At 45.8% G+C, this 71,124-nt stretch overlaps 4 protein-coding genes and 2 pseudogenes across 9 annotated transcripts; 3 read left to right on the plus strand and 3 right to left on the minus strand.

The window, feature by feature from the left end:
- Positions 1-21,163: 21,163 nt before the first annotated feature.
- On the minus strand, positions 21,164-24,944 carry LOC127333763 (protein FAR1-RELATED SEQUENCE 6). The gene is made up of 4 exons (XM_051360201.1): positions 24,741-24,944; positions 21,959-24,246; positions 21,791-21,862; positions 21,164-21,679 (listed from the first exon to the last, which is right to left on the minus strand). The coding sequence occupies exons 2-4, from the start codon at positions 24,221-24,223 to the stop codon at positions 21,590-21,592; spliced, it is 2,427 nt and encodes an 808-aa protein (XP_051216161.1). The 5' UTR covers positions 24,224-24,246; positions 24,741-24,944; the 3' UTR covers positions 21,164-21,589.
- A 113-nt stretch (positions 24,945-25,057) lies between these two features.
- On the plus strand, positions 25,058-27,703 carry LOC127333764 (pentatricopeptide repeat-containing protein At4g17616). The gene is made up of 3 exons (XM_051360202.2): positions 25,058-25,260; positions 25,351-25,495; positions 25,619-27,703. The coding sequence occupies exons 2-3, from the start codon at positions 25,418-25,420 to the stop codon at positions 27,593-27,595; spliced, it is 2,055 nt and encodes a 684-aa protein (XP_051216162.1). The 5' UTR covers positions 25,058-25,260; positions 25,351-25,417; the 3' UTR covers positions 27,596-27,703.
- Positions 27,704-28,131: 428 nt separating this feature from the next.
- On the minus strand, positions 28,132-30,447 carry LOC127328876 (PI-PLC X domain-containing protein At5g67130-like; annotated as a pseudogene).
- Positions 30,448-34,781: 4,334 nt separating this feature from the next.
- On the plus strand, positions 34,782-42,646 carry LOC127333762 (protein FAR1-RELATED SEQUENCE 5). Of its 6 annotated transcripts, XM_071826152.1 has the most exons (6): positions 34,782-37,492; positions 39,391-39,569; positions 39,757-39,871; positions 39,971-40,224; positions 41,970-42,207; positions 42,303-42,646. In XM_071826152.1, the coding sequence occupies exons 1-2, from the start codon at positions 34,909-34,911 to the stop codon at positions 39,465-39,467; spliced, it is 2,661 nt and encodes an 886-aa protein (XP_071682253.1). In that variant the 5' UTR covers positions 34,782-34,908; the 3' UTR covers positions 39,468-39,569; positions 39,757-39,871; positions 39,971-40,224; positions 41,970-42,207; positions 42,303-42,646. The 6 variants fall into 6 exon arrangements, with proteins under 6 accessions (XP_071682253.1, XP_071682252.1, XP_071682254.1 ...); XM_071826151.1 differs by having other exon boundaries at positions 41,970-42,646; XM_071826153.1 differs by having other exon boundaries at positions 42,018-42,646.
- LOC127328875 (expansin-like B1) lies at positions 39,974-42,147 on the minus strand (annotated as a pseudogene).
- Positions 42,647-69,329: 26,683 nt separating the features above from the next.
- LOC139835556 (uncharacterized) lies at positions 69,330-70,825 on the plus strand. The gene is made up of 6 exons (XM_071825417.1): positions 69,330-69,373; positions 69,453-69,629; positions 69,714-70,076; positions 70,164-70,262; positions 70,356-70,478; positions 70,553-70,825. Exons 1-6 carry the CDS (start codon positions 69,350-69,352, stop codon positions 70,823-70,825), a joined length of 1,059 nt encoding a protein of 352 aa, XP_071681518.1. The 5' UTR covers positions 69,330-69,349.
- The last annotated feature ends 299 nt before the right edge of the window (positions 70,826-71,124 follow it).

Raw genomic sequence — 71,124 nt, forward strand, 5'->3', positions numbered from 1 at the left:
TATTGCAAGATTATCTAGTCACTATGTGGTGTGCCGTACTCATGAGAAATTCAAATTCTAAATATCCATTAATCATCTCTAGTTGAATTTTAGTTGCCTCTTATTTAGAAGAAATGTTTTATCACATTATGGGGGAGTAATATGTTCTGTACATATCACAAGCCTAGAAAATGTGAACATATGAGGTTATGCCACTTAGAGTTGATGCTCTTAATTATCTTGTTCCTAGGTGGCATGTTTGCTCAAACAAGCTCCATTCATAATAAAAATATTTTATTGCTCATCTTGTGGGCTCTTGTTTTGAATATGAAACTCTTGGTACGGTTTTTCCTCAAATACATATCTCTACATCTTATTTGGGACACCGTTTGCTTCAAGTTATTCTAATCATTGCCGTGCGTGATTGTGTGACTAGTTGAAGTTATCAAGAATTTTCATCCGTGCATAGTGCTTAATTCTATATACTTATCCTATGCCTTTTATTGTGAAGATTGATCCTTACTATCTTTGTCAATTCACCACCGGAAATTATTTCCAATATACTCATTGCCTTGACAATTGATAACCTTATATGTGGTTGAATTTATGAATCACCTTCACCTTGGATTGTTTCTTACCTCCTTATTTTATTTCCAAGAAATCTTTGTTGCTCCCATGGGTCTTCCTTGTCCCTTTGAAAAATGTTTTGATAAATTCTCTTGATTCATATCAAGTGTTTGTTTTGGAAGACAAACCTTTTCCTTACGGTACATTGTGCCATTGTGAAAAGTGTATAGGGTTTGGTTTATTTTGTTTGAACCTTGCTCTTTTGGGGAGTTTGCTATCTCATTCTTTCTTACATGATTTATTTGCTTGAATGAGATAAATCCTTGAGCATGTTTGCTTTATTTCATCCGTTATGCTCAATGGTTTCTTCTTAGTTCATTTGTTGAACTTTGTTGAACAAATCTTTTGTGATTTGCTTCTTAGATATAACTTGGACAACAAATTTGTTTTGTGGCACCTCTATGCCTTATCTATTTCTTTTTGGTGTTTTGTCCAAAGTATATCTCTCTTGGATCTTTAAAGGTTTTGGTGCATGCTTATATGTAATTTGTTTATACTTGTAGCATGCTTGCTTTCTTTTGATCCATTATGTAGGATATACTCCATCAAATCCTAAATGGCTAAGATGTGCATGAAATTCAAACTTCATCTAAATATGCACATGTTTATATGGAGTGTGTCCTATATATTGTGGTTAGTCTAACCATGTTGGACCCAATAAGTTTGGGGACCAAGATGTACTTGAATGATGTTTTAGGTACATTGGAGATGCAATGGAGGCTTGTCTCATCTATAAGAAAGGTGTTGTCACCATATGAGAATTGGAGTCAAGCTAGGATGATCGATGAACTCTTATCTACTACATCAAGCCATTGCTATCTCGGTAACAAGTATCTTATTCATGCACTCACATATAGCATCCAACCTCGTGTAGGTTGTATCTTGGCATGAAATTATTTATTTCGAAAATATTGCGGTTCTTGAAAAACCCTTTTAAAGTAAAAACTTCTTATTGAACATTTGAGTAATTTGAGAAGATGCATATGATAGGTTATATATATATATCATATTTTATGATTCACCTATCACAAATATGCCCTCTAGCAATTTATTGCATATCAATTCCTCAAAGAGCTCTTGTGTGCAATATTGATGAATTTGTGAAATAAATCCGTATTTGTGATACTTGTTGCCTTTCTCAAAACACTCCAACTAGCTCTACTTCCCTTATTGTTAGTTGTGTTGTTTTTGAGGTTTAACTTGGTTGAAGTTCATTCATATACCATAAGTGAAAATTGGAGCCATAGGCTATATATGCTTCTTAAGCAAACATCCTTTGGTATATTTTATGACTTCATCTTGGATATCTTGTCTTATCTATTTTGTTAACCTCTTGTGTGTGCATGTTTCTTTATGGATCACCTTGTCCACTTTAGAAACTCATATACATAAGAGCGTTAATCCATCACCTTGATATCCTTGTTCTTTGCCAACTATCTTCTTACCCTTTTGATTTTAGTGTTATTGGTAAAGGAGATTTGTGAGTGCTTGGTTTATTTGTTTCTCTTCATGCACTCATATCTCGTAATTGTTGGACTCAAGTTGTTCTTGATAAGCATATTCTTTTTATCTTTGATTGTGCTCTAAATGATATATAGGGAGTAAGGATTCCATGTTTGTGCATATTGTATTCAAATGCAAACATTATAAATTGTGCACGAACCTTGGGGAGCTTTCTTATTTTTAGAGCACTATATCTCTCCTATCTTGATATCCTTGTTTGTCCAAGTGGATCTTTGTTTGCTTGCTTTATTTGTTGAAGCTCACCTCACCATGTTATCTTTATGCAATCTTTGATCCTCAATATAGTTTGATTTCCTTCAAGTATTCATCATTGGATATGTGCACTTGATTCCACTCAAATTATGAGAAGTGCACACTTTGGGGAGGAACTCACATTATATTGGCCTTCTAAATTTTTCACCCATTTTGACAATCGATGCCAATGGGGGAGAAGTTTAGAGGGTTTAGTTTTATACTTAAGCTTGGTTTGTGCTTAAGTGTTTTGCCTCTCATGCATTCCATATTTATATGTCTTGCATGGTTGTATATATATATAGTGGAAACTATCCCAAAGGCTAATCTTGACAATATATGCAATGAATTCATGTTCATCACACGTGCATACATTGTGGGGGAGTTTTCTCTATATATATTGGTTCTACTCACATCCATTGCATTTGTTGTAGTTGTGTGAGTAGAGCTGGTTTTGATATGGACTAGTTGCTTTGTGTTACTTGACCATATCAAATACAACCTCTTGTATACAACTTATTCTCGGATAAGTTGCGTACTTGTCACTAATATTCATTATATAAACCCTCTTATTGTGGTTGTCATCAATTACCAAAATGGGGGAGATTGTAAGGGTACATTGCCCCTATGTGTGGTTTCGGTAATTAATGACAACCCCTATGGACTAATGTTTTCATTGAGTTTATATGAAGGAATATTCCATAGGTACTACTTGCTCTCCATGTGTTGGATTCAAGTATGGATGCCATGAAGATAAAGATATACCTTGTGTATTGGCATCAAGATCATCGGTATGAAGATATATATGTGATATGGTCAAGAAGAAGAAATGAAGATGGAGTTCTTATGTGGAACTCAATATTAGCCATGCTCTATCTCAAGTGAGTATGAGAAGATACAGGGTTGAGTTGGGCAAGTTCAAGATGAGCATCTTGAGTGGATCACATGCTTGAAGCTTGCCGTCCATTTGGTGATAATGGACATGTGAAGATGTGCATCAATGAAGCTTTCCCATCATAGTGTATGGGGGAGCATTTGTGAGTATACACGAAGCAACAATGATCAAGTGATGGGATGCGCAAGGCAAAGGTATGACCTTGATAGGCTTTCCTTTTACCGGTCTCGAGGTGGTTGATGGGAGACCGGATTATAGGATAGATAGCCGCACTATTAAGAGGGGCTTTCGGTTGGGTAACTTGATCACATCGTCTTAGGGAGCTCAATCCTTGCATGCATCGCATATTCTTATTGCTTCTTGGTATTTCTCGGTGTGAGGTTCTTGAGCTTATTGCTAGCTTTACAACAAGCCCAAGTTCATCGAAAACGGAGTTCACATGCATCTTCTATTGCGTTTTCGAGGTTGGGTGATTTTACCGGTTATTCATGATATAAGGTTTTACCTTTTATATTCATGATAAAATCCCCTCCTACAGATTCTTGGGTTTTCACTTTCTATTAGATAGCATTCGTTGTTATCTTCCAAACAAAATTGGTTTCATGCGATTCAGAGTTCGGGAGCAATAGTTATTAAAGAAAAAGGAAAAAGGAAATGGAGAAAAGAATAAAAGAAAAAAATGGGGAATGTGGCAGCCGGCCGACTGCCCAGCCGGGCCCACCCGGTCGCGACCGGATTTGGCACCGGTGCCATCCGGCCCGTGTCCAGGGGCCTTTGGCCCGTGACCGGTTGCAGCCCGGTCCACGACCGGCCTGCCCGGCGCGCCTTCCGGTCCGGCCGGATTCTCCACCGGGCCTCCTTCCCCGCGCGGCCCACACGCGACCGACGCCCCAGGGCGCCCACTGGGCCGCTCCGCCCCACTCGGCCCACACGGCCACCTCCGCCCCCGCGCGGTCCAGACGGCCGGCACAGCCCGCGCGTCCCCCCGCTATCCGCCGCCCCCGCAGCTCGCCCCGCCCGGGGGCTGCTTTGTTCGCGCGGCCCAGTTGTCCCGCCCGGTTGCTGGGCCGGTCGGACCGGGCCACCGACCGGGCTCCTCAGTGCCCAGGCCGGTCGGCCGGCCTGGCAACCGGCTGGGCTGTTTTTTAGCTCGTTTTTAATGCGTTTTTCTCCTGGTTTTTTCCCCAACAGCTCTATTTCTCCCTTTGCTATAAATAGGCTTCTTCCACCTTGAGCCAAACTAGTTCTTCCCATTCTCTCTCCTCCATTGCTACTATTTGAAGAACTTGTTCTCCCCCTTGAATCCTCCAACCATTCTTGCTCATATTTGAGGATTTGGGAGAGGGGATCTAGATCTACACCTCCACCGATCGTTTTCTTCTCTAAGTGAGGGAAACTCTTGGGATCTAGATCTTGGAGTCTTTGGTTGACTTTCCCCCTTGTTCTTCCTCTCCAATCTCATCCTAGCATTCGTTGCTTTGGTGGGATTTGAGTGTGAAGGACTTGAACACCTCCGGTGTTCTTGCTTTGCATCATTGCATAGTGTTGAGCTCTCCACCACGATTTGTTCGAGTGAGAGACCGTGAGCTTGTTACTCTTGGAGGGCGACCTCCTAGTTGGCTTGGTGATTGGTGCTCCGGTGATCTCTTCAAGAAGATTGTGAAGAGGCCCGGGCTTCTCCTTCGTGGAGCTTGTGAAGTGGTTGTGGAGCTTGCCATCTCCGAAGCGGAGGAAAAGCTAACCATAAGGAAAGGGCCATTATCCTTCGTGGGTGTGGTTCGGAGAATAGGGTGAGCCTTCGTGGCGCGGGGAATCCTTCGTGGGACCTCCACTCCTCCGAACGTGACGTACCTTGTTGCAAAGCAAGGGAACACGGGAATACATCCTCGTCTCCGCGTGCCTCGGTTATTTCTATACCCGAGCTCTCTTTCCTTGTGATAGCCATCGTGCTTGAAGTACATATATCTTGCTATCACTTGTGCTACATATATCTTGTGCCTATCTTGCTTAGCTCTAGTTGCTATTGTTACAATTAGTTGAGCTTAGCATATTTAGGGTTTGTGCTTGTAAACTAAACGATAGTTTTATTCCGCATTGTTACAAGACAAATCCGCGAGAGTTTGTAATTGCCTATTCACCCCCCCCCCCCTCTAGGCGACATCTCGATCTTTCAGTTAGCATTGTTCTTCGTATCATATGCTATCGTAGTGCGACCCTTGCATATCTAGCCGCCCTCACACCTATCTTAGGTGTGGGGGCGGCACCCCGCTTGATCTTAATTTAGTAGATCCGATCCGTTACGGTTGCTCCTTGTTCTACAAGGATTAGTTTAATATCTGCAATAGTTAGGCCTTACAAAGGGTTGGAGGATCCAGCGGCACGTAGGGTGTCGTTCGCTAGTCCTAGACAGGATGTTCCGGGGATCAACCTCGTGTTGGTTTTTAGGCCCTATCTAGGATCGGCTTACGATCACCGTGCGTGGCCGCGAGGCCCAATCGTGAGTAGGATGATCCGATTATGCGGTGAAAACCCCAGATCGTCGTAGATCGTTTTAGCTTTATCTTGATCAAGCAGGACCACCATATATTCGTGCACCTCGTACGAATCATGGGTGGATCGGCTCCTTGAGCCGATTCACAGGATAACCTGAGGGCCGATCGAGGCTCGTATTTAATGTTTACGTGTATGCCATGCAGGAAACTAAGCGAGGCATCTCCATCACCTTCCTGACCAGGTATAGGTCAGGTGGCACGCCCTTGCATCAGCATCGGACGTGTGTACCAGAGGCTTTGCGGGCCGTCGCTCGGAGGGACCAGGGCCAGCCGCAGCCCTAAGTTGTTCCCGGCTCTACGGTGTTGCCCGTCGCTGCCCGCCGGTGGGTTTTGACCGCAACATGTGTTTGTTGGGATCCGATGGATATTGAATACTATGTCAAGTTGATTATCAATCTATCATATATGTTATTTATGTTCTTGCATGCTCTCCGTTGCTAGTAGAGGCTCTGGCCAAGTTGATACTTTTGACTCCAGGAGGGAGTATTTATGCTCGATAGTGGGTTCATGCCTCCATTAAATCTGGGACAGTGACAGAAAGTTCTAAGGTTGTGGATGTACTGTTGCCACTAGGGATAAAACATCGATGCTTTGTCTAACGATATTTGTGTTGATTACATTACGCACCATACTTAATGCAATTGTCTGTTGTTTACAACTTAATACTGGAGGGGGTTCGGATGATAACCTGAAGGTGGACTTTTTAGGCATAGATGCATGCTGGATGGCGGTCTATGTACTTTGTCGTAATGCCCTGATTAAATCTCATAGTACTCATCATGATATATGTATGTGCATTGTTATGCCTTCTTTATTTGTCAATTGCCCAACTGTAATTTGTTCACCCAACATCTGCTATCTTATGGGAGAGACACCACTAGTGAACTGTGGACCCCGGTCCTATTCTTTACATCTGAAATAAATTCTACTGCAATTGTTCTTTACTGTTCTTCACAAACAAACACCATCATCCACACTATACATCTAATCCTTTGTTTACAGCAAGCCGGTGAGATTGACAACCTCGCTGTTACGTTGGGGCAAAGTTCTGTGATTGTGTTGTGCAGGTTCCACGTTGGCGCCGGAATCCCTGGTGTTGTGCCGCACTACACTCCTCCGCCATCAACCTTCAACGTGCTTCTTGACTCCTACTGGTTCGATTAAACCTTGGTTTCTTACTGAGGGAAACTTGCTACTGTGCGCATCACACCTTCCTCTTGGGGTTCCCAACGGACGTGTCAACTACACGCATCAATACCTTATGGAAAAGAAAGATGCTAAGCCAAGGCTTATTAGATGGGTGCTTCTTTTGCAAGAATTTGATTTACATATTATAGATAGAAAAGGTGCTGATAATCCTGTTGCTGATAACTTATCTAGATTGGAAAATATTGCTTATGATCCTATTCCTGTTAATGATAGTTTTCCAAATGAACAATTGGCTGTAATAAAGGTGAGCTCGCGAGATAGTCCTTGGTATGCTGATTATGCTAACTTTATTGTTTCCAAGTACTTGCCTCCGACCTTTTCAGCTCAGCGAAGGAGGAAATTCTTTTATGACTTGAGGCATTATTTTTGGGATGACCCACACTTATATAAAGAAGGAGTGGATGGTATTATGCGAAGATGTGTTCCCGAATATGAACAACAAGAGATATTGAGTAAGTGTCATGGTAGTGTTTATGGAGGACATCACGCCGGAGATAGAACCGCGCAAAAGGTTCTACAATCAGGTTTCTATTGGCCAACTCTCTTTAAAGATGCAAGAAAGTTTATTTTATCTTGTGATGAATGTCAAAGAGTTGGTAATATCTCCAGACGCAATGAAATGCCTATGAATTATACTCTTGTTATTGAACCATTTGATTGTTGGGAATTTGACTTCATGGGTCCTTTCCCTTCTTCAAAAGGTAATACTCATATACTTGTTGCTGTTGATTATGTTACTAAATGGGTGGAAGCCATACCCACAAAAAGTGTTGATGGTGAGACCTCTTTAAGAATGCTTTTTAGATATTATTTTTCCTAGATTTGGAGTTCCTAGATATCTTATGACTGATGGAGGTTCTCATTTTATTCATGGTGGTTTTAGAAAAACTCTTGCTAAATATGGTATTAATCATAGGATTGCTTCCGCTTATCATCCTCAAACTAGTGGGCAAGTAGAATTATCAAATAGAGAGATTAAATCTACATTGCAAAAGACTGTTAATAAATCTAGAAAGAACTGGGCTAGTAAATTGAAGGAACCACTATGGGCTTATAGAACTGCTTATAAGAATCCTATGGGGATGTCACCTTATAAAATGGTTTATGAGAAAGCTTGTCATTTACCTTTAGAACTAGAGCACAAAGCTTATTTGGCTGTGAGAGAACTAAATAAAGATCCTAAACTTGCCGGTAAGAAAAGATTGCTACAATTGAGTTCTCTAGATGAATGGAGAAGTGAAGCTTATGAAAATGCTAAACTTTTTAAGGAGAAAGTTAAGAAATGGCACGATAGAAGAATTATCAAAAGAGAATTTAATGTTGGGGATAAAGTCCTATTGTATCGGTCTCGTCTCAGATTTTTTGCAGGGAAATTGCTCTCAAAATGGGAAGGACCATATGTCATTGTGGAGGTGTATCGTTCAGGGGCAATTAAGATTGGTTCTCTGAAAGGTGATGCCACACAAGTAGTGAATGGACAAAAGCTCAAGCACTATATTTTTGGAGATTCTTATAGTGAAGATGTTGATGTTATTCGAGTGGTGACTCCGGAAGCTTTCATCAAAGGTCAAATTGACAGTTCTGCAGAGTTCGACTTTGAATAGGTAACAGTTCTGGTAATAAAAAGTCTGCGTTTAACTTTCCGAACAATATTTTTGCTATTTTCGGAAAATATGAAAAATTACGAGATCGAAACGGAGAGGAGGAGATGCACGAGGGCGTGCCCCCATAGGCCGGCGCGGGGCCCACCCTAGCCGCGCTGCCCTATGAGGACGGCCCCTCGGAGTCCCTCTCCAACTCTGGTTCGACCTGGTACTTTCCTTCTGTCGTGAATTTTTTTGCTATATAATCTCCCGGACCCCTGGAGGTCCGTATATCGTTTTCTCGTCGTGTTTTGTTTTGAGCTGTTTTCTGCCAGGATCTGTTTTTGATCTAGAAGCACCATGGTCTCCAACAACAAGGACAAGGAGCCTTTTGAGAAAGATATTCAAGACCCCGAGTTCAAAGAAGAATTTGAGAGCGAAGATGAAGAAGAAGTGGAGGAAGACTCGCGTGCATACCCGCATGTCACCGTCGCAAGCATCGGGGTGGTGGAAGATCCTTTCAACCCCAAGAAGAGCGCATGAATTCGCACCGGGGGAAAAGTTCCACGTCACTTCCTAGCTCCAAGGACATCTCCTCCAAGCATCTACAACCCCTTCCACACTCTAATTCATAATAGTCAAATTGAAAGGATTCCCAAGGCAGTATTGCCTAGCAGTTGGGATATGGATCGTTCTAACACTGCAGGAAGGATGAAACCTGAAGCTTAAGAGTGGGGAAACAACTCTAAGAGTTGGGACTCGCCGTCGGACATACTTCTTAGCCGCGTCGAGCACAATTCGGAGATGATCCGCAACCTCATATACGAGATTGATGAGTTAAAGGAGCTTGTTAAGAAGCTTATCAAGAATTCATCACCACCACCGCCGAAGGAGTAATTCATCATTGGTATTGGCACCCCCTTGGTTTGTTCCAAGCTTGGGGGGAGTGCCGCGGTATCACATCATCACTATCTTTTATCTTTTTACTATCAAGTAGTGTCATATCATGAGTAGGGAAGTTATCATATAAGATGGTTGCAGTGTGGAAGTATCTCTCTTTAGTTGGTTATCTATGTATCCCTTGGTGTGAGTTATCGTTATGGAATATTAATGAGAAGTTTTATCATTTACATATTGCACACCTTATTTTAGTTTGCAATCTCTATTATATGATTGATCTTGTTGTTAGTATTGGTGTCACTTTGGGAGCATTGAGTAAATCTATTTGGTTTTGGCAAACTTAGCATTGGTCAATAGCAACAACACTTTGAGTTTAAGTAGAAAAGAGTAAATACATGTAGATATGTTATTTCATTATCTTTCTTTCTTGTTAGCTATGAGCTTAGTATTCTGAAGTTAAAATTATTTGTGCTTACAAGAAAGATGCATGATTGTTTCTATCACATGTATATTTGTTTGTTTCCCTCAACTCTTATGCTTGCTAACCAACCTTGCTAGCCAAAGACCTGTATTGAGAGGGAATGCTTCTCATGCATCCAAACCCTTAAACCAAACCTATGCCATCAGTGTCCACCATAACTACCTACTATGTGGTATTTCCCTGCCATTCCAAGTAAATACTTCATGTGCTACCTTTAAACAATTCAAAAGTTATCATCCCTTATTTGTGTCAATGTTTTATAGCTCATGAGGAAGTATGTGGTGTTTTACCTTTCGATCTTGTTGGGCAGACTTTCACTAATGGACTAGTGGCTTCATCCACTTATCCAATAATTTTGCAAAAAGAGCTGGCAACGGGGTTCCCAGCCCCAATTAATTAACTTTCATTAATAATTCTCTTCACATGTTTTGCCCTGATTCATCAGTAAGCAACTTAATTTTGCAATAGACACTCCTCCGTGGTATGTGAAATGTTGGAAGGCACCCGAGGATTCTGTTAGCCATGGCTTGTGAAAGCAAAGGTTGGGAGGAGTGTCATCCTTAAATAAACTAAAGTACATGTGTAAACAAAAGAGAAGAGGGATGATCTACCTTGCTGGTAGAGATAACGTCCTTCATGGGAGCCGCTCTTTGGAAGTCTGTTTGGCAAGGGGGTTAGAGTACCCACTACCATTCTTGACAACAACAAACACCTCTCAAACATTACTTTTATGCTCTCTATATGATTTTAAAACTTAAAAAGCTCTAGCACATGATTTAATCTCTGCTTCCCTCTGCGAAGGGCCTATCTTTTGCTTTATGTTGAGTCAGTAAACCTATTTCCCTCTATCCTAAGCAAGCAATTGAGTTGTTGTGATCCAACCATTTATATTGTGATCTATTTAATCATGCCTTTTATTCTTCCTTGTTTAGTACAAGTTTTATCCGAATGAATATAGCTTTGAAAGTTATCAATGATTATGAGGAGATTATTATGATTGAGTATGCAAGTTTTGCCGTATAAGCTTTAATATAAGAGCGCAGCTCGACAGATAAGTACAACCTGTTAATTGTTCTTTGACCAAGAACGAAGTTTGCCATCACCAACTATGATTTCCTATGCACCTTTATTTGTGATTTCCTTCTACTTGTTTCAAGTTGAATTATATGAGGAAGTTGTTCACTAGAATGTCTTGTGTGAATTAATGTGATGCTTCTTGTCCGTATTTTATTTATCGACTCTTCACTCCATAAACATGTGGGCTTGTTTAGTGAGTTCAGTTTCGCTTGGTGACAAGCGAAGTCTAAGCTTGGGGGGAGTTGATACGTCCATTTTGCACCACTATTTTATATCATAATTTATTGTTATTCATTGATATATTTCATATTTAGAGATGATACTTATGTTATTTCACCTATTTTGCATGTTTCATGATTATTGGAGAATCACTCACCGGAGTCAGGATTCTGCTGGAAAAAGCACCGTCAGAATGCAAAATTTCTGAAGATCAACAACTGACGGAAATTACACCGAAGGTCTTATTTCTCCAGAAGAAGGAGCCAGCCAAAAGGAGGGGCCGAGGAGGGCCGCCATGGGCCCCCTCCATAGGCCGGCGCGGGCTCCACCCTGGCCGCGCCGCCTTGTGGGGAGGGGGCACATAGCCCCCCTCGGCCGCCTCTCTTTCGCGTACTTCATCTACCCGAAAACCTAAGGTACGGGGAATAATTGCAAGGAGACACAGCCGCCTCTGCGGGGCGGAAAACACCAGAGAGAAAAGAGCTCTCCAGCAGGCTGAAATCTGCCAGGAAAATTCCCTCCCGGAGGGGGAAATCGACGCCATCGTCACCGTCATCGAGCTGGACTTCATTGGGATCATCATCACCATCATCTCCACCACCGTCACCGTCATCTCCACCGCTGCACCTCGTCACCGCTGTAACATCTAGGGTTGAATCTTGATTATTTCATAGGGGAAACTCTCTCGGTATTGATTACTCCTTGTTATTGATGCTATTGAGTGAAACCATTGAACCAAGGTTTATGTTCAGATTGTTATTCATCATCATATCACCTCTGATCATGTTCCATATGATGTCTCGTGAGTAGTTCGTTTAGTTTTTGAGGACATGGGTGAAGTCTAAATGTTAGTAGTGAACTATGTTGAGTAATATTTAATGGTTTGATATTTAAGTTGTGGTGTTATTCTTCTAGTGGTGTCATGTGAACGTCGACTACATGATACTTCACCTTTATGGGTCTAGGGGAATGCATCTTGTATTCGTTTGCTAATTGTGGGGTTGCCGGAGTGATAGCAACCTGAACCCCCGTTGGTATATCGATGCAGGAGGGATAGCAGGATCTCAGAGTTTAAGGCTGTGGTTAGATTTATCTTAATTACTTTCTTGTATTTGCGGATGCTTGCAAGGGGTATAATCACAAGTATGTATTAGTCCTAGGAAGGGCGATGCATTAGCATAGGTTCACCCACACAACATTTATCAAAACAATGAAGATTAATCAACTATATGAAGCGAAAACACTAGACTAAATTCCCGTGTGTCCTCAAGAACGTTTGGTCATCATAAGTAAACAAACCGGCTTGTCCTTTGTGCTAAAAAGGATTGGGCCACTCGCTGCAACTATTACTCTCGCATTTTATTTACTTGTACTTTATTTATCTGCTATATGAAAACCCCCTGAATACTTGTCTGTGAGCATTTACAGTGAATCCTTCATCGAAACTGCTTGCCAACACCTTCTGCTCCTTGTTGGGTTCGACACTCTTATTTATCGAAAGTACTACGATACACCCCCTATACTTGTGGGTCATCACACAACCCCTATTGCACATGAAGCCTCTCCTTCTGTTGAGATCAGTGTCGGCTCAGCTGAAGTTGGGAAAGAAGGTCTGTTTGGTGGTTTCTCCCCACGTGCCATGTCCACTACCGCAGCCCCATGTGTCGGCTGGATCTGAGAGTGAGGTCATAGCTTCGGTGATGTTGATCATGCCTAAGTTGTAGGAGTTGTGTGGGAAGTCAGATTCTCCCTTGTCGACGAGGCATTTGGAGGTGGACTCGCTTGGGTCCTCGGCGGTGGCTTCCATGCCACCTTCTTCAGAGCTTAGTCAGTCACTTGCCTTCGTTGACTCTGAGGCGATCTTTGCAAATGAGCTTTGTGACCTTCTCGGCAATTTGGAGAGAGCAATCCCTAGATCTAGCAAAGAGATTGTGCGCCTTTTATCAGGGAAGGATACGGGCAACAACACTAAGAAGGTGAAGGAGTACCTCATAGGCAAAAGCAAGAAGAGTGGAACCACAAGGAAGGCATCCACGGCTGCTTGATGGATGATCTCATATTTTCAGGTTGTCGTGTCCGGATCTTCGTTTCTTGTGTTTTCAGTGGGGTTCCCTTGTGTGTGTGTGGTGATTTTCTTGTTTGAGAGTTGCGGCCACGCAGGTTGGGAGAGTTGATTGCTTTGCCTAGGCGACCGAGGAGTTGCGGACTTGTTTAGTCTGCATGTGGTGTTGTTGTAATGGGTTTTGCCCAGTTTTTCGTTAATTAACTGGGCATCTTCTTCTTAATTAATAGATTGAGGCAAAACTTTTATCTTCGTTTCAAAAAAAAATTATGCGGATACCAAATGTAAATAATAAAGCATTCATTATCGAAATAAAAATCAGAGAGGCCCCTAAGGAGCCGCTAAAATTCCTCTGAAATACATGGAAATCTGATGCAAATCATTATCTCTCCGCTAAGGAGCCCCTAAGGCCCCTAAGCATTCATTATCTCTCATGGACGATGCAAATCTTTTTAAGTGGAAATCTTTCTGCATAGTAATAAAGAAAAGGAAATCCAGAGAAATGTTATGTAAAGAAAAAAAAAAGCAATTCAGACCGACCCTGTGGTCCATGCGTGGGACGGAGAACATGTCAACGGCTGCACGCAGCTTAAAGCTGCGCTTCTGGAGCAAGTGCGGATGCAGTGAAGGAGCCAAAATAGCAGTCACTCGCTTCGGACACAATTTATGACTGTACGTTGGTTGGAGTGATAACCAGACGCGGTTATGCGGTCGCGGCAATATCTAGAGAGAGAAAGAGGGAGGAAGCACGATTCTTTTCGTTTGCGAAAACCCGACGCACAGTATTTGTGTTTGATCCGTAAACACGTTCTAAATATGCGACGTCTTTACGTCTACGTGGACGTAGATGGATCGGTCGTCCGCAAGCTTCTCGCATGGACCCATCTTGCAGTGGCACAGATGCTTCGTCTTCAGCGCGACATAACTTACGGGCGGCGCGCTGTAGCTTTTCAGAGCCACGCTAATGGTGCTCATCGGCTTTCTGAGCGTGCGCTGGTGGGCGCCATCGCAGTGGCAGGACATTGAAGACGAGATGACGTCCGAGTCTTATAAAGGTTCGTTGGCGGCGTCCATTTTCTCGACCGTACCATTGCCAGAGTCCACCGTATCCACCCGACCGACGCCATGGGGAAGAAATCTTGACCGTTCCGCAAAACCAAGAACGACCACAAGGATAGCGGCTCGCCGTCCGGCAAGAAGCCACGGGTCGGGCGGTACGTCTGCATCGAGTTCGCGCGCCGCCTCTGGGAGGAAAATCGATCGGTGCCATGGTCGGACGCTAACCTGCCTGGAGGAGGCTGATACCTCAACTCCAGGCGCGTGCCGATCCACCCGTGCCACGCGAGGGCAGAGAGCGCCGTGACGAGGTGCGCCGCCGCCGAGCCATCTTGCCGGCCGATCTCCGAGAAGATCTGGCGTACACGCTTAACTCCTACAATTGGATCTCGTCCGAGACGTGGGAGTTTAACGCGCGCCGCCGAGCGGGATACCTCGGCGACCTCGATTACTTCAATCGCGAGATAGCCGCGAAAGAAGACGAGAACGATAACGACGAGGACCACGACGACGAAGTCTTTTTATCTTTTTTTATTAATATAAATTATAGGTTTATCAATGGGGGGAAAATTATGCGTCGGCCCTACTGGGCACACACCTATACGCAAAGGGGCGCGCGGTCCATTTCGACTATTCGACCCGACGCAAACGGACACAAGGCGTCCGTTTTGGTGTTTGAAATGTGTCGCCCCACTGGAGATGCCCTTAGATCATTTCCAAGAGAGAGAAAAATCAGGTCACCAAATGTTAGTTTTAGGGCGACACGAAATTTTCTGCTATAACAATTCGATAGAGATCTTTCGGATTTTTTTTTGATAGTTTTTTTGATAGAGACTACGTACGTTTGGCCTTCTTGTGCCCTAAAAAATTCTTTTACATCATCTGAAGATGCTCTTATCAAGGTATACGTACGTCCCGTTTGGCAGGGCAGTGCAGCATCTCATTCTCGCTCATCTCAATTCTCAAGGAGCCGCGTGCGAAACCTCTAGTTAATCTGCATCTTCCTATGCACCTCAGCAACACCGTTGATCTTAATTTTATCTTCTAACCTTTTCACTTTCAGTTCCCAACGTATCTCTCTCTGACGTCAACACAGAGAAGCACACAAACAAAACAAAAAAAAGAAAAAAAAACTAGCTCGAAGCTCGTCACTGCCACCATGGCGAAAGAGTGAATGCGAAGTGATCAGCGAGAGATGGCACTATGTCAGCCTAGCACGATGTATGTGGATAACGCCTGCACGGCTAGGGAATATGGAGATAGGCCATGCTGCGATGTGGCAGCTTAGTTCATGCCTAGATCTCGCGGAGCAGCGTCGATGACGACGATGAGGACACCGGCACGGCTACCGGAGCACCGCATCTGGCTAGTTTATTTGGTCAGCGGCGGGGCGAGTGAGCAACGCCAGCTGTTTCCTAGAGAGGGTAAAGACTTGTTTGTATATACGCGGTGCTGTCCTTTCCCAAGGTCTCCGCGACATCACAGGGTGGCCAACTGGTCATCCATTTGGGATACATTTTGTGATCGATTCGAACCGTTTGGTTAATCGTGCTAACAGTCATTTACGCATGTTTTTATTAGGCTGGTATAAATGCTCCTAACGCGGTTATCTATTTGATCCGTTGGCCACGATTTTTTTTGTAACCTTGATCATTTAGCCCTCAACACCGTCATGCAATCATCAAATGCTACTGTACAAATAAAAATTCAATAATACGAAATGGTTACACAAATTATGCATTCACAATTCAACAATATTGTTCCCCATCAAGCAAATATAAAGTTCACATAGTCAATTAAAATAAAATAAAATAAGACAAGCGTCCTATGGATCGAGTTATGCATTGTTTTCTACATGGTTTTTCATGTGGTGAACCAAATCGTTGCGAAGTTATAGTGAGTCGGCTGGTCGTGGATTCCATGATACACATGAATAAAGTCTTGGAAACAACCACAATCCGCCCCGGGGCTAGATCAACTTGCCCTGACCCTTCTCAATCTTGGTCATACACTGAATCATCATTTCGGCTCAGACTCGATAATCACATTGTCCATGATCACTCATCATTTCCCACATCTTCTATATCTAAATAGGAGACCCCCACTACATGATTTTCCAGGCCTCTCCTGCCTCCACGTCATCATTTAATCGATCAGGCTGGGTTGTCTTCGGTCGCTGGGTGGTTTTCTCCCGCAAGTACTCAAGAAGCAGAGTAAATAGCATAAAACCACCACTTTGATGGTGAAATTTACCGTATGGTACCACTTTACGTTTGCGTGACAAAAAACCACCACATTTTGCTCGGTTTTTTGCGGGATGCCCTAAACGCGAATTGAACGCGAATTGACAGGGAATCTGACAGGTGGGGCCTGCTGTAAGTGATGATGTGGCAGGAATCTGTGAGATGGAGAGGAACCCGTATAATAATTTAATTAAAAAATCCAAAAAGTCTGTACAAAAATTCCAAAGCCATCCCGCACGCCGCCGTCGACTGGCCGAGCCTGCCCGCCACCGTCTCGCCGTCCGTGCCCGTCCGGCGGCGCGGGAGATGCAGGGCGGCGGCGCGGGAGATGCGGGAGCGACGGCGCGGGAGATGCAGTGGAGCGACGGCGGGAGATGCAGGGGGCAGTTCCTCTTCCGCCGCCGGCGTCCTTGTCGTCGAAGGAGGCGGCCGGGAAAAGGGGAGGGCGGGCACGACGGAAACGGCGAGCCGCCGCCGAGCCTGCCCGCACGCAGCTGGCCGCCGAGCCGCACGCCGGAGATGGGGAAGACGACCTCCGAAGCCGCACGCAGCCGCCGAGCTCGCCCGCGCAGCCGCCGCCTGGGCCCGGTGGCGCTGGGGGATCTCCTCGCCGGCGCCGTCCTTCTCACTGGGGCGGCGGCGGGAGTACTCCGACGGCCGGCAGCCGCCAGCCGGTGTTCACGGGAGGAGATAACCTCCCCAATTTTATGCTTTTTGGAATTTTTTATTTTTTAATGTGGACTGACACGTGGGCCCTCTGTCCACATCAGCAAACTGCTGCACAACATTGCCACCTCAGCGCTGACAATGGGACCCACCTATTAGATTCATGTTAATTTGTTGTCAATTCGCGTTCAATTCGCGTTTAAGGCATTCCGCAAAAAACCGAGCAAAATGTGGTGGTTTTTTGTCACGCAAACGTAAAGTGGTACCATACGGTAAATTTCACCATCAAAATGGTGGTTTTATGCTATTCACTCCAAGAAGCAGCGCCTCATCTTCTACAGGCACCACTGCGCTCTAAGTTCCAAATAACTGCCCACGTATTGATTCCCCTCCCATTGTTTCATTCTTCCTCTTCACCTTCTACATCAATCCAATTCCTCTACAGAGCACCATTATAATGCAGAGGGATCTGATGGATTTCGTCACCCTCCTCATGTTCTCCATCAAACAAATGCAGAAGTAACCGACGGAGTTGCTCTCCTATTATTTATTAATCTGTGGAGATCTTCGTTGCCATCATCATCACCACAACTTCCATGAGATTGATGGGGGCAGATTTCAAGTCTTCGTTGTCGACATCCATCTCCTGCTGGGACTGCACGCGCTGGCCGGGACGGATCTGCAGTCGTCGCCATCACTTCATACTATGGGTTTCTACACTGCCCACGTATCTGGTAGTCAATACAGTACCTCAGATGTTACCTCCGAGAACAACAATAAGCCTGGCCGGGCCTTTTGCACTTGGGGATTCACCCCACACTAATGACCGGTTAAATCCCGTTTAATTTTTTTTTTGCTAGATCTCGTATTCGTTGATCAGATTTTCGTCAGTTTCAGTTCCTATGAAATTCTTTTGTTTCCCCACAGAGGTTACAGGGAAGCATACCACATCGATCTGTTCATACTGATCCTTTGCTCCGAATGGATTTTTCAGTTTCTACATAGAATCGCAGTACAGATGATGTTCTCAGCGTTTAGACAATGACACAGGTACCAACTCTATGAACACATCCCTGACGCTTTGTGTATATTACCCTCTTTACTGAACGTATTCTTGATATATTTTCTCTCTTCTTTCACTTTCAGTCCGAGCCATCATGTCTATACTCTATAACCTGCATCGTGCAAGTTTTTCTGTTCAAATGTATATATATCTAGGTTGAGAAGCCAAATTCCAGCCATTGGTGTCATTCATCTTTTTTTTTTCTTATTTCATTTTCAGGTCATAAATCCAGTGCTATTGTTGGATCCTTTCTCCTTGGTTTCAACATTGCGAGTTTGCATATTTCCAAAACAACCTCATGTGTGTACATGTTATTCATTTCCGTCCTCTACAGAATGCACAGTAGCAATTTGTCACTCTAACAATTTGTTTTATTTTTTATGTACCAATTGCCATGTTAGAACTTTGCAGAATACCTATTTCAACCGTTCATTTCTTCCAGGTTGGTCTTCCTCAATATCAAATATAAAGGGTGGATGTAGGTGATCAGTGATATCTCTCTTGCTATGATTTACCTACGGTTAATTCTAATTAGTAGTTGCAAGGCATGTATAATTGAGGTTGATAGCATGTGCATGTGCATGTACAACAATGCAATTATATGAACGTACATAATTATTTGGTAGCAATTGTGTGTACTTTTACTTAATTTGATCCCATAAAATTTGATAAAACAATAATTTCTATTTTTCCCGCAACAACGCGCGGGGTACCTTCTAGTAGTATTAATGCTCCATGCTCGGGTATGGTGCCGAGTAGCCCAACAGGCTAGTAGCACACCAAATACCCGTTCCATATCTTCATGCGCCCTCTTGCTCTTCAGCAAATCTAGCTGATGGGTGCCAGGGTTATCTTCACAAATGTAGCTTAAAGTGGGTAGATACCATCAGCCAGATAGTACCCTTTGTTATAATATCCTTCTACAAGCCTAGAGAACACTGGGAAGCGTTGCATAATGTAGATGTCATTATGTGAACCAACCATTTAAAAAAACATAGTGTCAAATCCATAGGTCTTTTGAAGCCAAAGCTTCAAGTGTGAGGGTGCACTCTCCGACATGTCTCTTATATTGACCATGCTAGTCAAATATATAGTTCTTTCATCCCGGTACAATAATATATGCTTCCAAACATCTCAGGAAACCTCTGATTGACAACAAGCGGGTTGTCCACAACATTTGGTTCTCTTAAATATTCTCCACCGGCCGTAGCAACCACTGATGTGCAGAACCTGTAAATTAATTTTAGGCATGTGGTCTCACTCATTCGCACGTACATCTACCAAATCATTTGGCAATCCCATAGGCAAGCATCCTAATCAATGTTGTGCATTTCCGATAAGAACAAACGCTCACCTTACCAATTGCATCCATCTTGCATATGAAGTAGTCTGTCATATATCTTGACTCCGACAGTCTTGACATCTAGAACCGACGTCAGAACATAGCGATGGTGTACATTGGGTTGGTACGGTGGAAGTAGTCGCTGAAGAGTTGAACATGGCTCGCTTCTCTTATACGATCCAGCGCCCTGGCACGTCCCTTGACAGATCCATGGGGCCTTGGCATCTGTAATGTGGTCATGAATGAGAAGCGCCGCCTTCATCAACAACTTGGAGTCATCGTCGGAGTCATCTTCTAAAGACGTATCAATGACATGGTTGGAGAACTTGTCTCCGCTATTGGCAATGATCTACTCAAGCTGCTCACGACATTTTTTTTCGAGGAAAAGAGAACTATAATCGTACCAGAAAACGGGCTCCATGTGGGGGCAAACACCTTGCGGGCGGTGCAGTTCTCGGCTGTGGAAGAGGCCTGCAGAGTGAGAGGGCAACCTAGCCTGGCCAGAAAGGGTAGCAAGCGAGCGAAGCCGGCCTCGTCCAGCGACGGGGAAGGTTGTTGTGGTGATGTTGGCGGGTTGTGTCGGCGATGCAAATGGAAAGGGGTGGGAACAGCCAACAGCGGTAGCTGCGGGGCAAAGCTCCTTCGCCACCAGCAAGACCACCCGTCCTCGTCTAGCAAGAAGCCCCGAACTCGAGCTCGTCCCGGCTGTGGCAGCGGCCAGCGGGCGGTGGATTCAATGCCAAATCTGCGGTTACAACCCGAGGCTGGAATTAACAGGGAGGATGGGTGGGCGGAATGGTTTTGGGTCGCCGATAGGCTAGCCAGAGGCGGACTAGAGGACATGAGATGCGTCCGAGCCATGTCTGCGAGGACGCAAAATCAGCCCAAATTTGGGCTGAATTTTGGTCCAAACGGACATGCCAAAAAATGGGTGACCACGTTCGGTTCATATCAGCGGCGACCCATTCGGCGCGTGAACCAAATGGGTGTTCCTCCTGCATCCCGCATGAGCTCCTGCTCACAACTGTTTTGTAGTTTGCAGATCCTGAACCGTTGCCTTCATTTTCTATCAGATATTCAGATGAGTTTCAACAGTACGCGAATTTTATATATATGAAGAAGTATTACTCACATAGTGGCGATCTATGAACAAAGTAATCTAAAATCTAAAAAGGTAATGGGAAAAGTTAACGCTGAAACCAATGCATTACCCAAAGGAGGGAGTACAATGCATCAAGAGCTGATCAAATTAGAACTGTACATGCTAATATTCAGTTAAAGGAAGACCAATCAAGTATTAGACCAACTCGATTCTATGCTAGTGGAGAATGATGTGATCAAGAAGGATACCTGAACAAGTTGTGTGAAACAAAAGGATAACTTTTATTTCTACAATTCTATTGGATAAACGAGTAAATTTACAAGGTTTGCAACTCAAAAACCACCTGAGTAACTTCAGACAAGTAAATTTTATTAAAAATAAAAAGCATACATTACAATACACAAGAATGTACGTCCTTGTAACATCAGATCGAATTATTCATGTAAGTTGAGCTACCTTGAAAGATTCAGACAAACCTAATTAACGGGAGCAGCAAATATCTAAGGGCGCGGAAAAACAGAGATGAGTATGTACAGGTGGGACATCACATGGAGCTCAAAATCAGGACAGACATGTCATCACATTAGCCAAACCTTAGACCTGGGTGAGAAGTCGATATCTTATAGTAGTAATTTCAGCCAAGTTCGAGCTTTTTTCACCAACCGTGGCAGAGAAAATAATGCCGAACCTGAACGACCACCACTAACTCCACTCATCATGTGGTCCTGTTAGAAAGCAGGCTACTCGAGTGCATGCACAACTAAACCGATGCCTCCTTTCACTCAAGCTGAGACCTGGTACTGCTTTCAGGCCAATGGAAGCTTGGCGCATTGTTGTATTGTGTCAAATCAAATGAAATGGTCTCCACCTATAAGCCAAACATAATTTGTAAAATATGAGCATTATCATATGAGAGTTCCATTAACCCCACTAAGAACAAAGAGAGGGGAAACTAGAAAGAGATTTTTTTTTAGCTTACTCCATAAGGGTAAGCATCAGGTGCACCCGCAGATGTTAACGGCCATCCCTCATTTACTTGATTCTGCTGCACCTAATGGATAAAAAAAATCAATGTCAATTGTCAGAACAAACATATGTGGGAAAAAAAAGGAATAGTCAAATTTGTGGATCTAGTAACGATACATACATGTATGCTGTCAGGTACGCTGTCAGGTGTGGCGACCGTTGTGTTCAGATTGTTCGCGGTGGCATTCCTCCTCTTGTTATAGGCCTTTTTTGTTTTCTTTTTCAAGGTATCAAGAACACTTGGCGTCGCCAATTTCTTCTTCCTAGAACGTTTTGACTGACCTTGCGGAAGATCCCAGCCCTTCGTATTCAAAGAAATGGGCAATGCATCATCCGTAAAATCCTCATTCACCGGATTATATGCAAAATTGGCAGTTGAAACTTGACTGTCAACCCTTTGATCTCTTAGTGACTTTTCATAGGAAATCACTCTATCCCTGATCTCCCTCATGATTGACAAAGCATACTCTTTTGATTCTGAGTTCACCGAACCCAATTCCACTACTTCCGCAAAGTATTGGTGGCCGACTTTGTAGAGATCATCATAGCTTCCCAATTCCTGGGCACCTAATGAGGCATCCCTGGAAATGGAAGAACAAGTTTGTTTACAATCCTTGCACCAACGATGAATGAAGTATTTTGGTGGAATCATCGGTACAAGCTCCTGCCTTAGTACAGTGAGAGCATGTCTGCACAATATACCTTTGAACTGGAATAACCGGCACATGCACCATATGTCCTCTTCAACACTGTCATAAGCAACTTTGTACTCCACCTTCTTTGCTTGATTTAAATGCTCTGAAATTATGTATGTTGCTCCTGAATCAGTTCGATCAAGTATATTATAGTTGCACTGAAATGAACGCCCCATTTCATTCAAGAACATCTGAAATATTTGTACTGTGTACATCTTAGCTGCTTGCTCCTCCAAAGGCAATCCAGTCATCATAGGTTGCCTCATCTGAGATGATTGTAAATCCTCGTAGGATTCCTTTTCTAACTTACTTCTAACAGCTGCCTCGTACTGCTCGACAAACATTTTCACAGACGTTCCCGACATCAACCAGCCATCAAAGTAGTCAGCTGCACTGTCATTTCTGTCCGTGACAGACATTCCCGCCCAAAAGAAATCCTTGACATAAACAGGAGCCCACTGCGCCCTGACCTCATATAATCTGGAAAACCATTCATTTCCGTCCAAATGAAATTGCTGCGTCATTTCTTGCCACTCTTTGTCAAAATCAGGCATAGTAACTGAATCATAGGACAATGTGCTGAAAGTAGTGATCATCCCATCCTTCTTTTCCATTCCGTCCAACTTCTCAGTAAGCTCATTCAAAATGTGCCGAAGGCAAAAGCGGTGGCGTGCATTCGGAAAAACCTTCTTAACAGCTATTGCAACATCATGACAATAGTTGGTAATTATTGCAGGTGGTGGTGTAGCATTCATACATCTTAACCATGTATCAAAAAGCCACACGTAAGCTCCAAGAGATCTACCAGCAAGCAAACCACACCCTAGTAACACTGGCTGAGCATGGTGGTTAGCGCCCACAAATGAAACGAACTGTATATCATACTGATCACTGAAATTTGTGATATTAATAGAAACCACATCACCAAAGTAATTGTAAGAACTACGTGATTTGGCATCAGCCCAGAAGACATTCCTTAGCTGTCCTTGCTCATTCATGTCTAAACTATGAAAAAAACATGGGTTTCGGTCCTGCATGTCATTGAAAAAACTCACCAAGGCTTCTAAATCTCCTTCTGCAAGCTTCAATTTCCTATTTCTGTCTATCTTGGTCTTGATTTCAATATGGGCAGATGAAGGTACACTGCTATCTCCAACACCACTAGAATGTGCAGCAGCTGAGCAATCCTGTGGCGCCTCAGACATATGAGGTGGATTTAAAGATAAGTTCTCTAAGTGCTTCTTGTATTTAAGCAAGCTAGGATCCAGGGCATGGTTATGCTCCAACTCAAGAACAATAACTTCCCACCGATTCTGAAAATGGGCATCCTTGACAATCATCTTAGCCTTGCAGCCAGTCTTTGTGCCTCGCTTCCTTGCAGGCCTTGTCACACCAGATCTCAACCTAGACTGGCCTCCTTTAGAGCATATGAATGTCGAGCGATAGCGGAAACCATCAAAGGTGTTGTTAGATCTCCTTGTGATACCAAAACCAGAGCGGCAGCCATACGCCACATAGAACTGAAAGGCGTCTTCTTCTGAATCGAATACCATGCCTACTTTGGGTACCCATTCTGGATCCATATCAACTGGCTTAAACACATCACCCTCGGCAAGGCTTGTTTCCTTCTCGCCCTCTTCTTGCACATCTTCTTCATTAGATGATTCGGTGCTATAGTCTTCTTCTTCCATTGGTCCCAAATAATCTATTCAGTCTGAAAAAACAGAGAGCAGCGGTATCAAAAACCCTGTACAGATGCTGCTAACAAAAGCATGCTGAGAACATCTACAGCACTTTGGCTCTCTGCAAATAACTTCATCTCCCTTTTTGAACATTACAGCACACTGGCTACCAGATTAATGTACATCACATTATCTCCATTCTTGAATTTTTTTAACACTCATATACAGCGCATTAGATGAGTATTAGGAATCACTGACACAGCTATCATTCTATCAGGTCCTGATAAAACAAGTATTACTAGTGACATGCGGCACAAACAAACTAATTTAACGGTAGTAGAATGTACGGCGGCATGAAGTAGCTCCAAAATTTTAGGAAAACTAGCTACTGTTCAAATAGTCAAATCGAAATCCACCGCTAACAGTATACTTGTGTTGAATTATTTCACAATGGAAGAAACATAAGCTCACACCAAATAAGAAACCACTCTCAGAACCCAAGCAGAGCGAGTTAGGGCTTCCGTACCGAGAAAAGGGAATCAGCCTGGACGGATCTCCCGCCTTCCACCCCACTCGAGCTACCGCAGTGGAGGCGGAAGGTGGCTAGGGCGCTTATTCTGCAGCGTCGGCGAGCGGAAGGCTCAGCGGCCGCCGGAATCGGGAGTCGGCTGCAAGAACGGGAGAGCTTTTTTTTAGAGAGAAGGAACGGGGGAGCTGGGAAGAATGGAGATTCTCTGCGTCTGCGTGGAAGGCGACGAGTGAGTTGTGGGCTGCGGCCCGTAGTATTGGGCCTCCGGCGGTCCGTAGCCCAATAAAAGCCCAACTTGTGTTTCTTAACCCCCAACTCCCCGTCCCAGTCCCGTCGTCTTGCCTACGGCGAGCCGGCGGCGACACACAATCAGGAGCGGGGCGAGCGGGCAGCTGACCTCAGGGGCGGCGATCTCGTTCTGCGGCTGCGCGCCGCAGCGCATCGGTGGATAACGAAGATAGCGGCAGAGGGGCGCCCGTCGTGCGGCCACGGTGCGTGGAGAAATGCGGCCGGCCAGGTTTGCGCCTCAATCTCACCTCCGACTCCGAGGCCTCCAGTGTCCTATGTCTCAGCTTGTAACTCTCTGTTTTTTTCCTCGATGTTCTAGCTGTGTACCTCTCTATGTACTCGGATTAATCGTCGGAGCGTGATGAGGAGTATGCTGGATTGATGCGATGAGGAGCTTGCCCCAGGTGTGCCGCCGTTGCTGCGGGCTCCTGCTGTTTCCTCGCGCTGCCGAAGCTGCCTTGACTGTAAGCGAACTACCTGGATAAACAATTCGCAGCTTCCCTTTCAAGTACAATTGTACATTGCATAGTTTCTCTTGCTTTTGGTTGGGTAGAATCTAAGGCAAATGCTTTCTGCACTCGGTTTAGGCCAATCGCAATGGGTCATGGAGGAGGCATTGCGTTCTAGCTGCACAGCGTCTTTCCAAGAGCACAAGTGCCCTGCCATGGGAATCACCGTCCCGTGAAACTCTACTAAGGATGATCGATGTTGGCCTCAAGGACGGCAATCTCGATGAGGCGCTGCGAGCATTCGGCAATTACAAAAGCCTGCACGGTCTTCCCGAGCCGAGGGTATTGAACAGCGTGATCGTGTCGCTGTCCTACACATCTAGCCGGAGGTGGCTTCAGAGAGCCTATGACCTGGTTCTGTCAGTTTATCAGCGCAACGGCAATCTTCTCAACACTAGCTCGCTGATGAGGTTAGCTCTGGCACTTTCAAGAGATCAGACGCCTGTCCCTGCCTCCGCGACCCTTAGGGTCATCATGCAGAGTGGCAAGCTTCCTGATGTTGATATGCTCAGGATGGTGTTTTTGCACATGGTGAAATCACAAGTGGGGTCCTATCTCGCTGCCGATGTTCTAGCTGAGACCTGCGAGTCTTTCTTGAGTCAAATATCAGATAGGCGACAGCTGAAGAAATTGGACCCGTTAAAGAACAACGTCACCTTGTTCAATATGGTTTTGGAGTCGTGTGTTAACTTCAAATGCATGATCAAAGCCCAGAAAATAATGGAGTTGATGTCATTGGTTGGGGTTGTAGCCGATGTGAATACAATGGCGATTGCTGCTCGTGTCTGTGAAATGGTTGGGCAGCGAGACGAGTTGGTCACCATGAAAAAAAGCATTGATTCCCTTTTGCCATTCTTTCAGCACTATCAACATTTTTATGACAGTTTATTGAGCCTACAGTTCAGTTTCAATGACATGGATGCTGCTGCACATCTTTTGATCGATCTGTATCGGCAACGAAAGTCACATGCTTTCAATAACAATGACGTTCAGAAACAGGGTATAATACAAATTGGCTCTGGTAACCTCAAAAGTGGATATAGAATAATGTTTGACCCCGCAAAACTGGATAAAGGTTTTGTTTTGGATACAACAAAGCAGTGCAACCTTCTCGTTCCTGTTGATGGAAATCTTCTTCCTAGTGAAAAAGCCCTTGCTAAATTCATTGTTGGCTGCGTGAAAGCGAAGAAATTGGGTCCATTGTCTAGCTTTTTTATTACATTGCATGAAGAAGATCTAAAGGGAGTTTCTGCTTCAGATGTGATTAATGCATGCATTCAGATGGGTTGGTTGCATGAGGCTCATGATATCCTGGATGCTTTAGATTCAGCCAAGGTTCCTATCGAGGTTGGTACCTACATGTCTCTTCTGAGAGCATATGAGAAGGAGCATAAACCTGAAGAATTCAATGGGCTTCTCCAACAGATACAGAAAATAGCATCTACCATGGCTGAATTTCATACTAGTCCATCATTTACCATAAAGGACATTGCCAACATACTCAAGGATGAGATGCCCCAAACTATATCATCTTTGCTCTCCACTTTGGTTGAAGAAACTGAACACTATGACCCTGGAGACTACTTAACCTTTCAGTTAAATAATTCAATTCTTTTCTTCTGCAAGGCAAATATGATGGAAGATGCTATGAGTACATATAAGCGCATGAGAGAGCAAAATATTAGGCCCAATCTGCATACCTTTTGCCACATATTGTGTGGATATTCTTCACTAGGCATGTATAGGGAGATCACCATACTGTGGGGAGAAATAAAGCGCAGACTCGAGTGTGGAGAAATATCTGTTGATAGGGATTTGCTTGACTGCTTGGTTTTGGATTTCCTCAAAGGTGGCTATTTTTCAAGGGTGATGGAGGTTACAAGTTACATGTCAACCCATAATATTTACTGCGACAAGTGGAAATATAGGCAAGTCTTTCTGAAGCTGCACAAGAATCTATATGGGAACTTGAATTCATTGCATGACAAAACAGAAGCTCAGAGCAAAAGGATCGAAGATGTCCGAGCTTTCAGGTCATGGGCAGGCATCAAATAGATAAACCTGAGTACGGCACTGTAATTATTTTGCTTTTTCAGAAACACTTTGGTAGCTCAAAAGTACACTGTTCTTCTCCAATGTAATATATCGAAGTTTGTAGGATAATGTTGTAGTGTTGTCTCTTTGGGGCCTCTCGTTCAGTTGGAGTACTTGCTATTGTGGCCTCAAATTGTGCTTTGTTTCAGAGTGAGAAATAGAAGCTTTTCGTGTGCAATACGAGAAACAATGTAGATACGATTGTATGTACAGTAGCAAAATAGGAATAGCTACACACCCTGTTGCTACTGATGGCCTTGTTGACTATTTTCCACCGCATCGAGAACTAATGCCGTTAACCGACCTGCACCCTGTTTTTTTTTTTTTTTTTTTATCTTCACACGACCTAGCCCACCGAGGCCGACAACATTGTCAGAAAAATAAGACACGAACACTTTCATCTCCTCCCAATCTATCAACCCCACCCCCACCACGACCACTTCCTTGCTAGATTCTTGTTTCTTGTACTATCATTTTGATACAAACTTACAAGCAATTTAACAGAAGGCATCATTTGTCACAAAAAAATGCCATGATTTACAAAACACTATACAGTTGGGGACGACAACGAAGGAAACAATTGTATCAGTCTTGCCGGACAAGCATTTGACGTCCTGGCATCCGCACACGAGCCTCCCGCTGAGCAGATCTGTGGCTTGGAACACGCCACCTCCATCGCTCCTCTGAAATTAGTTCAGTTCAGAAGCATCAATAAAGAATCCTTGCAACAGATTTTTTTTTTTTTTTTGAAACAAGAATCCTTGCAACAATATAGCATCCTTATTGTTGTACTTTAGCAAAACGTAAACTGCTGGACAGTCTTTCTATCCTCCACCAGTTTGGTGATTAGTACCTTGTAGTAATCAACCGCAAGGAAATTAGCCCATCGATTTCCAGCTGCGCCGTAGCAAGTCATTACCATGTCAGTGAGGCTCTTGGAGTGCTGCAAACATGCAGTCAGCTTCACAGGGACCGATGGGAAGTAGTTCATGAGAACCAGCGGCTTTCTCTTGTCATTGAGAGGCGCCGATTCCGCACGATTTGAGCATTTCCCAGCATCCATTCCACGTCGCCATCTGTGCCGGAGGGAAAGACGTAAAATTCATACAAACAGCATGTACAAATTCACGATGATGAATTGCACAACAAGGTTTTGTATGGAAGAACTACTGGTGACTCACAATTGTTCTCAACCATGAAGTTCCACTGGTACGCGATTCCTTCTGTGGCTTGCTTCGACCTCATGGAGGTGAACACGAGGAGGCGCTGGCTGCTTGCGACCATGTCGTTGACAAGAGGCCAGTCCTGACCGTTCTGCGGCATTTTCGACACCGGAAACCAGTACCTTTGCAGGCCAGAGGCCCTGAACACGTTTGTCAGGCCATTTGGTGCATTAACATAGTCTTCCAGGATAACCGTGACGATTTCGGATGGGTTGGCTGAAAGAAATGCTTCGATTTCCTTGAATGTGTCCAGTGCAGGTTCCTACAATTAAGGACTACATATTTAGCATACACTGTACTCTGAAAATCCAAGTGTTGGAGATAAGTGATGAAGGAACAATCAGTAGTTGCACTCACAAATGCAGTGAAATCGCATTTTCCTCCAATTGAATGGCACAGCCATACATCTCCATTAAAGTCATACGTGTCGAGCATTAGTGCGCGAACACCGTTCTGTACAACATTGCAACTGGGATGAGAATTTCTGTGCATAAGATAGGAAATGTGTAGCAACAGAAGAATTTATCAGGTGATGCAGAAGCTACATTTAACTGATCAGTGACTGTATCCTCCTGGTTGTCGAAGGTGACACGTGGAATTCCGGTGTGCGATGGTTCCCCGAGGATGGCGTATGAGTTGTGCGTCGTGAGATAGGCGTACTTGTTGAACGGCAACGAGTTATTCTGAAGAAGACCAGACCAAAACCAATGGAGGAAGAAACGTTAGGGCTATGAAAAGAAATTGTTCTCATCATGATTTCCTTGACTACCTAGTCCAAACTAAGTCCTATATACTCCCAATAGGGTATTTTGAGAAGCATCAAATTTATCGATTTTGGGGAGAAAATTAGGACATAATGCCCTCCGCATCTTATCTAAATCTCTACGCGCCAGGATACATGCACGAGCGTTTAACTCTGGATTTTGTATGCTACACGTGCAGGCCGCACGTGGTACAGGCACGAACCTTACATAAACATAATCATGTAACATGCTAACCAAAATTTCAATGAGAGTTTTTGCTCTCCAGCAAACTACAGTTTGCCAAACTCTTGGGATCACACTGTGTTTGGTTGAAAACAGATCTTTGTTTGTTTAAGTTGCTCACTACATACACCATGTGGTTGTTGAAAACAGATCTAGCCAGCCTGTAATGATTTGTGAAAAGAGGAATACATGAATCCAAAATCCTAAACAAACATACGCTCAACTGCTTGTCCTTATTCCTTTTTTGACAGAAGAAAGAAAAGTGACAAACAACATGAAGAAACGAGCTCTTACAACGAGTTCGAAGGAGTTGGTGGCGGTGGAGCGGACACAGTGGGAGCCGGCGAGCTCTGGTTTGCAGTCCAAGCACCACTGCCCGGCGCCGCAGCCGGTGCTCCTTGAGCACGTGTGGCCTACCTGAATTCAAATCAAACCCAAAGGCTCAGTTTTAATTAGCAGAGTCATGAGGAGTTGATGGATTGGGAGAAATAGGGAGAATTGATCACAGTTGTTGCTGGCATCTTACATTGGCAGTTGCAGCTCCCAAGATACCAGCCACAACAAGAGCTAGTGCTGCTGCAGCTGTCGTACACATGACCCCCATCTGGAAGCTAGAGAGAGAGGGAGCCGTACAGAATTCTTCAGAGGTCACAGCCAACTGAACAGTGAACGCCTTACAGGATTTGAGGAAAAAAAGTCAAGTAGACTTTTGTGGGGAGAGGTGAGGGTTGGTTGCAGCGCAAGATTTTCTAGCGTTGACCAGAGGCTGGAGAGCCTGGTTTTTCTCACAACTTTAAAACTTTTCAAAGTTTCAAAAATTCTTGAAAAAAATCCTAGATAATGATTTACTCTACCAACCGATGAAATCTCAATTCGAAATACCTTATATTCTGGGCTTAAGAAAAATAATAAAATCTGACAGAATTTGGAGGACTCCACTTCTCACTACTTCAGAAGTCAGATTTTGATTTCTTTTTTGGAGCCTAAAATATGGGGTATTTTGAGTTGAAAATTTTCACATTGGTAGAGTACATTATTTCTACATCTAAGTTTTTGTCTCGGAATTTTTTTAAACTTCGAAATGTCATTTCTTTTATTTGTTCAAAAAAAGGCCCTGTGTAGCCATGCCCAAAACATGCACTCTAGCGTTGACACACTACTTATATATACTACTCATTTGATTGTGCTTAAAGATGTGGGTCTATACAGAGCTGGTATCAGAACAATCTACAATGTAACCAAGCTTGCCGTTGGGGAGGGTAAGGACATACACATGCCTTGCCCACACCCAAATCCACCGGGCACTACACCCATTCTCACACTCCCCGATTCTACATCAACCATCTACCAACCATGAGAGCTGATTTTGTTTTTTGCGAGGAATCCACCGATCTATTAATAATCATTAACAGTAGTATAAATAGCTCAAAAAGTGGCGACGACTACAGACACTAGCACGAGCCGAAGGCGCACCGCTGTCATCGCCCCTCCATCACCGGAGTTAGGCAAAGCTTGTCGTAGTAGAGTTTGTTGTAGTAGACAGACGAGAGGTCGTCGTGCTAAGGTCCCAAAGGACGCACTAGAGAGGCAACCATCGCCAATGATAACAACTGTAGATCGGAAGAGACTAACATGAAACCACACCAACGAACACGAAAATCAACCGGATCTCAGGAGATCCGACGGACACACAACTCCACGCGCCCTCCGTCAGCGCTAGATGCACCACCAGAGCGAGGATAGGGCGGGGATGACTTTATTCTGACTTCAGGATGTAGTTGCATCATTCCAAAAAAGAGACTGAAAAGCAAACTAAATTAAAAACGAGAACTCCCACCGGCGAGGGACCGTGGTCCGCTACACCTCCAAGGCCGCAAGGCCACCAGAGGCGGAGCGGACCAGCAGTATCGCCGGCGAGGAGGACGGAACCTTAGATGGGTTTTGTGCCCTTTTCCGCCGCCTCTTGTTGTTTCCGCTGCATATACTGCATGTACCGTTCAACCTGCAACCATGAGAGCTGATGTTGATTATGTAGAGAGAGGGGAGGGAACGGATGAAATGGGGATTCCCCGTGTCCTCCCGTTTGTAATGGGTAAAAATGTTATCACCCATATCCTACTTGTTATGCGTGGATATGGACAAGTGATGTAGGCTTGTGTGATCATGCACAACATGATCATCGATGAGGACCGCAAGAATCGGGTTACGACACATGTTGGTCCCTATGAGTGCCAAGGCCCTCTTGCGGAAGTTGATCATGAGGTGCCTGCAAAATTTGTTGATTTTCTCGCCATGCACTCAGAGATCCGTGACAATAATGTTCATGAGTAACTTCAACATGATCTTGTTGAGCATCTGTGGATGGTCAAAGGATTATCAGCAAATGCGGCGGTGCTTGATCTAGCCCGACTTATTATATTTATTTAGTTTCATATTGTTTATTCTATTTTAATTTGAAAACAATTTTAGCAAATATATTTATTTGTATGCTATATTTAATAAAAATGGTTATGTTTTCTAATACTCTAATAAAAAAATTAGGCCCTGGTTTGAGGCGCGACTGGGCATCCACGCTCCCCAAATGCTACACCAAGCAACAACGTCCCCAAACACTCAATCCGGCACTATTTAGAGAATACTTTGGGGAATCGCACCGGAGATGCTCTTAGAGCATCTCCACTCGTCTCCCCGACGAGGCCCCCGAGCGAAGTTTTTTCATCCGGACGGCGAAATTCGGCCCAGTCGCGCCCCCGGTTTCTCGTTTTCGTCCGGATTTGGCCCTTCATCCATCCGGCGAGCCCACGCCATCCCCGGTCCCCCGGGGATCTATCGGGGACTCCGGGCAAGTGAAAAGCGGGGAAGGGCCCGATCTGTCGGCGACTCGACACACGAACCCCACCGCCACCTCGCTCAAAATCTCCCCCACCCTTCGTATCTCTCTCGCCGCCGGCACCACCCCGCCAGCTTGTTGCCCAGATTCCGCCGTCCCTCCTTCTCCACCTGCCTATATTCCGCCGTCTTTCGACGAAGGCCTATCTGGCTGCTCCTCCGCCGGCCTGTTTTCCGACTTTGGCCTACTCCTCGTCGCTCGCAGCTCGGGTTGCCTCGACCACGCCCGTCAGGTGTTCGTCCATTTGCCTCGCCGGCCATGGACTCAGACGAAGAGGAGGAGCAGATGTCCGTCGAGCTTATGCGAGAAGAGATGGCAGCCACCGCCCAAGACCAGGAGCACATGATGATCCTCGGTTGCTTGTCAAGCATGTACGCCGGACTGGCAACTGGTCGACGTGGTGGGTCGGCACCAAGTCGCCGGAAGTGCAAGCTGAGACAACGAATGGAGGGCTACTGCATGTTGTACGCCGACTACTTCGCCGACAATCCATTGCACGGTGAGAGTGTTTTCCGGCGTCGTTTCAGGATGAGCAGAAAGCTATTTCTGCAAATTGTGTATGCCATCCGAGACTTTGACCCCTACTTCAGATGCAAGCGGATTGCACTGGTTTGGTTGGATTTTCGTCACTGCAGAAGTGCACAGTGGCTATGAGGATGCTGGCGTATGGAGCTCCCGGTGATGGTGCAGATGACTATCTTCGGATGGCGGAGTCCACCGCCCTTGATTGTTTCTACCGGTTCTGCAGGGCCGTCATAGCAGTGTTCGGGGACTTTTACTTGAGATCACCAACTGTCGAAGACACTCAGAGGATCCTTGCAACAAATGAAGCTAGGGGTTTTCCAGGGATGCTTGGAAGCATTGACTGCATGCATTGGAAATGGAAGAACTGTCCGTTTGCGTGGCAGGGAATGTACAAGGGTCACAAAAGCGGCTGCACTGTGATACTTGAAGCAGTGGCTACCCATGATCTCTGGATTTGGCACTCTTTCTTTGGTATGCCTGGATCCAACAATGACATCAACGTCCTAAACTGCTCCCCGATCTTTTCCAAACTTGTTGAGGGTCATGCTCCCCCGGTGAACTATGTGATCAATGGTCGGCACTACAACAAAGGATACTACCTTGCAGACGGTATCTATCCAAAGTGGGCAACATTTGTGAAGACTATCTCGAAACCTAGCACCCCCAAACTTTGCGAGTTTGTGAAGAAACAAGAAGCTTGCCGAAAAGACGTCGAGCGTGCATTTGGTGTCCTCCAGCAGAGATTTGCTGTCGTCCGCTATGACTTGGTCCAAAGATCAGATGTGGGAGGTGATGAACTGCTGTGTGTGCCTACACAATATGATTATTGAAAATGAGCGAAAACATCCGGTTCCTCTGGCTGAGCAACAAGCACCATATGAGAGAGAGGGACCTCTTGCACAGCCTAATCACCAGGTGCCTCCATCATGGGCCGCCTTCATTGCTATGCGCCAGGAGATCCGAGACTCTACAATGCATCAACAGCTGCAAGATGATCTGGTGGAGCACATATGGACGCTCCGAGGCAACGCCAACGCCGACGCCAACTAGTCTGTCTTTATTTATTTGTTTCAAAACTTGTGAAATTGTGTGCTTCATTTGTTTCAGCACTTGTTAAACATTGTACTGATTTTCGCCCAATTTGTTTCAGCAATTTTCTGAATCTTGTTCGCCGAACTTGTTAAATTTTATGTCGAATTTGATTGAAATATGTCAAATGCCTCAAGTTGGGGGTGTCCTGCCGGGGTGACGGCTGGAACTTCGGCGCTCCCCGGGTCTAATTTTCCTCCAATCCGAACGAAACTTTCGCCGGATTTGGGCGTGGGAAGCGCCAACGAGTGGAGATGCTCTTAGACTAAGAGCCCAAACCACCTCTTGTTTCAAACCGGCAAACCTCTTGTTCATCATTTGTTAAGGGTTTGTTGGTGAGCATGAAGAGCAAAGTGGACATTGCTCAAGTGTCAAGTCCAAGCAGATTCAACCATGAGCAACTCTCACAAGCAGATGGCACTGAACAGCTCGCCCTCTCGCAACCCCTCCACCACACACATCCACCCACACCCGCCGCCGCCACAGCCAATCCATCCAACCCCTTCTTCCTCCTCCCGCTGCTCTCCCCCTTCATTCCTCCAAACCCTAGCTCAAACCCTAATGTCCACCACCGCGCAACCCCCGGTCTCCCCGTCCGGAGACTCCTCACCGACTTCTTCCGGCTCATCCTCCCCCTCCCCGTCCCCTTCCTCCTCCTCCACCGCCGCCGCCGCCGCCGCCGCCGCTGGCTCCGACGAGCCCGCCCTTCTCGGCCAAGCCACCTCGACTTCCACCCCCTCTGCCGCCGGGGATGACGCCGCCGTCCCAACATCGCCACAAATGGGCATGTATTTCGAGACGGAGGACGATGCGTACGAGTTCTACAAGGCCTACGCCGCCCGCCTTGGCTTCGTCGTCCGCAAGTCCAACAAGTCCAAGAACTCCCGGCACACCGTCACCCGTCGCCTCTTCGTCTGCTCCAAGCAGGGATTCCGCCAGGAACCCAAGAAGCCCCAAGAAGAGACCAACGCCACCGACGTTGCGGCTGCCGCCTCGCCACCGCCTCCCAGGTGCCCAGACTCCCGCACCGGCTGCCTGGCGTCCCTCACCATCAAGCTCATCCCTTCAGCCAATGCCTTCCGCGTCACCGAATTTGTCGCCGAGCACAACCACCCGCTGGCCTCTGCGGCGCCCGCTGTGTCGCTGGCCATGATGCCATCGAGCTCATCGCACCACGCCGTCGCTGCTGTGGCAAGCTTGCCCGATCCGAGGGAAGGGCCGCACACGGACATGCACTTTGAGACGGAAGACGACGCGTATGCCTTCTACAACCGGTATGCCGAGCATGTGGGCTTCAGCGTCCGCCGCTCGTACAAGAAGCGCAAGCGTGGGACGATCGTGTCTCGGATCTTTGTATGTTCCCGTGAGGGTGTCAGTGACCGTGCCAAGCATGAGGGCCTGGCCAGTATCAGCACCAGCAGTGCTGGTGCAGGGGCACCAGGCACACCTAGGCCAGGCCCACCGCCAACACGGACAGGGTGTCAGGCAAGAATGGTGGTCAAGATCACCCCATGCCGAACATATCGGGTTGCAAAGTTCTTCCCGGACCATAACCACCCGCTCGCAAACTCAGAGACAGTCCACAAGCTGCGGTCACATAAGATGAAGGCTCGAGCGCACGAGCTTGGGGCAGGAGAACTGCATCGAAGGAAACAGGGGAAGGGCGCGCAGCTTGGGGATGCTGGTGCCGCATTGGAATATTTGGAGGGGCTGCAGGTGGGAAACCCCTCGGTGTATTATGCGGTAGGAATGGCGCCTGATGGGAATTCAGCTGTGAATTTCTTCTGGGCTGATTCAAAGTCAATCATCGACTTCAGAAGCTTTGGTGACGTTGTTTGCTTCGATACAACATATGGACTGAATGTGTATGGGCGCCCCTTTGCATTGTTTGTTGGTGTGGACAACCATAAGCAGTTGCTTGTGTTTGGTGCAGCGTTGCTCTATGATGATAGCATCAAGTCAGTGAGATGGGTATTTCAGGCGTTTGCCGATGCCATGCGTGCTAGGCAGCCAAAGACTATTTTTATTGATGAGCGTTCTGAATGTGCTATTGCAGCAGCAGAGGTATGGCCTGGGAGTTACCATTGCACAAGTGTGTGGCATATCTACCACAATTCAAAGAGGCACCTGAAGCAGGTGTTTGAAAGCTCCAAGAGTTTTGGCAACACTTTGAGCCAGTGTCTCTTTGAGTGTGAGGATGAGTTGGAGTTCTTGTCAGCATGGGAAAAGCTAATCGAGAAATATGACATCGGTGAGAGTGAATGGCTCAGCAGACTTTTCCTAGAGAAAGAAAAATGGGCGCTGCCTTATAGGAGAACCATCTTTTCTGCTGATATACTCACTACCCTTAGGAAGGAGAATATGATCAATGAGCTCAAACGGGAGCTCAGTGATCAAGAAGATATTCTGCTGTTCTTTAAGCGTTATGAGACCATGCTGGAAGAGCATCGTTCAAAGAAATTGCATGCTGATGTTGATGGAAACCAGGTTACTTTGCCAATCCCGTCCTTACGAATGTTAAAACAATCCTCAAATGCTTATACACCTGAAGCTTTCAAGATGTTCCAGGGTGAGTTTGAGGCTTACATGAACTGCCTGTCCTTCCCCTGCAGTGTAGTTGGCACAGTCTCAGAGTACAAAATAGCACTTGATGAGAAGCCATCAGAGGGCATTGTCAAATTCGATGCACTAGATGGCTCAGCTACTTGCAGCTGCAGGAAGTTTGAATCTGTTGGAATCCAGTGCTGTCATGTACTAAAGGTACTTGATCTCAAGAATATCAAGGAGCTCCCAGAACAGTACATTTTGAAGAGATGGAGGAAAGATGCCCGTTCTATTAGAATGGGAGAAGAACCTAATGGTGGATCTGGCAGCATTATGCAGTCATCCTCCGAAGTTCGCTACGCTAACATGTGTCGTTACGTTAGCCTAATAGCTTCAAGGGCTGCCAAATCAGAGGAGGCAATGTCATACATCGAAGATCAATCAACTGTTCTTCTGAAGCATCTAGATGATATTTTACAAACAGGCTATCCTGAGATTGGAAATCATGATGTCTCTTCAAGTAGTCAAGCGATTTCTTTTGTAGGAAATCAACATCTTGACCATACAACACAATCAAGAGCAGTTGCACATACAGCAAATGGTATAATGTTTTAACATTCTAACATATCATAGTTTAGCTTGCTTTTATATGGAATTGTTCGGGTTGTAGGTTGTGAAATCCCCCAGTTGGATGGACAGACATTAAAACTATGTTAATTTTGATCTGTCTCTCGTCCTTTATATTGTTCCCAAAGTTTTTGAAATTTATTTCTTTTTCTAAATAAGCATATATACATAGCAAATACCACCACAGCCAGCACACAGGCCAGGGCCAGCACAGGCTTAGGCCTGGCGAGTGGCGTCTTTTGGCTATGTCTTGACTCTTGAACATTAACTTAGGATATGGGAAATGTTTTAGTTTGAGGCAAGTTGATTTTTATCTCTAGATCAATCTGTTAGGAAACCCATCTCTGTATAAGAGGATGCTTTTGTCAATTAACAGCAGGCAACAAGTATCCCAATCTGTCTCTTCCATCTCTCATTCCCTACTGCAACCCTGTGCTCATCTCCCTCCTCTGTGGCAAGTGGCATGGCTCCTGACCACCAAGGCCCAGACCTTGGGCTGTTGAGTAATTACCAATTGTTCTCCCTGAGCAGGAATATTTAAAATAGTTTCAACACAACCCATTTTTGAACATACTAAAAACAAAAGGCAAAGAAAAACATGCTGATGTGTGTGCTTATCACCTAATGGCTGCAACCACCCACATGGTTTCAACCAACCACATGTACATCCCTTTTCCATCTCTTTTAGTTCACCTGTTTGGCCTCCTGGGAGGATGGTAACAAAACTTCTCTCTTTTCAGTGAAATGAAACGCAAAGGCTTCTTTGCGTTTTCTCGGAAAAAAGTGTGTGTTCCCAACCACATGTTTGACATGTAGATTAGTTCTATTTACTGAGAAGTTTTTCTCTATAGTTGGGTACAGTTACCACATATTCTATCACAAGAAATTCTGCACCTTCTACGATCAGGCCAAACAGCGAGCTGTTATTAGTAAAACACGATATGTGCAGACGATGGGCTGAGTTCACCTAATTGCTTTACTTTTAACTAGATTTCCTTAGCACATTTTGATGTATTTCTTTATTCGTTTGCTCCTTTCTCTTATAGTTGGTTTCAACTTAAGTTTAAATTGTTGTTTTGATGTGAATTTTGACTTATTATTCTTTCAAGGAAAAATTTGCTGATAGACACTGTTATTTTCTGGCCTTTGCCGAAAGACACCACCGGGTTGTGGCTATGCTCAGTACCATTACAATTTTGCTAACCATTTGCCTGAGCACACTAGAAAACAGAAAAGGAAAGTTAAATCTTAGGGGAAAAATCATCTGAATTGGAATTCCTTTTATACGCTTGTCTGTTCGGTTCCTGTTTGTCTTCCCATCCCAAATCAGTTCTCTCTCTACTGCTCTCTCGTGTGCTTGCTGCTGCTGCTCCCCATCTGGATGTGCGTGCAGCTGCTGCTCCCCATCTGGATGTGCGTGCAGCTGCTACTTTCTCAGTGTGTGTTGCTGCTTCTTCTCCCTCTCAATTAAATTCTCACCACAACATTTGTATGATTGTATCTATACTTGATTCTCACCATTGACTGATTATTTGGAAAAAATCCTTTTCTGTCTAGCCCCCTGAGAGGAAGGTAGAAGTTGAGTGTATAAAGGTAACCCTAGCTACAACTTTCCTTTTATGTCTCATAGTTTGTTATGGCAAATGGTACGCAAAGTTCTAATGGTACTGAGCAAAGCCACAATTAGATGGTGTCTTTCGGCAAAGGCCAAAAAAATAACGGTGTCCAGCAGGAAATTTTCCCTTCTTTCAAACTAATTGTTATGTTCTGTGTGTTAAATGTTCATTGTACCATCCTGTTGAGTTTATTATTTTGATCAATACTTCTTTTAGTGGTTGCTGATAATTGGATTATCTCTTGACGAAACATCAGGACGGACATCCTTTTTTGGAATTTCTCCTTGTCCTGAATCCAATGGACAATTGAACGGGTCAGTTGGTTCCTTGTAGTTTTAGCCAAATTTGGGCTGAAGTATGGCTTTCTACAGTACCTATATGTTGCCATGATGATGCAACCAAGTGGATCCGGAAGACCTCATCATTACCAATTTGGTAAGGCTAGTGCTAAGTATAATCAACTATTATAAGCATATGCCTTATCTGAATTTGCATTATTCTATGTGTTGTGGTGATTTCTCAATTGTATGTTCCTAGAAAATAAGTATTGGTATCTTTTTAAAGACAGTAATATAAGAGTTGCTAAACTGCTTGTGTGAACTTACTATTCTTCCACGTGCAGTTTATACATACACACAGCCTATCCAGCCAAGCACAACCATGACAGATTACAAAAAATGCATGATCAGAGAATGTGGGAAAAGCAAACTTACCTGTTGAAGTTTATTCATATTCAGGCAAGCATAACCATGACAAATTACAAAAAGATGTTTGCAAGAGTATATACATGTCCAAAAAGTATGACACCATTAAATATCATCTATTTATTCTTGCAGTATCTACATTGTATATAGATACCACAGCTGCACTCGGACCCCAGAATTATGTATGGCCCCTGCCTTCCAGTTTTGTGGTATTGTACCTGTGGAACTAACCATGTCTGGTCATCTCCATGGGCGCACCGCTGCTAAACCGCATCCTTATGGACAGAGGACTAGTTGGTGGGGGAGACGGTAGCCCATACTGCACCATGAGTCCGGCTCAGAATCTGGCATATCATGTTCAAAGTCTGCATCCAGCCATCAAGCAGGTATTTAGTACTATAAATTTAACTCACGTGGAAACTTTCTGTATAATTAGTTGTAAGTCCTTCCACGCATGATTTACATTGTTTATTTACTGTTTACCTCACAAAGCTGGACTGCGACGATTTCCTGCTACCTCAAATTCTAGGTCATAGGGGAAATTGCTTATCTAAGTAATCTGGAAGACAATGTTCTTATTTCGGTAGTTACAAGAAACCCTGTAGCAGGGAGAATACCAAGAAATTTGCCAACATGTCAGTTTTTCCGTTTACTCATTATGCAAGATCACATCTGGTGTGATGTTCAGGGTCTTTCTTCTTGCCTTTTGCCATCTGAGAAATCAACTAATTGTATCATAAAAAAAACTGGGTGTGTTGAAGCAATAGCTTTAGATAGGTTTATTATATCCATGCGCCTTGTATATTTAATTCCAACATGGTGCTGTCGCTCATTCCCAAGTCACGATTGTCACACCATCTGCAGAGTAGTAGTATGGATCTGTGCACCTCACCTCTTGGCAGTTGACATTCTTAGTGGGGACAGAAAAAATATGTTCCGTTGTTCATGCAAACTGAGCACTGGCACAGATGGGCTTTACCTGATAGCATGCACCACAGCCTACCCCATTCCTGTAGAGGCTCTCTGATGCAGCAACATTGAGTGTCGCCCCAAATGCGCCATACTCACATGCTCCATCCGAAAGTCTTTGCCAGAAACAAATAGTTAATCTTTGAAAGTATCTGGTTTGCTACTTTCCTATGAGAATGAGATATACTATTATCCCCTCATGCAATCGACCACCGGAGCAGCTCTCTCTCCAAACCTCCTCTTCTCTAATCCCCACGGCCCCGTTCTGGGTCGCCCGTGAAATCCCAGATGGCTCCTCTTTCCTCTGTGGCGGTTCTGCTGGCCGGTGTGGTGGGGTGAGTGCAGCGCGGGGTTCCCTATACATAGTACTAGTAGATCGAATCTAGTGTTTGTCTTCTTCGCTGTTATGCTGGCATTTAGGAGTCGGGCGCTGGACCTTCTGGACCAGATCAGTGCGTTTGGTGGTTCCTCCTCTACCCATGGAGCTCCATCTGCCAGAGCCGGAGGTGGGGAAGGAGGTCGGTGTCGACACCTCCTTAAATAAGGTCTGTGGTTTCGGCTGCAATATGGCTCTTCTCTGCAGCTTGATGTGGTTCTTCTCCCCATGTCAGCGTGGTGAAGATGAGGGGTAGGTGTCAAGCTAGAGGTTGGGGAAGAGTTGGATGGCGGGGAGGAAGTTTGGCCAGCAGGTGAGTCCCATCAACGTCGCTGGTGTCGTCCGGTGTTTGCTCAACCTCCAGGTGGAGGCCTCTTGAAGAACTGGCGGTGGCGCCTTTCTTCTTCTCGGTGGTTCCATCCCCGCCACTCACACCGACGAAGAAGGCCACGGCGGCAGTCCTCTGTAGTCTGCGGTGATGGAGGACCCAATTACTTTTTTCCAGAATATGTTCAGGGTCTTTCTTGCAAAATTTGGGCACAGTTCTGTAATTTCTTCGTTTGTTGGGGTCCCTTATGGAATTTGTAGCCTCACCGGGCCTTTCCCTGTTCAAAAATAAATAAACTATAAAGATATTTACTTTTTGTTCATAGTAGCTTAATCTCTCCATGGTATCAGTAGTTAGCACAAGTCAGCTTATCCTTCTTTATATGTGTGCTCTACAATTTAAGCAATGTATCCAATATCAAGCACTTAGTCACTTACTTTGAGTCCCCTTTGTATTAGAATCAGGGTCATATGCTGCTTTCGACAAGGTGAAGTTTCCATGTGCAGTAACCCTAGAGATGAAACGTACAAGAGAAAACATGGCCGGGAGATAAGGGAAGAGCCATTGGTTATATGGAGATGTAGCAATAAGATTTGGAAATGGTGCATGCAAGAGGAAGATGGAACCATCAACCATGTATTTACAGCATTCTTAGCTGCTGCTTTGCTACCCCTTGGTTTTGAATGGAGGGGAATGGTAATTCTCTGGTGTATATGTACCAACATATTCCTGTTCATCTTGAGCTACATAAGCTATTGTTCACCTCCTTATACTATATACTTCTTTTCCAGGGCTGTTTTTGAATACTGTTCTGGAATTGGAATTCTCGCTATTGTCACAAAGAAAATCCATGCCCATTGCTATGCTAGAGTAGGACAGTTCCATATGTTCTTGTACAGTAGGATTGTTTCATTTTATTACTATCTGGTTTGTTTTCCTGAAAACATTGACAAAATTGATTTAAGGTACCATGAGAGGAGGTTTGAAATCTAAATTGACTCGTTTCACGTATCGTGAATGTAATTGTACTGTGAGTTGTAGTTGCTGTGCGCCTACACTCATAGCTGGATTTTTTTTTTTTTGTTCCGTGATGTGTAGATCAACATAGTGGATGCATCTTGTGTTGTTATTGTCAGATTAATTTGGTCTTTTCGGTCATTTTTTGGACCTTTCTCCAGGAGCCGATTGCATGTAATAATCACCTAAAAGGGTGGGTTGCGTTTTGCATAGTACTTTGCATCCCTTGAAAAGGCCCGCAAAGCTTTGAAAAAGGATTATGTAAATCTCTCTAAGTAAAGTGATCAACCTCAAGAGGAAGCGTCTAAGGAGAAAGAAGTAGAAGTCCCCTTTTCGACTAACCCTTGTTGTGATCATGAGGAGGAGATTGTGGTCTTGAAGTGCATTTTTCTACCAACTCTTGTTGTGGACACTTGGATGAGATTGCTAGGTTGAAGGAGAATCGAGATAACCTCCTACTTCTTGCTCTTTCTCATGAGAAAGCAAAAGAAGGAGCAATAGAGAGCTCTAGCAATGGAGGAGATATGACTCCCAAGCCAAAGAAGAAGAAGAGGAGAAACAAGAAGAAGAAAGGCTTGGTCCAAGAGACCAATGACTAACCCAAAGGGGTGGGAGTTATTGGCCCCACCACTAAGGGATATGCGGCTCTAACAATCCCTCTCATATTCTCTTTGTTGATTATTATGGGAATGTTCATGCTCGTTTTGTTGGTGATTATGAGGACAATGTGTTATGGACTATTTGGGTCCCAAGCTCCCTATTACTAACATGATAGGACCTATTGAAAATGGAGACCTAAATCCAAGAAGTAATTTTGTGTAGGACTTTGCTTCCGACGGCGCAAAATGGGTGCTTGATAGCGGCATCACAAATCATATGACCGGAAGAAAGGACCTAGCCACCGAAGTGAGGCCATGCAACACCACGGTCTCCTACGGTGACAAAACACGCTCAAAGGTAACGGGTCTTGGTAGGTGGTTGGAGTTTTTCCATGTGGACCTTTTTGGCCCTTCCTCTCATGAGAGTCTTGGTGGCAAGAAGTATTGTATCTTGATGTCAACATGCGCACTTTACAAAGTCTTCACAAGGGTGGTCACATCCTAATGGATAGTGTTTCATTTTGCAAAGATCGTGTTTGCAGAGCTTGTGTTGAAGGTAAAATGCATGGGAAGCCCTATAAGGCCAAGACTATCATCTTGACGACAAGATGCTTGGAGTTTCACCATGTGGACCTTTTTGGCCCTTCCTCTCATGAGAGTCTTGGTGGCAAGATGTATTGTCTCGTCATCATTGATGACTTGATGACTATTCACGCTATTGTTGGGTCTACTTATTCAAGCTCAAGAGTGAGAGTCAACAAACCATGATCGACTTCGCCAACCAAGTTCAACGCAAGTTCGATGCCAAGATCATCACAATAAGTAGCGATAATGGCACCAAGTTCAAGAACTATACTCCCGATGAGTTCTTTAGTGAGGAGGGTATTGCTCGTCAATACTCGACTCCCTACACTCATCAACAAAATTGTGTCGCCGAGAGGAAGAACCGGGCGTTGATTCATGCGGCAAGGACTATGATGTCGGAGTTCAAATCTCCGTATAATTTTTGGGCGGAAGCTATCTCCACCGCATGACATGCCACCAACCGCTTATACTACTGCAAGGGGTTGAGAAGACGCCTTATGAGATACTCACGGGACACAAGCCAAATGTGTCATACTTCAAGGTCTTCGGGTGCAAGTGCTACATTCTCATCAAAGGTACTCGTCTATCTAAGTTAGAATCCAAAGCTCAAGAAAGTATATTTGTTTTCTATGCCACGGAGTCCCACGGCTATAGAATATTCAACAAGACCACGGGTCATGTTGTTGAGACTTGTGATGTGGAATTCCTCGAGGATAACGGCTCTCGGGAAGAGCAAAGCGTTTCTACTGTTGAAGGTGGTGCAATACCCTCGGAGGCTAGAGGAAGAATGAGTATTGGATTTTTCCAACCTATTGAGAGACACCTTGTGGCCGACTTGTAAGGACCAAGTTCCACGCATGTGGAGCCATCACCAACACTAGACCATACTCCAGTTCCTGAGGCGCCAGGCAACAACAAAGCAACATCAACAAGTGTGCCTGAACCTGCTGATCAAGAGCAAGAAGTTGTAGATGAAGTTGGGACGGATATTCCGGGGTCCTCCAAGCCAGATCATCTGGCCTCCCCGAACCATCCGGCCCCTGGGACCCTTGGACCATTTGGGCCTTGAAGAAAATCGACCTCACCTCCATCTCATGATATACATGCTTCTTCCAATGGAGGTGATGAAAGGCGGGGCAATGTAGGTCAAGGCGAGGACCAGAATAGTGTTGACGACCAAGAGGATTCCAATGAAACAATAGAGGAAGCCAACACTCGCTGTGAAGACAAGCTAACACGCCACCTACGCCTCAAGTCACATTCTCTAAAGAACTTCATCGGCAATATTCGATCAAGAGTATCTACCCGCACGCAATTGACAAACTTTAGTGAGCATCATGTTTTCATCTCAATGGTAGAGCCTCAAAAGGTGTATGCTCTTGAAGATACGGACTGGGTGCTAACAATGCACGAGGAGTTGAACAACTTTAAGAGGAAAAAGGTGTGGACCTTAGTTGAAAGGCCGGGCTCGTGCCGCAATGTTATCGACACCAAATGGGTCTTAAAAAACAAGCAAGATGAACATGGCATGGTCATGCGCAACAAGACAAGATTTGTGGCTCAAGGGTACTCACAAGTGGAAGGAGTTGACTATGGCGAGACATATGCACCCATTGTCGACTGGAGTCAATACATATCCTTTTGGCTTATGCCACTCACCATGGTTTCAAGTTCTAACAAATGGATATGAAAAGTTCCTTCCTTAATGGTCCTCTACAAGAGGAAGTATATGTCAAACAACCTCCGGGGTTCGAGGACCATCACTTTCTGGAACACGTCTATAGATTCAACAAAGCTCTTTATGGCCTTAAACAAGCCCCACGTGCGTGGTATGAGCATTTGCGTGAGTTACTAGTGGACCGTGGGTTCGAAGTGGGGAGATTTCATCCCACTCTTTTTACTAAGAGGGTTAACGGAGAGCTTTTCATATGCCAACTCTATGTGGATTATATCATCTTTGGGTCAACTAACAATGTTTTTAAAGAGAAGTTTGCTAAGTTGATGACGGACAAATTTGAGATGTCCATGATGGGAGCACTTAAATTCTTCCTTGGCTTCGAGATCAAGCAACTTCACCAAGGGACATTCTTCAATCAAGCCAAGTACAATCAAGATATGCTCAAGCACTTCAACATGAAAGGCGCAAATAGTGTTGGCACTCCCATTGCTCTCAAATGTCAACTCGCCCTTGACCCTAATGGCAAGGCATCAACCAAATGATCTACTGCTCAATGATAGGTTCACCCATTTACCTTTGTGCCTCCCGTCCGGATATTATGCTTAGCGTTGGTGTGTGCGCACGGTTCCAAGCGGCTCCGAAGGAAAGCCACCTCATGGTGGTCAAGAGAATCCTTCGATATTTAGTGGACACGCCAAACTTCAGACTTTGGTACCCAAAGGACACAGATTTCTCCTTATGTGTATTCACATATTCGGATTGGGCGGGCGAAAAGGTTGATAGGAAGTCTACCTCCGGTTCATGTCACTTCCTTGGGCGCTCATTGGTTTGTTGGTCTTCAAAGAAGCAAAATTGCGTCTCTATCTGTACCGCCGAGGCCGAGTATGTTGCCGCGGCGAGTTGTTGTGCTCAAGTGCTATGGATGAGGCAAACATTGGGGGACTATGGACTCAAGTACGACAAGGTGCCTCTCCTATGTGATAATGAGAGCGCCATCAGGATCGCCTACAACCCGGTTCTCCATGGGAAGACGAAGCATATTGAAATCTGGAATCACTTCATCCGGGATCACATTGCAAGAGGTGACATCGAGCTCTCATTCATTGGCACTAAGGATCAATTGGCGGATATCTTCACCAAGCCATTGGACGAGAAGAGGTTTATTGAGCTAAGACATTAGCTAAATATCATTGATTTGTCGAATTTCGATTAGCCGCCGTGCTCCTACACCATCTACTTATAGCATATATCTTGTGTTGGGAGGTAGGCATGGACATAGGGGGTGCGGTTTAAAGTATTGAGCTATATGCCTCCCCCCATTATGCACATAGCAAACCAAAGCATTTCTCTATTCGTCAATTAAGTGACAAATGAGCTTCAATGTTGAGTCTTAGTTGTGAGTCCAAGATACATCTTCGCGACCTCACGCTATCATACTCAAACACGGCGTCCTCGGCCATCAACCTCCTCTTTGAGGAGTTTTGTGTTCTTTTTGGATTTTTTTGTTCTTTTTCGTTTTTTTCTTGGGGGAAACTTGTTCATGATTGGGCTCTGTCTCTCATTTGATTCTTGCAATCTTGGATAAGTAGTACCTCTCACCAGTTACCACCTCTAACCTAAGCCAATCTCCAAAATCTGAAAACATTTTACTCTCTATATGTACCCATCATTTGACAGGAGTGATTGCAGGCTGGTGGGTAGGATGATCCGCCCTCTATGGGGGGCGGAACATCCGGTAATCCGCCCCCTAGGGGATGGAACATCCGGCCTAAGTAGAGAATATAAGTACCGACTCAGGCCCGGGGTGAGGAAAATAACCTAGTTGTCTTCCCCAACCCGACCCAAGCTCCTCTCTTCTCTCCACTCCCACCGACGGCCACCACTCCCCTTGGGGCTCCCCATCGACCCCCAAGGCATCCTCCACCGTGCCTCGACCCGCACATTGGCTCCTCCGCCCGGAATATTCTCCACCAAGCAGTTTTTCCAATGGAAGACGGTACATCTGTCTCTCCCTCATCTTAGGGTTTCAACCCTAGTTTGGTGTGTAGAGGTCTTTATACTCGATTTCCTTTGGTAGAAACCTAATTAAAGATACATGCTAGTGCTCCCTCTGATCGATCTACGAAAACTTTGGTGCAATTTCAAGATTTTCCAAATCTACCTCATGAGGCCGGACCATCCGCCCCTCACACGACCTGTCCATCCGGCCTAGGAAGACTTCAAATCTACCTCTTAAATTCACCACTATTTTGCACCTCAGTCTTAGGCTATCGTTTCCCAGGTATATATGCTTATCCCACATGCTATCTATCTATTGCTATCCATAGGTGGAAGCTCTCAAGGAGGAAGTGCTAGAAGCGTGATTGACAAGAAACCACAATCTCGTGTTCGACGGGATTACTTTGTGTAGCAGGAGGATGGAAGAACCACAACACAAGTGTGTTGTGGGTAGAGGGTTTGGCGGAAGCCCGGAGGGGTGCTAGGGAGAGCAATGAACAAGATCAAAGGCAGAAGAAGAAGTCCAAGACCATCAACACCGTCAATATGCCAATCTCCAATTCGAGAGGTGAGGAAAGTCAATCCATACAACAAGGCCCGGACCTCTCAAGATGATTGCTTTTGGACAAGAGAGCAAGAGAAGATGTACGAGGAGAACTGAAGGAGATATGCCCTAGAGGCAATAATAAAGTGGTTATTATTTATATCTTTATGTTTATGATAAATGTTTATATATCATGCTATAATTGTATTAACCGAAACATTAGTACATGTGTGATATGTAGACAAACAAAGAAGTCCCTAGTATGCCTCTTAAACTAGCTTGTTGATTAATGGGTGATTAGTTTCATAATCATGAACATTGGATGTTATTAATAACAAGGTTATATCATTGTATGAATGATGTAATGGACACACCCAATTAAGTGTAGCATAAGATCTCGTCATTAAGTTATTTGCTATAAGCTTTTCGATACATAGTTACCTAGTCCTTATGACCATGAGATCATGTAAATCACTTATACCGGAAAGGTACTTTGATTACACCAAACGCCACTGCGTAAATGGGTGGTTATAAAGATGGGATTAAGTATCCGGAAAGTATGAGTTGAGGCATATGGATCAACAGTGGGATTTGTCCATCCCGATGACGGATAGATATACTCTGGGCCCTCTCGGTGGAATATCGTCTAATGTCTTGCAAGCATATGAATAAGTTCATAAGAGACCACATACCACGGTACGAGTAAAGAGTACTTGTCAGGAGACGAGGTTGAACAAGGTATAGAGTGATACCGAAGATCAAACCTCGGATAAGTAAAATATCGCGTGACAAAGGGAATTGGTATCGTATGTGAATGGTTCATTCGATCACTAAAGTCATCGTTGAATATGTGGGAGCCATTATGGATCTCCAGATCCCGCTATTGGTTATTGGTCGGAGTGAGTACTCAACCATGTCCGCATAGTTCACGAACCGTAGGGTGACACACTTAAAGTTGGATGTTGAAATGGTAGAACTTGAATATGGAATGGAGTTCGAATATTTGTTCGGAGTCCCGGATGAGATCCCGGACATCACGAGGAGTTCCGAATGGTCCGAGAATAAGATTAATATATAGGATGTCATTTTATGTGAATTAAAATGATGCGGAAGGTTCTATGGAAGGTTCTAGAAGGTTCTAGAAAAGTCCGGAAGAAACCACCAAGGAAGGTGGAGTCCCGGTGGGACTCCACCACCATGGCCGGCCAACCCTAGTGGGGGAGGAGTCCCAAGTGGACTCCCCCATAGGGGGCCGGCCACCCCCTCCATGGAAGGTGGAACTCCCACCTCAAGTGGGAGTCCTAGCTTGGGTAGGTTTCCCTATTCTATGGAAGGTTTTGGGTTCGGGTCTTATTCGAAGACTTGGAGTCCAACACTTGGGGTTCCACCTATATAATGAGGGGCCAAGGGAGGGGGCCGGCCACCCCAAGACCACAAGCTGGCCGCCCCCCTTGAAGTGGCCGGCCACCCCCTCCCAAACCCTAGCCGCCCCCCTCTCCTCCATATCTCCCGCGTAGCTTTAGCGAAGCTTCGCCGGAGTTCTCCACCGCCACCGACACCACGCCGTCGTGCTGTCGGATTCAAGAGGAGCTACTACTTCCGCTGTCCGCTGGAACGGGAGGTGGACATCGTCTTCATCAACAACCGAACGTGTGACCGAGTACGGAGGTGCTGCCCGCTCGTGGCGCCGGAGCGATCGTGATCAAGATCTTCTACGCGCTTTTGCAAGCGGCAAGTGAACGTCTACCGCAGAAACAAGAGCCTCATCTTGTAGGCTTTGGAATCTCTTCAAGGGTGAGACTCGATACCCCCTCGTTGCTACCGTCTTCTAGATTGCATCTTGGCTTGGATTGCGTGTTCGCGGTAGGAAATTTTTTGTTTTCTATGCAACGTTATCCTACAGTGGTTAATCAGAGCCGTGTCTATGCATAGATGGTTGCACGAGTAGAACACAATGGTTTTGTGGGCGTTGATGCTCTTGTTATCTTTAGTTTGAGTACTTTGCATCTTCGTGGCATAGTGGGATGAAGCGGCTAGGACTAACTTTACATGACCGCGTTCATGAGACTTGTTCCTCGTTCGACATGCAACTTGTATTGCATAAGAGGCTTTGCGGGTGTCTGTCTCTCCTACTATAGTGAAGATTCAATTTACTCTTCTATTGAAAACATTAGTATCAACGTTGTGGTTCATGTTCGTAGGTAGATTAGATCTCTCTCGAAAACCCTAAACCACGTAAAATATGCAAACCAAATTAGAGACATCTAACTTGTTTTTGCAGGGTTTGGTGATGTGATATGGCCATAATGTGATGATGAATATGTATGAGATGATCATTATTGTATTGTGGCAACCGGCAGGAGCCTTATGGTTGTCTTTATATTTCATGTTGAGTAGTATTAGTTGTAATAGTTGCTACATGGAGGACAATCATGAAGACGGCGCCATTGACCTTGACGCTACGCCGACGATGATGGAGATCATGCCCGAAGATGATGGAGATCATGTCCGTGCTTTGGAGATGAAGATCAAAGGCGCAAAGACAAAAGGGCCATATCATATCACATATGAACTGCATGTGATGTTAATCCTTTTATGCATCTTATTTTGCTTAGATCGCGACGGTAGCATTATAAGATGATCCCTCACTAAAATCTCAAGATAATGAAGTGTTCATCCTTAGTAGCACCGTTGCCATGACTTGTCGTTTCGAAGCATCTCGTGATGATTGGGTGTGATAGAATCAACAAGTGCATACAACGGGTGCAAGACAGTTTTGCACATGCGGATACTAAGGTGGCCTTGACGAGCCTAGCATGTACAGACATGGTCTCGGAACACGTGATACCGAAAGGTAGAGCATGAATCATATGGTTGATATGATGAACACTTTGAGTGTTCGCCATTGAAATCACACCTTGTCTCGTGATGATCGGACTTAGGTGCGGTGGATTTGGTTCGTGTGATCACTAAGACAATGCGAGGGATATTGTTTTGAGTGGGAGTTCACCTAGATTTTTAATTATGTTGAATTAAAATTTGAACTCAATTTGTCATAAACTTAGTCTAAACTTTTGCAAATATATGTTGTAGAGATGGCGTCCCCAATCAATTTTAACCAGTTCCTAGAGAAAGAAAAACTTAAGAGCAATGGTAGCAACTTCACCGACTGGTTCCGTCATGTGAGGATCTTCCTCTCTGGCGGAAATCTGCAATATGTGCTTGATGCACCGCTAGGTGACCCTCCTGCAGAAACTGAAACCGATGAAGTAAAAGCTGTTTACGAGACTCGGAAAATTTGGTACTCTCAAGTTCAGTGTGCCATCCTGTGCGATCTGAATCCGATCTTCAAAAACGTTTTGAGCACCACGATCCTCATGAGTTGATGAAAGAGCTGAAAGCTATTTTTGAGACTCATGCGGCTGTGGAATGCTATGAAGCATCGAAACAATTCTTCAGCTGCATGATGGAAGAAGGCAGCTCCGTTAGTGAGCACATGCTCGCCATGACCGGGCATGCGAAGAAACTCGATGACTTGGGAATAGTGATTCCTAACAGATCGGGGATTAATCGTGTCCTTCAATCACCGCCACCAAGTTACAAGAACTTTGTGATGAACTACAATATGCGTAACATGAACAAGGAGTTACCTGAACTCTTTGGCATGCTAAAAGCTGCTGAGATTGAGATCAAGAAAGAGCACCAAGTGTTGATGGTCAACAAGACCACCGGTTTCAAGACACAGGGCAAGTCTAAGGGAAAATTCAAGAAGGGTGGCAAGAAAGCTGCCACGCCTCCTATGAAACCTAAGCACGGCCCTAAGCCCGACGCTGAGTGCTATTATCGCAAGGAGAAGGGACACTGGAAGCGTAATTGCTCCAAGTATCTGGCTGATCTGAAGAGCGGCCTTGTCAAGAAGAAGAAAGAAGGTATATCTGATATACATGTTATAGATGTTTATCTCACTAGTTCTCGTTCTAGTACCTGGGTATTTGATACTGGTTCGGTTGCTCATATTTGTAACTCGAAATAGGAACTAAAGAATAAACGAAGACTACTGAAAGATGAAGTGACGATGCGCGTTGGAAATGGATCCAAAGTCGATGTGATCGCTGTCGGCACACTTCCTCTACATCTACCTTCGGGATTAGTTTTAAGCCTAAATAATTGTTATTTTGTACCCGCGTTGAGCATGAACATTATATCTGGATCTTGTTTAATGCAAGACGGTTATTCATTCAAGTCTGAGAATAATGGTTGTTCTATTTTTATGAATAATATCTTTTATGGTCGAGCACCACAAAAGAATGGCTTATTTCTGTTAGATCTCGATAGTAGTGATACACATATACATAACATTGATGCTAAGCGAATTAAATTGAATGATAATTCTACTTATATGTGGCACTGTCGTCTTGGTCATATTGGAGTGAAACGCATGAAGAAACTCCAAACTGATGGATTACTTGAATCACTTGACTTTGAGTCACTTGATAGATGCGAAGCATGTCTAATGGGAAAAATGACTAAGACTCCATTTTCTGGTATGATGGAGCGAGCTACTGACTTATTGGAAATCATACATACCGATGTGTGCGGACCAATGAGCGTAGCATCGCGCGGTGGTTATCGTTATGTTCTAACCTTCACAGATGATCTGAGTAGATATGGGTATATCTATTTCATGAAACATAAATCCGAAACTTTCGAGAAGTTTAAGGAATTTCAAAGTGAAGTAGAAAATCAACGTAACAAGAAGATTAAATTTCTACGATCTGATCGTGGAGGTGAATATCTGAGTTATGAGTTTGGCATGCATTTAAAGAAATGCAGAATACTTTCACAATTGACACCGCCGGGAACACCTCAACGAAACGGTGTGTCCGAACGTCGTAATCGAACTCTCTTAGATATGGTTCGTTCTATGATGTCTCTTACTGATTTGCCGTTATCATTTTGGAGTTATGCATTAGAGACAGCCGCATTCACTTTAAATAGAGCACCATCAAAATCCGTAGAAACGACACCGTATGAATTATGGTTTAATAAGAAACCTAAGTCCGTTTCCTGAAAGTTTGGGGTTGCGAAGCCTATGTAAAGAAGTTACAACCGGACAAGCTAGAACCCAAAGCGGAGAAATGCGTCTTCATAGGATACCCTAAGGAAACTATAGGGTACACTTTCTATCACAAATCCGAAGGCAAAATCTTTGTTGCTAAGAACGAAACCTTTCTTGAGAAAGAATTTCTCACTAAAGAAGTGACTGGAAGAAAAGTAGAACTCGATGAGATTGATGAATCTATACTCGTTGATCAGAGTAGCGCAGTACCGGAAGTTGTACTTGTACCGCCTACACCGGCAACAGAGGAAGCTAATGATAATGATCATGAAACTTCGAACGAGGAAACTACTGAACCTCGCAGATCGACAAGGGAGCGTACCACTCCTGATTGGTATGATCCTTGTCTAAATGTCATGATTGTGGATAACAATGATGAGGACCCTGCAACGTATGAAGAAGCGATGATGAGCCCAGATTCCAACAAATGGCAAGAAGCCATGAAATCCGAAATGGGATCCATGTATGATAACAAAGTATGGACTTTGGTAGACTTACCTGATAGCCGAAAGGCTGTCGAAAATAAATGGATCTTCAAGAGAAAAACAGATGCTGATGGTAATATTACTGTCTATAAAGCTCGACTTGTCGCAAAGGGTTTCCGACAAATTCAAGGAGTTGACTACGATGAGACTTTCTCACCTGTAGCGAAACTAAAATCTGTGAGGATTTTGTTAGCGATAGCTGCATTTTTCGATTATGAGATTTGGCAGATGGATGTCAAAACGGCGTTCCTTAATGGAGACATTGAGGAAGAGTTGTATATGGTACAACCCAAAGGTTTTGTCGATCCTAAAAATGCTGACAAAGTATGCAAACTTCAGCGTTCAATCTATGAACTTAAGCAAGCATCAAGAAGTTGGAACCGACGCTTTGATAAGGTGATCAAAGACTTCGGGTTTATACAGTGTCATGGAGAGGCCTGTATTTACAAGAAAGTGAGTGGGAGCTCTGTAGCATTCCTGATATTATATGTAGATGACATATTATTGATCGGAAATGATATAGAACTATTAAGCAGTGTTAAAGGTTATTTGAATAATAGTTTTTCAATGAAAGACCTTAGTGAAGCATCGTATATATTAGGCATCAAGATTTATAGAGATAGATCAAGACGCCTAATAGGGCTATCACAGAGTACATACCTGGACAAGATTCTAAAGAAGTTTAGAATGGACGAAAGTAAGAAAGGATTCTTACCTATGTTACCAGGCAAGGTCTTGAGTAAGACTCAAGGACCGGCTACGGCAGAAGAAAGAGAAAGGATGAGTAATATCCCCTATGCCTCGGCAGTAGGATCTATCATGTATGCCATGCTATGTACTAGACCGGATATAGCGCATGCTGTTAGTTTGACTAGCAGATATCAAAGTGATCCAGGAATGGAACACTGGACAGCGGTCAAGAATATCCTGAAGTACTTGAAAAGAACTAAGGATATGTTTCTTTGTTATGGAGGTGACCAAGAGCTCGTTGTAAGTGGTTACACCGATGCAAGTTGGAACACTGATCCTGATGACTCTAAGTCACAGTCTCGGTACGTGTTTATATTGAATGGTGCTGCAGTAAGCTGGGCAAGCTCGAAGCAGTGCACGGTGGCGAAGTCTTCAACAGAATCGTAGTACATAGCAGCTTCCGTGAGGCTTCATCAGAAGCGGTATGGATGAAGAGGTTCATTGTAGAGCTCGGTGTGGTTCCTAGTGCATTGGACCCATTAATCATTTACTGTGATAACATGGGTGCCATCGCCAATGCACAAGAGCCAAGGTCACACAAGAGGCTGAAGCATATCAAGCTGCGTTACCACTCGATTCGTGAGTACATCGAGGATGGAGAAGTAAAGATTTGCAAAGTACACACTGATCTAAATGTAGCAGATCCGTTGACTAAAGCTCTCCCTAGGGCAAAACATGACCAACACCAGAATGCCATGGGTGTTAGGTATATTACAATGTAATCTAGACTATTGACTCTAGTGCAAGTGGGAGACTGAAGGAGATATGCCCTAGAGGCAATAATAAAGTGGTTATTATTTATATCTTTATGTTTATGATAAATGTTTATATATCATGCTATAATTGTATTAACCGAAACATTAGTACATGTGTGATATGTAGACAAACAAAGAAGTCCCTAGTATGCCTCTTAAACTAGCTTGTTGATTAATGGATGATTAGTTTCATAATCATGAACATTGGATGTTATTAATAACAAGGTTATATCATTGTATGAATGATGTAATGGACCCACCCAATTAAGCGTAGCATAAGATCTCGTCATTAAGTTATTTGCTATAAGCTTTTCGATACATAGTTACCTAGTCCTTATGACCATGAGATCATGTAAATCACTTATACCGGAAATGTACTTTGATTACACCAAACGCCACTGCGTAAATGGGTGGTTATAAAGGTGGGATTAAGTATCCGGAAAGTATGAGTTGAGGCATATGGATCAACAGTGGGATTTGTCCATCCCGATGACGGATAGATATACTCTGGGCCCTCTCGGTGGAATATCGTCTAATGTCTTGCAAGCATATGAATAAGTTCATAAGAGACCACATACCACGGTACGAGTAAAGAGTACTTGTCAGGAGACGAGGTTGAACAAGGTATAGAGTGATACCGAAGATCAAACCTCGGACAAGTAAAATATCGCGTGACAAAGGGAATTGGTATCGTATGTGAATGGTTCATTCGATCACTAAAGTCATCGTTGAATATGTGGGAGCCATTATGGATCTCCAGATCCCGCTATTGGTTATTGGTCGGAGTGAGTACTCAACCATGTCCGCATAGTTCACGAACCGTAGGGTGACACACTTAAAGTTGGATGTTGAAATGGTAGAACTTGAATATGGAATGGAGTTCGAATATTTGTTCGGAGTCCCGGATGAGATCCCGGACATCACGAGGAGTTCCGGAATGGTCCGGAGAATAAGATTCATATATAGGATGTCATTTTATGTGAATTAAAATGATGCGGAAGGTTCTATGGAAGGTTCTAGAAGGTTCTAGAAAAGTCCGGAAGAAACCACCAAGGAAGGTGGAGTCCCGGTGGGACTCCACCACCATGGCCGGCCAACCCTAGTGGGGGAGGAGTCCCAAGTGGACTCCCCCATAGGGGGCCGGCCACCCCCTCCATGGAAGGTGGAACTCCCACCTCAAGTGGGAGTCCTAGCTTGGGTAGGTTTCCCTATTCTATGGAAGGTTTTGGGTTCGGGTCTTATTCGAAGACTTGGAGTCCAACACTTGGGGTTCCACCTATATAATGAGGGGCCAAGGGAGGGGGCCGGCCACCCCAAGACCACAAGCTGGCCGCCCCCCTTGAAGTGGCCGGCCACCCCCTCCCAAACCCTAGCTGCCCCCCTCTCCTCCATATCTCCCGCGTAGCTTTAGCGAAGCTTCGCCGGAGTTCTCCACCGCCACCGACACCACGCCGTCGTGCTGTCGGATTCAAGAGGAGCTACTACTTCCGCTGTCCGCTGGAACGGGAGGTGGACGTCGTCTTCATCAACAACCGAACGTGTGACCGAGTACGGAGGTGCTGCCCGCTCGTGGCGCCGGAGCGATCGTGATCAAGATCTTCTACGCGCTTTTGCAAGCGGCAAGTGAACGTCTACCGCAGAAACAAGAGCCTCATCTTGTAGGCTTTGGAATCTCTTCAAGGGTGAGACTCGATACCCCCTCGTTGCTACCGTCTTCTAGATTGCATCTTGGCTTGGATTGCGTGTTCGCGGTAGGAAATTTTTTGTTTTCTATGCAACGTTATCCTACAAGAACTACTTGGCTCACTCCACCAAGGTGTGACCCATGCGCGCTTTGGACCTCGAGAAGTTGAAGAACAAGGCCTACTTCAGTGAGATGATTTGGGTCACAGAGAAGCTTGCGGCACCAATTCTTTGCCACCCTCTACTTCGGCAAGGACGATTCCGGGGATATCTATTGGATGACCGGGAATCAACACCTAGAAGTCCAACTTCCGGGTCTTTGCATCGCTCCTTGGCTACCCCTTTAGTGGGAGGAACATCACCAATGGCAAGGATGGGATCCAGATGCATGAGCATGGAGTGGAGCCAGACAAGGACAAGCTTGGGCCTCTCTACCAACCCGGTGGAACACCCGGTCTTGCAAAGGGTCTTCTACCACTATATGATGTTCTCCTTCGCTCTTTCTGATGCAACATCTCACCGAGTGCCATGAAAAATGATGCTCTCCGTGGCGGCCTTGTGAATCTCCTCGCCCATTCCTTTGAAGTATTTCACAATGGCGAGGGGTACGAGCAATTTCAATAAATTGATGTGATGAACTTCATTTTTAAAGAGCTCCACTATGCCGTGATGGAGAGGAAAGTGCATGCATATCCCCCATATGTCATGAAGCTTCTTGTCCATGTGGTAAAGGACGAAGGCAACCTCTTGGAGTTCACGGATATTCATCACTACGACAAGTACTCTCCGCATCAAGCACTAGCATCTGGCGCCCCAAGAGCAAGCGAGCTTCTCCGCCCAACCTGGTGAGGACCCCATTTGGACTTCTCACCTCTCCCGAGATTTGGTCAACAAGAAGGTGAAGAAGCTTGGGTGGTTTGAGAAGATGATGATTTGCATGAATGTGGAGATCCACAAGGAGAACTATTCTCAATACCGCTCAACCCGCAAGGTCTACAAGCAAAACAAGGAGATCCTCCGGAACCAACGCCACTTCGTGAACGACGCTCGTCGCCGTACCGGTGAAGATGAAGTGCCTTATCCTACTGCGACCCACTCTGAATCCACCATCCCCTACAACGAGTACAACTCCAACCGCGTGCAATGGAGCGACTTCAACAACGTCTCCTCCAAGTTCATCAACAAGGGCGAGGAGTGCATGGAGGAGCGGGAGGAAGAGATCGAGGAGGACTAGGATGATGAGGACGAGGATAAGGATGAGGATGATGATGGAGAGTCATCTCCTTGGGATGTGAAGTATGCTCTTCTCCCTTTTTGGTATCTCGATGTTAAATGGAGAGAAGTAGTTCTACTAGGATTGCTCGGAAATTTGCATGGGCTGGGCATCATTTGCTTGTGGTTCCTTTTTATTTTGCTTCTTTATGCAATGATGCCTCATTCTCTAGCTTGAACCTTAAATTTGTTTGGAACCTTGGTTTGTAATAACTATATTTAGGTGGCTACGGTGATATTTGGACAACTTTGTCCATTTCCAAGCGATGGTTGGTATTATCATCTATTTCATATCTACATCTCATTTTGGAGGCATATTTATAATCATTGGTGAGTTTTGGGTTTCTCAAGGCTAAGGTATGAAATTCAAATCCCAAAAATCTCATATCTTGTGTTATGCATTGCTATTGTGTAAAAATGAGGGGAGCTTCTCTAAAATTGATGTGTATTTGTATTCATATGCAACTATGAAATACGCACACGTTTGAGAGGGAGCTTTTCTCTTATTTTTGCATACTTGTGATTTTATCATAATATCTATTATGCTTAGCAAATTCTTGTGTTTTCATCAAACACCAAAAAGGGGAGATTGAAAGAACATGCTCTATCTCTAAGGTTTTGTGTGTTTGATAACAACACTCGAATATGAATTTTATCGTACGTGCTCAAGTGTGTAGGAATCGATTATAGCACTACAGATGATGACCCACCTTTTTGTTTGATCCTACATCTAGTTCTTTTGAATTGAGTATGTGATATTTCCCAATTGGTGGATGTGATCTTGTTGAGGAGATGTGTAATTTTGAAGCGGAATTGAAGATGGTGCTGGAATTCTCTCTAGGCCGGATCATACGGCCCCTAGGCTCCACAAGGCTCAAGGACAAGCGGCAAAATCATGGGGGCGGACGAAAACTCCATCCCCCCCGGATGGTATTTTCGTCCAGCCCCCATCCGGTGCGTCAACCACTGCTTCGCCTTGCCAGGTAGTTGGGCTAGAAGTTTGGGGCCGGATGGTATTTTCATCTGCCCCCCTATACCATGTGTCAGCCATCGTGTGGCGAGCGCATGAACAAGCACCGCGGACTTACGACATATGGAGCAGAAGGAAATTGTGCCGCCCCATGCGCACTACAAGTGAAGACCGAACCATCGGGGGGAATCATCCGGCCTAAATAAGGCCGGACCATCCGCCCCATCGGACTCTACAACGGCTAGAAGGCGGGTATGAGCTATAAAAGGAGGAGCTTTCTTCCTCCTCAGTTCAGATCTAACCAACATGAAGACTTTCTCTCTCCTCAAGAGATTTTTAGCTTCAAACACGTGGTTCTCCCTCCTTAGCCAACCAAATCCTCCCGAACTTGGGGAATCGAAAGAGGCGGGCTAGATCTACCTATCTACCCAAGAAATTTCGTGATTCCCCTACTCATCCTTGGTGGACTTGGAAACCCTAGATCTCCTTTGTGGGGATCCTTGTTGTTGAAAGAGCATCTCGTTCTAGATCTTATTGTGACTAGTTCTTGATGTTGTTGGAAGCCTCCGTCCTTTGTGGAGCTCGCCGCAACCTTGTGTGAAGGCTAGCCACCTCGAATGGCTTTGCTTAGTGGAGAAATGGGTACGCCTTTGTGGTGTGCCTACGAGGAATAAGGTGATGTCTTTGTGGCGGTTGACACCTTTGTGGTGCCACACATTTTGTGGTGTCATACCTCCTCAACGTAGACGTACACCTTCTTTTGTGGAAGGAACTATGGGAAATATAATATATCGTGTCTCTGTTGTCTCCGCGCTTTTTTCCGGTCGTACCGCTTCCCTTCTTACTTGTTTTGCATCTTGTGTTCTCTTGTTTCTACTTGCATTGCATTTAGGCTCATCTTTACTATTCTACAATCACCTTTACATTCCGTAACCAACATAAAATTGAAAATGCTAAAAACTTGGTACCTCCTATTCAACCCCTCTTTCAGCTTGGAACGGACGAAAAACATTTACCACGATTGGAATGCTGGAGGAAGAATGTTGACCAATCTATCATGAAAAAACAACATAGTGAATTTTGTATGCCTTATTATTTTATTAGTAGTGCAGACTTTGAACAGACCTGAGAAGGCGGAACATCTGGCAGACAGACAGAGAAGCGTAGTTGAAACAAGTGCCTGCTTCTCAAGCCTCGAGAAAGCAAATTTGAATAAGACGATATGTTTATTCACCATAACAAGGATAGATAGTTCCGACAAATACTTAAGAGATACGACAAACACTTAAGAGATACGAATTGGTTATAATGCTGGAGGGGGTGTGCAGATGTACTCCTACTTGAGTTCATATCCTCGAGACCTCGACTATCAACAAGAAACATAAACTATATTCTCAGATAAAAGAAAATATAACAGTGCAGAATTGTCAAATAAAATTTCAGCTATGAAAAATTGCACCTATAAAAAATTTCGTCAAATACAAAGTTATCAGGAAGGGGCAACGACCGCATGATAATAGGCAAGTGGGAGCTAGAATATGAACATTTGGACATTTGCTTCAGTTAGTTGATCTCTATTCAAAGGTCAAAACACACGCAACATGAAAGATATTGTGACGCCCCAAAACCGGTACCATGAGGATTCCAGCGAATCCGCCGGAATCCGCACGATATCGATTCAGAGACGCCCTCCGACACGACGTACGCGGCCGATCACACACGTGATGCCGGAGGAATTAACACGAGCGGTAACATTACAACATGATTCACTACAGGAATGGGAGAAGACGCCGACGGCCAAACTGTACGCCGACGGCTTTTTATCGGGGCCGTCGGCGTACGGCCTCGCCGGGGCAGCTCAGGAAGCCGACCGTCGGCGTACAAACACCGTCGGCGTAGAGGAGGCTACGCCGAGGGCAGCCGTCGGCGTCACCTTGGCCCTCGGCGTAGCACCGGCATCGCCTCTGGCCCAGCCCGCGCCGTCGACGCCCGCTCACGGCGTCAGTCAGACGCCGACGGCCACCCTCGGCATAGGGCATGGACACCCTATGCCGACGGCCACCCTCGGCATATAGTATTTTTTTATTTTTATTTTATTTTTTCCCTCTCTCATATTACTTTATAATATGTTTCTATTATTTATTTACTAGTATGAATTATGTAAAAAATGGTTCTATTTTTTAAGAATTCGTAGATGGCATATGTAGGTCCCATGGGTGACGCTCTTCGCAGACGGGTCAACCGGAGCCACTAGGCCCAACATTTGCTATCGATGTACATATGGGTAGATCCGCGGGGTCCCCGCCCTACGGTTTCCCGAACCCTAACCCTAACTCTAACCCTAACTCTAACCCTAACTCTAACCCTAACCGTAACCCTAACTCTAGCCCTAACCCTAACCCTAGGGTTTCCACATACATTGCTAACTCTAACCCTAACCCTAACTCTAGCCCTAACCCTAACCCTAGGGTTTCCACATACATTGCTAACTCTAACCCTAACCTAACCCTAACTCTAACCCTAACCCTAGGGTTTCCACATACATTGCTAACCCTAATCGTAACCCTACCGCATCACTTGGTAAAACCCTAACCCTAGGGGTCCCGCCCTAGGGTTTCCCAAGAAACAGATCACCGGAGCGTCAGAATTGTTGGAAAACTTGCTTCTGCCCCTAACATACATGTACAAGTGTGATGTAAGGTTTGGCTAACCTTGGATGTACCCGGCGTTGACGATTTCCGCATAATGGGCTACCAGTTGGTAAAATCCAGGATCTGTATGTGGAAACCCCCGCCATGGCTCGAACGGAGCCTATTTTATGGTAAAGTATGCCCAACCTATGGTTTCCATGTACATATGTCCTAAACAAAGCAAAATAAATAAAAAAGTCCACTGGTAAACCTCGCACGGAGAAAGCTATAGGGGTAGATGTGTGGGGTCCCCGCCCTAGGGTTTTCCAAGTTACGCACCACGGAGCGTCGGAATCACTGGAAAACTTGTGTGTGCCCACATGGCATGCACAAAAGTGATTTGAGATGGTTTTATATCCAAGGATACCCCCCAAGGTGTGTCCGGCTTCTCGGACAGGGGGTTCCTACACTTTGGCAGATTCTGGATGTATAGGGGGGAACTCCCTCGGAGGTGAACTGGAGAGAAAAGTGATACATTTAAGAACTTAAGACCCAGACACGATACAAAACACTTAAATAACTAGACCCACACACATACCAAAGCGCTTAAAGTACTAGACCCACACACGAACTGAAACACTTAAAGAACTACACCCACACACAGGAACCAACACACTTAAAGAACTACACCCACACACGAATAAAGCACTTAACGCTAGACACACGGACTCGACACACACACATATTAATCAGAGAAGTCGAAATCTTCGTCCTCGCTGGGGGTGTCCTCTGAAGCGGGGGTTGTGAAGATCCACGACCACCGTTCATCATCCTCCCCCCATGTCGACGCCTCTCCTTTGGCGTACTCTGCTTCAACCGCAGCCTTCCTCTGCCGCTTTCCCGCCCTCCTCTCTCTCCTGTACGTCTGCTTGTCCTTCCAGAATGCGCGCTCTGCCTCGACGGCTCCGGGATGGTCTCTGCGCCACTGTGCCATGAACTGCTCGTCCGCCTCGGTGGTATCAATCCGCCGCTGGCCAGACCTGTACCGCCGCGCTTCACCCTGTGAGCGAAGTAGCGGCTCAGTAGAGAGACTCTGAGCTTCCGTCAGAGACCTGACCTCCGGGAAGTTCATTTCGTGGCGCGGCCGGCCAAACCTCCAAGCCGCAACGTCGTATGCGCGGGCAGCAGCCTCCTTCGTGTAGAAGGTGCCGAGCCACACACGCGTACCACCGGCGGTGATTTCAGCCGCGAAATGTCCCGCATGCCGCAGGCGAACGCCGATGAAGCCCGTGTTGCTACGGCGACGAGGAGCCATCTCAGCGGCAGCTCAGCTCAGAGGATTTTGTGGTGCTGTTGGATGAGAGAAGTGATGAGGGGAGAAATATTGCTGGTGCTGTTAGTGGAGAAGACATGGCTATATATAGGCCGACGAGGGGCTGAAACGGCGGGAAAACTTGGCGGGAGAGAATGGGCGGGAAAGGGTGGGCGGGAAAACTTGGCGGGAGAGAATGAGCGGGAAAGGGTGGGCGGGAAAACTTGGCGGGAAATCATGGCGGGAAAAAAGGGCGGGGGAGAAGCAGCGGGAAAGGGTGAGCGGGAAAAAAGGGCGGGAGAGAAGTAGCAGGGCGGAGGTGAACCGAAGAGAAACTTGAGATCATATGGGATGATCCTTGTTTCCACATGTACCTATGACCTAACCAAGCTCAAATGGAGGCATTTGCCCACCGGGGGACCCCCGATGGGATGCAGTCAAAGGGGTAGACCGCGCGGTCAACAGAACTAGGGTTTCATCGGAAATCGAGCATCGGATCTGGGGAATGGCCCCAAAACTTGTGTGTGTCCACATGGAATGCACAAAAGTGATTTGAGATGGTTTTATATCCAAGGCTACCCCCCAGGTGTGTCCGGCTTCTCGGACAGGGGGTTCCTACACTTAGGCAGATTCTGCATGTATAGGGGGGAACTCTCTCGGAGGTGAACCGGAGAGAAACTTGAGATCATATGGGGTGATCCTTGTTTACACATGTACCTATGACCTAACCAAGCTCAAATGGAGGCATATTCCCACCGGGGGACCCCCGATGGGATGCAGTCAAAGGGGTAGACCGCGCGGTCAACAGAACTAGGGTTTAATCGGAAATCGAGCATCGGATCTAGGGAATGGCCCCAAAACTTGTGTGTGTCCACATGGAATGCACAAAAGTGATTTGAGATGGTTTTATATCCAAGGCTACCCCCCCAGGTGTGTCCGGCTTCTCGGACAGGGGGTTCCTACACTTAGGCAGATTCTCGCATGTATAGGGGAACTCCCTCGGAGTTGAACCGGAGAGAAACTTGGGATCATATGGGATGATCCTTGTTTCCACATGTACCTATGACCTAACCAAGCTCAAATGGAGGCATTTGCCCACCGGGGGACCCCCGATGGGATGCAGTCAAAGGGGTAGACCGCGCGGTCAACAGAACTAGGGTTTCATCGGAAATCGAGCATCGGATCTGGGGAATGGCCCCAAAACTTGTGTGTGTCCACATGGAATGCACAAAAGTGATTTGAGATGGTTTTATATCCAAGGCTACCCCCCAGGTGTGTCCGGCTTCTCGGACAGGGGGTTCCTACACTTAGGCAGATTCTGCATGTATAGGGGGGAACTCTCTCGGAGGTGAACCGGAGAGAAACTTGAGATCATATGGGGTGATCCTTGTTTACACATGTACCTATGACCTAACCAAGCTCAAATGGAGGCATATGCCCACCGGGGGACCCCCGATGGGATGCAGTCAAAGGGGTAGACCGCGCGGTCAACAGAACTAGGGTTTCATCGGAAATCGAGCATCGGATCTAGGGAATGGCCCCAAAACTTGTGTGTGTCCACATGGAATGCACAAAAGTGATTTGAGATGGTTTTATATCCAAGGCTACCCCCCACGTGTGTCCGGCTTCTCGGACAGGGGGTTCCTACACTTAGGCATTCGCATGTATAGGGGGGAACTCCCTCGGAGTTGAACCGGAGAGAAACTTGGGATCATATGGGATGATACTTGTTTCCACATGTACCTATGACCTAACCAAGCTCAAATGGAGGCATATTCCCACCGGGGGACCCCCGATGGGATGCAATCAAAGGGGTAGACCGCGCGGTCAACAGAACTAGGTCTTCGTCGGAAATCGAGCATCGGATCTAGGGAATGGCCCAAAAACTTGTGTGTGTCCACATGGAATGCACAAACGTGATTTGAGATGGTTTTATATCCAAGGCTACCCCCCCAGGTGTGTCCGGCTTCTCGGACAGGGGGTTCCTACACTTAGGCAGATTCTGCATGTATAGGGGGAACTCCCTCGGAGTTGAACCGGAGAGAAACTTGATATCATATGGGATGATCCTTGTTTCCACATGTACCTATGACCTAACCAAGCTCAAATGGAGGCATATTCCCACCGGGGGACCCCCGATGGGATGCAGTCAAAGGGGTAGACCGCGCGGTCAACAGAACTAGGTCTTCGTCGGAAATCGAGCATCGGATCTAGGGAATGGCCCAAAAACTTGTGTGTGTCCACATGGAATCCACAAAAGTGATTTGAGATGGTTTTATATCCAAGGCTACCCCCCCAGGTGTGTCCGGCTTCTCAGACAGGGGGTTCCTACACTTAGGCAGATTCTGCATGTATAGGGGGGAACTCCCTCGTACGTGAACCAGAGAGAAACTTGAGATCATATGGGGTGATCCTTGTTTACACATGTACCTATGACCTAACCAAGCTAAAATGGAGGCATATGCCCACCGGGGGACCCCCGATGGGATGCAGTCAAAGGGGTAGACCGCGCGGTCAACAGAACTAGGGTTTCATCGGAAATCGAGCATCGGATCTAGGGAATGGCCCCAAAACTTGTGTGTGTCCACATGGAATGCACAAAAGTGATTTGAGATGGTTTTATATCCAAGGCTACCCCCCAGGTGTGTCCGGCTTCTCGGACAGGGGTTCCTACACTTAGGCAGCATTCCCGCATGTATAGGGGAACTCCCTCGGAGTTGAACCGGAGAGAAACTTGATATCATATGGGATGATCCTTGTTTCCACATGTACCTATGACCTAACCAAGCTCAAATGGAGGCATATTCCCACCGGGGGACCCCCGATGGGATGCAGTCAAAGGGGTAGACCGCGCGGTCAACAGAACTAGGTCTTCGTCGGAAATCGAGCATCGGATCTAGGGAATGGCCCAAAAACTTGTGTGTGTCCACATGGAATCCACAAAAGTGATTTGAGATGGTTTTATATCCAAGGCTACCCCCCCAGGTGTGTCCGGCTTCTCGGACAGGGGGTTCCTACACTTAGGCAGATTCTGCATGTATAGGGGGGAACTCCCTCGTACGTGAACCGGAGAGAAACTTGAGATCATATGGGGTGATCCTTGTTTACACATGTACCTATGACCTAACCAAGCTCAAATGGAGGCATATGCCCACCGGGGGACCCCCGATGGGATGCAGTCAAAGGGGTAGACCGCGCGGTCAACAGAACTAGGGTTTCATCGAAAATCGAGCATCGGATCTAGGGAATGGCCCCAAAACTTGTGTGTGTCCACATGGAGTGCACAAAAGTGATTTGAGATGGTTTTATATCCAAGGCTACCCCCCCAGGTGTGTCCGGCTTCTCGGACAGGGGGTTCCTACACTTAGGCAGATTCTGCATGTATAGGGGGGAACTCCCTCGTACGTGAACCGGAGAGAAACTTGGGATCATATGGGGTGATCCTTGTTTCCACATGTACCTATGACCTAACCAAGCTCAAATGGAGGCATATTCCCACCGGGGGACCCCCGATGGGATGCAGTCAAAGGGGTAGACCGCGCGGTCAACAGAACTAGGTCTTCGTCGGAAATCGAGCATCGGATCTAGGGAATGGCCCAAAAACTTGTGTGTGTCCACATGGAATGCACAAAAGTGATTTGAGATGGTTTTATATCCAAGGCTACCCCCCAGGTGTGTCCGGCTTCTCGGACAGGGGGTTCCTACACTTAGGCAGATTCTGCATGTATAGGGGGGAACTCTCTCGGAGGTGAACCGGAGAGAAACTTGAGATCATATGGGGTGATCCTTGTTTACACATGTACCTATGACCTAACCAAGCTCAAATGGAGGCATATGCCCACCGGGGGACCCCCGATGGGATGCAGTCAAAGGGGTAGACCGCGCGGTCAACAGAACTAGGGTTTCATCGGAAATCGAGCATCGGATCTAGGGAATGGCCCCAAAACTTGTGTGTGTCCACATGGAATGCACAAAAGTGATTTGAGATGGTTTTATATCCAAGGCTACCCCCAAGTGTGTCCGGCTTCTCGGACAGGGGGTTCCTACACTTAGGCAGATTCTGCATGTATAGGGGGGAACTCTCTCGGAGGTGAACCGGAGAGAAACTTGAGATCATATGGGGTGACCCTTGTTTACACATGTACCTATGACCTAACCAAGCTCAAATGGAGGCATATGCCCACCGGGGGACCCCCGATGGGATGCAGTCAAAGGGGTAGACCGCGCGGTCAACAGAACTAGGGTTTCATCGGAAATCGAGCATCGGATCTAGGGAATGGCCCCAAAACTTGTGTGTGTCCACATGGAATGCACAAAAGTGATTTGAGATGGTTTTATATCCAAGGGTACCCCCCAGGTGTGTCCGGCTTCTCGGACAGGGGGTTCCTACACTTAGGCAGATTCTGCATGTATAGGGGGGAACTCTCTCGGAGGTGAACCGGAGAGAAACTTGAGATCATATGGGGTGATCCTTGTTTACACATGTACCTATGACCTAACTAAGCTCAAATGGAGGCATATGCCCACCGGGGGACCCCCGATGGGATGCAGTCAAAGGGGTAGACCGCGCGGTCAACAGAACTAGGGTTTCATCGGAAATCGAGCATCGGATCTAGGGAATGGCCCCAAAACTTGTGTGTGTCCACATGGAATGCACAAAAGTGATTTGAGATGGTTTTATATCCAAGGCTACCCCCCCAGGTGTGTCCGGCTTCTCGGACAGGGGGTTCCTACACTTAGGCAGATTCTGCATGTATAGGGGGGAACTCCCTCGGAGTTGAACCGGAGAGAAACTTGGGATCATATGGGATGATCCTTGTTTCCACATGTACCTATGACCTAACCAAGCTCAAATGGAGGCATATTCCCACCGGGGGACCCCCGATGGGATGCAGTCAAAGGGGTAGACCGCGCGGTCAACAGAACTAGGTCTTCGTCGGAAATCGAGCATCGGATCTAGGGAATGGCCCAAAAACTTGTGTGTGTCCACATGGAATGCACAAAAGTGATTTGAGATGGTTTTATATCCAAGGCTACCCCCCAGGTGTGTCCGGCTTCTCGGACAGGGGGTTCCTACACTTAGGCAGATTCTGCATGTATAGGGGGAACTCTCTCGGAGGTGAACCGGAGAGAAACTTGAGATCATATGGGGTGATCCTTGTTTACACATGTACCTATGACCTAACCAAGCTCAAATGGAGGCATATGCCCACCGGGGGACCCCCGATGGGATGCTTCTTAATTGCATTGTGCCTTTTATTCTTAGTATCTTCATTTTATTATGTCAACATGCTTCTTAATTGCATTGTGCCTTTTATTCTTAGTATCTTCATAAAATATGTCTTTGTGCTTAACTGTTTTATTCTTCTCAATGCAGGTGACTGAACAATATGAGCAGCGGCAAGGCAGACTCCGAGAGCTTGCTTAAGACGCTGGCGCAGGTGAAGAGGAATATTCCTAGAGTGCCTAGACGGAGTGATCGAGCCCCGGTGCAAAATCCGCGTTACGCCGATGGTACCGATGGAGGACGAGGACGAGGAGGACGAGGTGGAGGTCGAGGACGAGGACGAGGAGGACGAGGTGGAGGACGAGGTGGCGGCGGGGTACACATGGACTTTGACGAGCCACCCTCCGCTTCTGGCGACGTGGCTCCTGAGTTGTACCTTGAGGGTCCGTCTAGTGGGGAGGTGGAGATGGAGGCGGAGTCTACACACGAGTCGGACTCTAGGGCTGAGTTGGAGGTCATGGAGGGTGAAGGTGCGCCGAAGCCCTTGAAGCTTCGTGGAGAAGCTAGAGTCCCCGATGCGAGGAAGGAGCCGAAGACCCATGATGACAAGACCCTTATCATTCCTTCGAGCGATGAGTAAGTGTACTACTTCAGAAATTTCGAACATGTATTTTCATCTTGGGCATAATAAACAATTTGGCATGTGTACTAATGTGTGATTTATTTGCAGCAACTGGACATGGGATGCCAAGCCCCCCGCATGCCTAACAGCTTGCTTGGGGCTCTGATTAAGAAGTTCTGGCCCGGCAGATACACTCCCCTTAGCACGGTCCCCGGTGGCCCGACGAAGCTAGCCACTACTTGGGCGGACTATGAGGATGCCCCTGCCGTAGGCTTCACGACAGCTGCTGAGGCTGTGACCACCAAGTTCTGGGTAAGGCATATATTTCTCGAGCACCGTTCATAGTTGATGACCCTAATGTGCTAACTCATGACTTTCACAACTGATTTATGCATGATTGAAGTGCTTCTATCGTGTGGACCCGGAGCATGACACGCAGGCGCGTCTCACTTTGCGTGGCGCTTGCGAGAGGTTGACACCGCAGCAGTGGTACAACCAAAAGTTCACCAGCGCTAGTGCCTTCTGGGCAAACAAGGGTAAGAGGGTCAAGAAGGAGTACTATGTTGGTAACGATCCTACGGAGGAATGGGCAATGACCATTGAGGAGTACATGTCGGTGAGTAAAATGTCAATGAGATTCTACATTGCTGCTAAGTTTTCATTGAATTATCTTGAGCTGAGTATTGCATTTTCAGGTTTGTCCCGAGTGGGCCGAGCAGCATAGGGAGGCATGGGAGGAGCTGATTAGGGCGAGGTGGCTCAGGCAGGACGAGGAGTTTGCAGCCGTGTCGAGGCGTAACATGGAGAACCGAGGCACCGGTGGCACACACTGCGCGGGAAACCGCGACTACACCCGCTTCAAGGGGAAAAAGGTATGCATATACATGGAACGACCTTCATTCATTTCCCGCCATGTCTCATTTGTGGTACGCTTAACTTTTCTTTTCGCGATGCAGGTGGCCGAGGCACCACCTGGGGTGGTGCTTCATGATGCCCAGATATATGACATGATGTGGACGAAGCAGAAGCCCAATCCCGCATTGCCTCAGCCACAGTACTACGGCAATGCCAAGGCCGCCAAGGAGGACTACTGCGACATGGTCAATTCTCGTCACCCCGAGGTGGATGACCCCTTGAGCATTCCGGTCGACGAGGAGTCGTTGGTCCTGTCGGGGCACGGGCGTCCGCATGGCCGTTTCCCTTGGCTGAATAAGGCGGTCAAGCCTACCCACTCCACGAGCTACACGCGTCTCAAGCATACCCTCACCGCCGACAGCCCCCAGCCTCGTCCACGGCCTGCTCGTCCACCCGCCTACGATGTAAGTTTTCCTCATTTTCATCCTCTTTCCGGTTTTCCTTCCTACATGGCTAAGTGTTTACGAGATTCATTGTTTCTGAAATTGTAGCCTGACTTCGAGGCGGCCTTCGAAGCCTGCAATGAAGCGTATCAGCAGGCCGCTGCCCAGTGGAATAGGCAGAATACGGCCTATATGACGTATATATCAGTAAGTCTGAATCTTTCTTCTCGCGCAAGTAGATGACAAGTCTCAGTTTGATGCTTTATTTCTGCAAAGCCTAACTTGTAACCTATCTTGCAGGAAATGATGATCTCTATGTCTACTGGTACACCGCCACCGGCTCGAGTTACCGTGGCGGGGGACATGCCTATCATGCCATCGAAGGCAGCTTTCGCTGCGACTTACTACGGATCCACACCGGAGGTAAGTTCTTTGCCAAACCGGTAGTTACCACTTTCCTTTGCCTCGCAAGTTGCTAACATGTAGGGAACACGTAGGGAACGGGATGGTCCGGGAACCAGGCATCGCCGGGTGGGCGCGAGGTCACACCGGTTCATGAAGGTGGTCGGTCTCCTGGGCGTTCTGCTGGTGCCTCTCCGTCGACTACTCCTGGGACTACTCCCGGTGCCTCTCCGTCGACTTCTCCTGGGCGTGCTACCGGTCCTTCTCCAGGTGGTTCTTCTGCAGCTTCTACCGGAGCGAAACCCCGGGCTGCTCGTTTCGCCAACGATGTGGGCGGACACTCCCCGCCCGGGTCCTTCCTCCGCTAGTCAGCACTGGGCTTCTTGCTTGCCATCATTTGCTACCTACTACTATGTATTGGATGACATGGCACTCTCCTCTTGTATGCTATTACATGCACCATGTATGCTACTATGTGGATTTCATGCTATTTATGTGAATTATGGTGATTTTGGATGAATTTGGATGTATTTGTATGCTACTATGTGGATTTCATGCTATTTATGTGAATTATGACGAATTTGGTCGATTTTGGATGAATTTGGTCGATTATATGATATTTATGTGAATTTGGTCGAATTTGGTCGATTATATGAACTGGAACTGG

The sequence above is a fragment of the Lolium perenne genome, chromosome 2, assembly GCF_019359855.2.
Source record: "Lolium perenne isolate Kyuss_39 chromosome 2, Kyuss_2.0, whole genome shotgun sequence".
NCBI lineage: Eukaryota > Viridiplantae > Streptophyta > Magnoliopsida > Poales > Poaceae > Lolium > Lolium perenne.

Excerpts from the sequence above, each read along its gene's own strand:
- LOC127333764 (XM_051360202.2), top strand. The coding sequence starts at position 25,418 with ATGAGGAGCTTGCCCCAGGTGTGCCGCCGTTGCTGCGGGCTCCTGCTG. Across the intron at positions 25,496-25,618 it reads CTGCCGAAGCTGCCTTGACT|GCCAATCGCAATGGGTCATG; the intron begins GTAAGCGAACTA and ends CACTCGGTTTAG.
- LOC127333763 (XM_051360201.1), bottom strand. The coding sequence starts at position 24,223 with ATGGAAGAAGAAGACTATAGCACCGAATCATCTAATGAAGAAGATGTG. Across the intron at positions 21,863-21,958 it reads GCGTACCTGACAGCATACAT|GTGCAGCAGAATCAAGTAAA; the intron begins GTATGTATCGTT and ends TTTATCCATTAG. Across the intron at positions 21,680-21,790 it reads CTGATGCTTACCCTTATGGA|GTGGAGACCATTTCATTTGA; the intron begins GTAAGCTAAAAA and ends TTTGGCTTATAG.
- LOC127333762 (XM_071826151.1), top strand. The coding sequence starts at position 34,909 with ATGTCCACCACCGCGCAACCCCCGGTCTCCCCGTCCGGAGACTCCTCA. Across the intron at positions 37,493-39,390 it reads AGTTGCACATACAGCAAATG|GACGGACATCCTTTTTTGGA; the intron begins GTATAATGTTTT and ends ACGAAACATCAG.
- LOC139835556 (XM_071825417.1), top strand. The coding sequence starts at position 69,350 with ATGACCATTGAGGAGTACATGTCG. Across the intron at positions 69,374-69,452 it reads CCATTGAGGAGTACATGTCG|GTTTGTCCCGAGTGGGCCGA; the intron begins GTGAGTAAAATG and ends TTGCATTTTCAG. Across the intron at positions 70,263-70,355 it reads CCTATATGACGTATATATCA|GAAATGATGATCTCTATGTC; the intron begins GTAAGTCTGAAT and ends CCTATCTTGCAG.